The 68,027-nt window shown below is 55.8% G+C and overlaps 3 protein-coding genes and 1 long non-coding RNA gene across 5 annotated transcripts; 1 reads left to right on the top strand and 3 right to left on the bottom strand.

The window, feature by feature from the left end:
• Window positions 1-20,499: 20,499 nt before the first annotated feature.
• Window positions 20,500-21,933, bottom strand: LOC146431051 (uncharacterized). The gene is made up of 2 exons (XR_014854848.1): window positions 21,101-21,933; window positions 20,500-20,814 (listed from the first exon to the last, which is right to left on the bottom strand). It is a non-coding gene; the product is annotated as an uncharacterized LOC146431051 (long non-coding RNA).
• A 13,584-nt stretch (window positions 21,934-35,517) lies between these two features.
• Window positions 35,518-46,030, bottom strand: HDAC3 (histone deacetylase 3). The gene is made up of 15 exons (XM_085073301.1): window positions 45,911-46,030; window positions 45,491-45,573; window positions 42,761-42,903; window positions 41,547-41,628; window positions 41,326-41,382; window positions 41,177-41,232; window positions 39,692-39,825; window positions 39,370-39,450; window positions 39,207-39,280; window positions 38,974-39,038; window positions 38,165-38,254; window positions 37,996-38,054; window positions 37,426-37,505; window positions 36,968-37,125; window positions 35,518-36,706 (listed from the first exon to the last, which is right to left on the bottom strand). The coding sequence occupies exons 1-15, from the start codon at window positions 45,963-45,965 to the stop codon at window positions 36,637-36,639; spliced, it is 1,287 nt and encodes a 428-aa protein (XP_084929427.1). The 5' UTR covers window positions 45,966-46,030; the 3' UTR covers window positions 35,518-36,636.
• RELL2 (RELT like 2) lies at window positions 45,529-61,684 on the top strand. Of its 2 annotated transcripts, none has more exons than XM_085073303.1 (8): window positions 45,529-45,664; window positions 51,717-51,921; window positions 53,558-53,620; window positions 53,696-53,762; window positions 54,046-54,234; window positions 58,629-59,208; window positions 60,717-60,750; window positions 60,997-61,684. In XM_085073303.1, the coding sequence occupies exons 2-7, from the start codon at window positions 51,723-51,725 to the stop codon at window positions 60,747-60,749; spliced, it is 1,131 nt and encodes a 376-aa protein (XP_084929429.1). In that variant the 5' UTR covers window positions 45,529-45,664; window positions 51,717-51,722; the 3' UTR covers window position 60,750; window positions 60,997-61,684. The 2 variants fall into 2 exon arrangements, with proteins under 2 accessions (XP_084929429.1, XP_084929428.1); XM_085073302.1 differs by lacking the exon at window positions 45,529-45,664 and adding an exon at window positions 48,440-48,539.
• Window positions 61,685-61,901: 217 nt separating this feature from the next.
• On the bottom strand, window positions 61,902-67,455 carry FCHSD1 (FCH and double SH3 domains 1). Its single transcript, XM_085073300.1, has 19 exons — window positions 67,309-67,455; window positions 66,966-67,063; window positions 66,530-66,575; window positions 65,612-65,685; window positions 65,231-65,375; window positions 65,019-65,155; window positions 64,875-64,938; window positions 64,642-64,770; window positions 64,312-64,434; window positions 64,136-64,231; window positions 63,948-64,055; window positions 63,744-63,848; window positions 63,329-63,559; window positions 63,160-63,243; window positions 62,904-63,060; window positions 62,616-62,821; window positions 62,404-62,500; window positions 62,265-62,332; window positions 61,902-62,102 (listed from the first exon to the last, which is right to left on the bottom strand). The coding sequence occupies exons 1-19, from the start codon at window positions 67,327-67,329 to the stop codon at window positions 62,037-62,039; spliced, it is 2,055 nt and encodes a 684-aa protein (XP_084929426.1). The 5' UTR covers window positions 67,330-67,455; the 3' UTR covers window positions 61,902-62,036.
• Between the last annotated feature and the right edge of the window lie 572 nt (window positions 67,456-68,027).

Raw genomic sequence — 68,027 nt, 5'->3', positions numbered from 1 at the left:
AGAACAGCTGGGCAAAGAGCATTTGGCTCCAGGAGCAGAGCCCAAGCTGGGATGTGCCTGTGCTGCCCTCGGCTGCAGCCCCTGCACAGAACCAGTCCCAAGGACAAACCCCTCCTGTGCCACCAAGCCAAGGCCACGTGTTTGAACATTTGTCCCTCCATAGTGGCCATCTGGGAGAAGGTGTCCTTCATCCCAGCAGAGCAGCAGGGAGCTGCAGCCTGGCCCACTTCTGCCTGCTTTGACCTCTAAACTCAGCCGGCGGCTGGGCTGGGGCTCCTCGTGTGACTGCAAGGGCAGGGGGAGCCTCTGGGGGGTCACCAGGAGGGACACTGCTGGCACAGGGCTGGCACACAGGTATGCTCACCCTCGGGGACAAAAAGGCTCATGTGTCACCTGGGTTTTGCTTGCTGGTTTATCCCTGGGGAATATCCATCGTGACAATCTCTCAGTCATGAATCACCTGGACAGTGAGGGTGGCTCCTGTCCTTCCCAGTTCCCACCCGCCTGGCTTTCAGCCCTGGTGACATTTGGGCTCCGTGTCTGGTCTCTGAGGCACCACACCTGGTGTGCCAAGGTGGATTTTGGGGGCAGGGAACAGGATTTCCAGCCTTCTCCAGGGATGTGGGGGCAGCACCCAGCCCACCACAGGCAGCTGAGATGTTTCTTCATCTCCTTTGCTGCTCCCCGATGATGAGCTCCCTGCAGCTCAGTGCCACAAGGCTCCAGGTTCAGCTCTGCACCAGCAAAGTTATGATATGGAGACCACAACCAAAATTTTGTACCAAAAACCACGTTTATTTCTCCATCTTTGGTCACAGAAACTGTCACAGCAACACAGCACTCCCAGAGCATCCCTTTCCCACAGCTGCAAAGCCACGAAAAAAGGGAACAAGGCAATACAGGCTCCCAGGCAAGGCTCCAGGCTGGCCCGGATGCAGCTCATGTATCCCAATTTCTCTCTCCCTTTGAAGCTTTCCAGGGCGTTTGGCAGCTCCTGCCTGCCCTGACCGGCGCTGGCACCCTGACACGAGGGTGGCACAGCTCTTGGCCCTGCAAGGAGCCCTCTCACACCCCAGACGCTGGGAGGGCAGAGGGACTGATGATTTAATTGTCCTACCTGCCCTTTTCGACTCCCTCATGCCGTCCTGAAGGGACGGGAAGGGGTCAAGCCGTGTGTCCAGTGCCCATCCCACACCCCGCAGCAGCAGGGGAGCAGTGGTTCACCCCGGGTTGAGTGTGGGGAGTCCCTGGGCTGTGACCAGAGTCTGAACCAGAGCTTCTCCCCCCTATATTCAGGTTTTCTCTCCCTTTTCCCTTCCCAGCGCAGAGCTCCGGTGTTCAGGCACACCCGCAGCTCCTCCCGAGGGCTCAGCCTGGCTCGCTGCTGTTCCGCTCGGCTCACGCTCCGCTGGGCTCGCCGCACCCGGGCTGGCGGAGGGAGAGCGAACACGAGTGTTTGGAGCGGGGAGAGGGCATTGTGCTCTGCGCTGAGAGCCTCTCCGAGCGCAGCCCTGCCGGAGGGGCTGCGGGGCTGACCTGGCGCTGGGGACACGCTGTCCTCGGCCCGCTCGGCTTTTTGGGAGTGCTTCCAAGCCGTGGTGTGATAACGAGCCCCAGGAATGCCCCGCATGCCATGAAAAATGGAATTATTATGGCTGTTGAGCCATTAGTGTTATTGAAGATAAAAGCTCGGAGCGATCTGCTCTAGTGGAAGGTGTTTCTATCCGTGGTGGGGGATGGGGCAAGATGAGCTTTAAGGTTCCTTCCAACCCAAACCACTCTGTGATTCTGCGAAAAGTGCATTAAAACGAAAAGCTTCAAAGGCTCGGTGTGACCCCAGGACTGACCAGTGCTCCCAGCAGAGCTGTGGTGTGCAGAGGTTCTTGCAGGAAAGGGTGACCCCAGCCAAGTCCCCAGAGCTTGCAGTCACCCTGGGGGCTCTCCCAGATCAGAGGGTGACAAAGCCTTCTCTCCAAGAGTACTCCCAGCCACCCCATTTCCTCCTCCACCTTCCCAGTGCCCCAGCTCTTACCCAAACTGGGACCAGCCTGCCTCCTACTGCAGGGATGTGACAGCAGCCAGGCTCTGTGCCAGTCCCAGGGGATGCTGGGCTGTTATGGATCACTCCATTACCTCAATGCTATAAATCTGTTACATCAGAACAAAAAAACAACCCAACACATGTAAGGCACAAAGCTGGGGCAGAGCCATTCCCACTGTAAACTCCACCAGCATGCAGAACCCTGCAAGACCAGGCCTGGGGTCCCTGGCTGTCACCCCAGCACTGAGTTATGTGTAGGGAGAGCTGTGGCTTTACTCTGCCCCTGCCTTTCTGCCCAGTCTGCTCCACCACCATAACCACAGGCCATGTTCCTCCCCTTGGCTGAAGTCTTTGAACCCTCAGCTGTTGGCAGGGACAGACCCAAGATGGGACAGGAGAGCTAAACCAGCACAAAACCTGCCACAAACAGCCCAAAGAGCCAGAAGGAAAATAAATTAACTTTCATAACCACGCACAGGTCCCAGAGTCCCAGAAACTTTATTTTACTTACTGAAAGCTCTTGTGGGTCCAGCAGCTTTCTGCCGTTTTTCCAGGATCAATGTGCAGCTGGAGCAGCTGATGGTGTCTGTTGTCTCCTCAGGGATGCTCCAGCTCTTGTCACCTCTCTTGCTTGGTTCTGAAAACAAGGTGATGTTAGAAACAGGGAGAGAAGCTCATCGAGACCAGCAGGGCACAGAGCCCCTTCCTCAGGGGCTGGAGGAGCCACCAGACCTGGGGACACTGGGGACTCCAGAGGCTCCCACCACGGGGTCAGGGCTGCAAAATGCACCACAGTCAGGGTTCACATCCCCCTGATTTCAGCCCAACCCCAGAGAACCCCTGAGCTCCTCAACGGGCAGCACTGTGCCCCAAACGGGACCCCAGAGCTCCAGACACAACCTCCTCAGGGGGCTGTGATTCCATGAATTCCCTGTGCATCCCGTGGGAGGGGACAGCGCGGTGTGACGGAGGATGCTGCTGCCCCCAGGCTCTCGCAGAGCTGTGCTGGCAGAGGATTACAGCTCCCCCCAAACCCCCCCATGCTCCACACTCTGGCCTTATCCAGCTAAGCCCAGCACTGCCTGCCGGCGCTGGTGTCCCAATAACCAGACCCAGACAGGGGTTTCTCCCCTTAAGAAGCCTTTGGAGCTTAAAGCCTCAGCTCATCCAGCTCATGACGCCGTGCTGGAGGCAGGAACCCCGAATTAGAGCAGCTGCCGAGCACCAGCCGGCCCGGGGCACTGGGTGGCCGAGGGCACGGGGTGAGTGTGGCACTGCCGAGGCCACCAGGGCTGGCACCGGCACGGCCTCGCTGCTGCCCGCGGTGCCTCGGAAGATGAGTTTTTACGACTGGGAGGAGGCGGCAGAAGGGAGGGGACCCGCTCAGGGATATGAAGCAGCAGCTGAGTTGCTGCCCAGGCGCTGCAGGCGTGTGGATTTAACTCTTTCAGCGCTGAAAACCTTCCCGTGCTGTCCTCCCCAGCTCCTGAAACACCAAAGGAAGGCACGGGAAGCCGCGCAGAAAGAAGCAATAGGATTTAAAAGCCTTGTGGAGACTCTGTTAAATAGCAATCACAAACTGAGCGCCCCTCTCTCACCATTTCCATGCCCTGAAAATCCCCCTCGCCCCTCCTCGGTGAATCTGCCTCCCCTGCCCCGCTCCGAGCCACAGCCCCACATGGACCTGTGGCACAGTGGGTAGGACATGTCACTTAAGGGTCTGTCCTCGGTCCCAAAAACCAGCAAAGCAAGAGAAAGGTGGGGAATGTGCAGGAGATGGCTCAGACAGCGCTTGTGCCCTGTGCACGGCAGGGCTGTCACACGTCCCTGTCACACGGAGCCTGGCGGGGAGGGGACTGACAGCCCCCAAACCTGGACATCTCCCAGTCCCTTCCCCTTCCAGCCTTGCTGGCAAGATGTCCCCTGCTCCAGGTGGGTATTTTTGTGGCGCTGGGCCCTGCTGTGTGGGCTGTGTGGGTGCTGCTGATGGCTCACTGCCCCTCGGGGTCTGGCAGCAGCCGAGATGAAGCATTTGGTGAGCGCAGACAACACAGGGAGCATTCAGAGCTGCCAGGCTTTGTGCGCGGAGCCCCTGGGGCTGCAGGAAGGAGGGGGTGCGGGGTGTCCCCCCAGCTGCCAGCTGGGCTGGGGCAGAGCTGGACGGGGCTGAAAGGAAGCAGGAGCGTGTTCTCAATGCGCTGCTTGTCCTCCTGTCTCTGCAAAGCCTCCTCGGAGCCAGCAGCCCCTTCTCCCCCCAGAGCCTTGCTCTCCCACGCTCCCAATTCTTCTCCCGAGCCCGAAATTGCAGCAACAGCTCCTTGCTCCCCCGGGCAGAGCCATCCTCCTCCCACAGCCCGTCTCTCCCCCCAGCTCCCCCCATCCCACCACAGCATGAACCCGGCAGACTCTCCTTCCCTCCCTCCCTCCTCCCTTCTCCTCCGCTCCCAGCAGCTCCCAATTAATCCCTCACGCCCCCACCGGCGCTCTCGTCTTTCTCAACCAGTGAATTTTCTCACCTCCTCCCACCTTTTTATTCCACAAATGTATTCCGTTGCTTTTTTTAACCCGGGCAAACCGTAAGCATCCGCAACATCCTGTGCAGGGGAGGGCGGCGAAGTGACAGCTTGGCATTTAAACCTGCCCCTCCCAGCTTCATTCAAGCTCTTGCTTACAATGGAGACACAAACACCCCCAGTTTATCATTTCTTATGCCTCCTCCGTGTCCCTTTGCTGAATGAAGCAGCTCCAGGGCCATCCCATTCCCTTTGCTGCCTCCCTCTGCACCTGATCTAGCTCATGAGGTCCCTCCTCAGGCGGCAGAGCCAGAGCTGCGCTCAGCATGACTGAATTAAAACAAAGGGGAAGAAGCACCGCTGTGGTTGCTTTTTCTTCCTCTCTTTCCTTTCCCAGGGATCTCAGAGGAGGCTTTGAGGTTTTACACGGACACCCCACACACTCATGCTTTGCTCCAACTCCAAATAGTCAGCTTGGAGCATCCCTCTGTTTGTGGAGTTAAAAAGGAAAAGCATCCAGGGCAGGACAATCCTTTTGAGATCATAAAATCACAGAACAGTTTGGATTGAAATGAATTTTAAAGCTCATCCCGTTCCACCCCCTGCCACGGCAGGGACACTTCCACTATCCCAGGTTGCTCCAAGCCCTGTCCAGCCTGGCCTTGGACACTTCCAGGGATATTTCCAGGGGCAGCCACAGCTTCTCTGGGCACTCTGTGCCAGGGCCTGCCCACCCTCACAGCCAGGAATTTCTTCCCAATATCCCATCTACCCCTTGTCCCTTTGTCCTGTCTCTCCATCCCTTGTCCCCAGTCCCTCTCCAGCTCTCCTGGAGCCCCTTTAGGCACCGGTAGGAGCTCTGAGGTCTCCCTGGACCCCTCTCTTTCCTAGCATGTCTCCACTGCAGAGAGGCTTCAGCCCTCGGAGCATCTTTGTAGCATCCTCTGCATCGCTTAATAGCCAGTCTTTTTTTTTTTTTCCCCTCTGAAATATTCATACTACTCTCAATCTGTCTGATGTAGTTGGTTTCCTGCCTTTTAGCCACTTAAATACCAGTTTGAAGCCATGTAGGAACATCCCCTCTCCTCCTATAGGAACTCAGCTTCTCCAAGAGACCCCTTTGGAAATCCAGGTGGGATTTATCAATTTGTCATCAGCAGCACGACTGGAAAACACTGAATAGCTGAATATTTATTTTAGGCAATGAGTATCTATGGCCTGACCAACGGGTTTCCAGGCTACCCAAAATACATGTGTTTTCTCACCTCCACCAGATCTGCTTTGACACTGCAGTGGCTTTGGACAGGACTGACAAAACATTTCAGGAAGACTCAGAAACTGCTGCCTCTACCTACAACACATAGATTTTTGTCCCAGCATGATTTTGCCTACTGGCAAAGCTACAGTCTCTGCTCCCCTGGCTCCGTTTGGGGTTAGCACTGGGTTAGAGATGAACATCATCATCATCATCATCATCATCTTCATCTTCTCTCCCACAAGAGAAGAGCCTGGGCACTGGGACAAGGGGCAGTGTGTCTGCTCTGTGCACCAGTTTCTGGTTTGGGAAGTCAGAGTTTCCCCACATCCAGCCCAGCCCAGCCCTTGCTCTCTCCCTGGCCTGCCTGGGCCAGCAGTGATGGATTTGGGATCGATTTCCTGCCTTCACCTCCCCGTGTGCTGCGGAGCAGATGGCAGAGCTCTGACGTCGAGGTGACACAAAAGGACAGCGGTTGAGTCCCTTCAGCCACAAACCACTCCCGAATCATCCTGGTGAAGCTCTGGGGGGAGGACAAGCCCTGAGGCAGCCCAGGACACTGAGCCATTGTGTGAGTGCCCTGTGCTCCACACGCCTCCCTCGGTGATGCTGCAGCTTTCCTCTCTCCCTGACCTCACTCCTCCACAAAGCAGCAGCCTGGTGGTTTTTCCCATTCCTTCCCAGTCTGGGGATGGAGCTGCTGGTGGCTCAATGGGCACAGCTGCCTGGGCAGGATGGGAACCCGAGATCAGAGCTGACAAGGCTCACACGCTGAGCTCCTCCTGTCTTCCTCGCAGCCGTGACAGGGATGGAGAAATGTCCTGACAACTGAAGGAGAATCCCACTGGGAGAGCTCCACAGAGGAGAAGGGTCATGGGGAGGAGGGCTCAGGGAAGCACAGGCTCCAGCAGGATCCTCTGCAAACACTCAGCAATGCCAGAACCAGCACAGGCTTGGGAGCTGGGCTGGGTTAACCCCAGTGGGCAGCTCTGCCCCACACATTCCCCAGAGCAGGGTGGGAGCAGAACTGGAGGGGTGAGGGTTGAGATAAAGGTGGTTAAATAGATAAACCAAGAGCTGAGCCTGCAAACAAAGCAAAATAAGGGATTCATTCATCACTTCCCCTCGGCAAGCAGGTGTTTGGTCACTGAGCAGCTGGTGGTGTTTAGCTGCTCACCAGGGCTCAGCCACGACAGGACCACACAGATGTCTCCCTGCACTGGAATCACCTTCTGAAAAGGGCAGAAAAGGGAAAACCCAAGGGTCAGGAGAAGAAAATCCCGTGGGGACAGGCAGAGTTCATGCTCTGAGTGGGCCTGGTACCCCCTGGCCTGCTTCCCACCCCTAATGAGGTGTAAGTGGAGTCCTGGTGTCCCCTGCAGCCTGCAGACAGTGAGTCAGGGCCCTTGTTTTTGCAGCTGTGGAAGGGGAAATCCTCCCCCTGCGAGGGAAGTTGGGTCTGGAATGGCTGTGACAGCAGTCAGTGTCCCCTCAGGGTTCTGATCACAGTGGGAGAGATTCCTGTGATCCGAGCACACGGTGATCCTCTGGGAACGGGCTGGAGGGGTGACACCAGCTCAGGGAGGTGTCAGTGGGACACAGGCAATGCTGTCACCACCAGCTGAGGTGGCTTTTGGGCACACAAGGGCTGCTGGGGCCACGTGCACCTACAGGTTTTGGGCTGCTGCTCATGGCCACTGGTTGTGTCACTGGAGGAGGGATAGGGACACCCTGCTTGTCACAGCAGCAAGGCATGCTGGCCATGCAGAGGCCAAGCTGCTGAGGGTCTGCTGGGTCAGCAAGGCTGTGCTAACCACAGACTAACCTTGGACCCCACCGAGGCCAAAAGGCAGAACAGCCTTTACAATCAGGGAATTGTTGAGGTTGGAAAAGCCTCTGAGATCATCGAGTCCAGCAATTCCCCCAGCACTGCTCTGTTCACCACTAAACCATGTCCCCAGAGCCACATCTACATGGCTTTTGGACACTTCCAGGAATGGTGACTCCACCACTGCCCGGGGCAGCTGTGCCAGGGCTTGACTGCCCTTTCTCTGAAGGAATTTTCCTTAATATCCAACCTGAGCCTCCCCTGGCCCAGCCTGAGGCTGTTCCCTCTCCTCCTGTCCCTGTTCCCTGGAGCACAGCCTGACCCCCTGGCTGTCCCCTCCTGTCAGGAGCTGTGCAGAGCCACAAGGTCCCCCTGAGCCTCCTTTGCTCCAGGCTGAGCTCCTTTCCCAGCTCCCTCAGCTGCTCCTGGTGCTCCATTCCCAGCTCTGTTCCCTTCCCTGGACACTCTGCAGCCTCTCAATGTTACTTTAAATCCCTGCTCTTCTCTGCATGTAAAAGATGTGCAAAAACCCCACTGCCAGCGTAGGCTGTGGAAACTTTGGAGATTTCTCTCCATGCTTCTCTGCTTCTCCTGACCTTCCTCCTCCTCCTCCATTTGAGAGAGAAAAGTTGTAGCTTCACCACTTCTGCATCTCTGCTCTGGTTTTCTTTTTCCAAATGTCTGGTTGAGAACTCTTCCTCCCCCACCCTTCTACCCTGGTCTAGTGGAAGGTGTCACTGCCCATGGCAGGGCTTGGAGCCAGGTGACCTTTAAATGTCCCTTTCAATCCAAACTATTCTGTGATTTTATGATTCTAAGAAAAACTTTGGCATTCTGGGCCACATTCCCAGGCAGGAGAACAGACGATGGCACGGTGGAAGGTGCTCTGTAAGCCAGCACAAATGGAGGGGTGGAGAAGCTATTTTGGATCCGGATTAAAAGGACAGAACACGTCAGCAACCGCAGCAAGCCCAGCTGGGTATGTGGCCCATGCCATGGTTTCCTTGACAGCTGAGAGGAAGGAAGGAACAAACACCAAATAGCAAGAGCAGGTACTGCTTTTTTCCATTCCATCCAGCCCTGGAGCTCCCAGTGGGAAGAAGCAGAGGAGGCACAGCTCAGTGAGCACCCCGACCCTGCCATGCTCCCCTGCTCCAGTGGGACTGCAATACTTCCTGTCAGACATCACTCTGGCCCTGTTAGCCACGGGCAAGGAAAACACAGAGCCCCGTGACAGCAGCGTGGCAGGAAGAGGGGATGGAGTTCAGCCTCTGGACTCCCTTTGTGAGCAGCAGCCTCACAGCCTGCTCTGCTACAGAAAATGGCATTTTTTCCTATCGTACCATGGGAAAGGACAGTGAATATTTCATGTCCTGCTCCTCCATGTCTCAGGGATAGGGTAAAATCCAGTGGGTTTCCATTCTGTATGTGCTTTAGGGAATGTTTTCATGGCCTTGAGTGTGATGGGGGGCGGGTGGGAAGGAATCCTACTCCCCCCTCTGGATGGGAGGGAATGGATTAGGACCCAGACTTCCTGGCAACCCCTTCCTCCTGGGGAGCAGGAGGCGGGGGATGGCTCCACGAGGATTTTTGGGCATGTTTGGAGCCTTTCCCTTCCTCAGAGCCCCCAGCTGTTGGGTTATTTGCTGCCTGCCGAGGCCTCTCTTGCTGCTCCGCGCATCTCCCCCAGGGTCTTCTCGCTCTCCGCTTGGCCCAGTTGTCTCCCTGTGCCTCTCCAACGAGGGCTGCCAGAGCCCCCCTGCCCTCTAATCTCCCTTTCACTCCCGTGCTGCCGCTCAGGCCCTAAGGAGATTAGCCCCGGCCGCAGCTGCTCGTCCCCCCCAGCGACAGGGGTGTCACCCCGGGGGGAGCCACGTGCGGGGGTGACACATGCGCAGCCACCACCCCGGTGGCAGCGCGGCTCTGGTGCCCTCTCCTGTCCAGCCCCAGCCCCAGAGGAGGTGCCGAGGAGGGTGGGATGTGCTGGGAGCAGGCATTAATAGGATATTTTCCTCCCACAGCCTGGGAGAGCAGCACCCAACCTCACCGACCGGTCCAACTTTTTCGGGTGGGAATCTCCCAAACTTGAACAGGAGCGGAGCAGGACAGCCAGGCAGCAGACAGGACATCCCCCCTGGAGCCCCGGGGCTCAGCCTTGTGCTCCAGCAGCACAGAGGCAGATTTGAAATGGCAATTAGATCCCCAATCCTAAATAACACAGTTGTCCCTGCAAAGCCAGGTGGTGGGCACGGACACGGGCACGGCTCTCTTTCCCCCTGCTCATCCTCCCCGGCACCGAGCGGGTTAACGCCGAGCGCCGGGCTCTCGCAGATCTCCGTTTCCGTGACAACAGCTCCCGATGAATCCCAGAGCTCTGAAATCCCATTAAACATCTGCGAGAGGCTGCCCGTGCCGCCTGCCCAGGCTGCCACCTGCCGGCACCCCCTGCCCGCCCCGCGGCCCCAGCGGCACCCCAAAAACACAGCCTGGGGAGCAGGGACAGCGCCAGCACGGGGACACGGAACCTGGCTAGCAGAGCCGGCTTTGGGGCTAGCGAAGGGAGGCTGTAAGGGCTGAGGGGGCAGATTTACACCCCCGAGCACAGACAGGAGCTTTGGGGTGTCCTAGGAAGGACACAGCACCCCTGGGTTTGGGCAGCAGGGATGTTCCTCTCGGAGCAAACCAGTCCAAATTCACCCCCGGGGGCAGGGCTTGAGGGCAGGTTTGAGTGACTGGCAGCAATTAGGGCTTTTGAGGGTCTCACACTGCTTGTGGTGGGTTTGGGGGGCTGTGAAGGATCCCTGAGGATGAGACAGGGTGGTGGCCCCATGGGAACTTTGGGATGAACTCATTCCAAGCCACACAAGGGGTGTGGAAGGCTGAGGTGACCTGGATTGTCACCTCCGTGCTTCATTCATTCCCCTCCAGCTTTAGTGCACTTGAAGATTTCTAAACACCCTTTATATCTGATTTCAGAAATTTGGGATTTTCCTTCTCCCTGCTTCCACCACTGCCTGCAACAGCAAAAGGCTTCAGGAGAAGGCAAGGAGGCAGTTAGGGAGGTGTCACACATTTCAGGTGATCACAGAATAGTTAAGGTTGGAAAAGACTTTTAATATCATCCATTTCACTGCACCACTGTGTTCACTGCTAAACCACATCCTCGAGCGCCACATCCACACTTTTCAAACACTTCCAGGGACAGTGACTTAACCAATGATGCTCCTGATGGCTTTGCTCAACCAATGTGCTCCTGCTGTGGGTGGGAAAATCAGAAAACAATGGCCAGGCTTATTACAATAGCTTATTATACATTATATAATATATATATATAAGTTATATATATAAAATATATAAACCTTGTGATGAGATAAGGCTGCTGCAGCCGAACCTGGCTGTGGAACTGCAGATCTCGTTATCCCCAAGCCACATCCAAAATTGCTCCCCTGCACTCCTGCTCCCAGAGGTGCAGCTTTGCACCTTTCCCTGCCATTCCCAAATGCTGCCCAGTCATTTGTATCCTGGGAAAAAGCCTCTTCTGCACTCGGGGAAGGATGGGGCAGGAAGTGAGCAGGGAGCAAGCATTGCCTTCTTCAGCTCCCTCCCCATCACACAGCTCCATTGCTGGGCTGGGAGGGAAAAGTCCCAGGGACTTGTAGCAGCAGGAGCCCTGGAAACTCTGGCATCTGCTGGCGCCAGGGGAATCCAGAGGGGCCACGGATGAAAGCTGACACAGAGCGAAAATGCTCTTTTGGAGCTACAATTGCTGGCACAGCTGCTGGCCAGACCCCCTTCCAAACCCTGGAACATGCCAGCGAGGGGATGGGAATCATTAACTGCTTCATTTGTGGGATTTAACCGTTTCCACCTCCCCCTGCGCCCTGAATAAGCTCAGATTCCTTAGGATTTCCAGCACCCCCATGCTGCAGGGCCTAGAGCTCCCCTCAGCAGCAGGAAGGGGTTGAATAGATGCTAACAGAAGCCTCTCCCCTCCTCCAGAGCTTTGAAAGGCACAAATCACCAGCACATGGCTTTTCTGCAGGGGTAAATGCCCAGGAAAGAGGCCAAACAGCACCCGGGGGAAACCCAGAGCAGTTTGCTGGTCCTTTCAAAGGGCAGAGGCTTGGAAAGCCCCCAGCCTCAGGAGGGGATGGGAATAAAAAGAATCCTGACTCGTGCAAGTGAAGCAGTTAGCTGCAAACTGCAGGGTGATGCAGGATGGATGCTGAGGGAGGGTGACACCTCTGTCCAGAGGAGATGGGACAAAGCCCTGCTGGACACTGGGCTGGGCAGTTTTGCTGTGGTGAGCCAGGCCTGTGGGTCTCCTGGGCTCTGTGACAGGACTAGGGGGGTCTGAGCCTTATCTGGATCAGGACCCCCTTGTCAGAGGCAGCAGAGCAGCAGGAGGGAGGGAAAGAGAGAGGGAGGAATGTGAGAGCTCACACAGCATCTCACTGCAGGAGTTCAAGCTGCCAGGAGGAGGGGATGAGTTTCAGGAAAGCCAGAGAGGCAGGAAATCAAGGGAGAGGGACAGTAATTGAGGCCATATGTTGGAGGCAAAGAATGCATCTGGTAGCAGGGAGCAGGCAGAGGGAGAAGGCCCACGCTGTGGGGACAGCACGGGACATGCAGAGTCACATTAACCTCCTGGGGCAGGCAGGAGGTTGAATTCAGACCAAGCACGACTGCTGGGAAGGGTCACTTGTCACAGGTCTGTGCCTGCAGTGGCTGCAGGCTCAGGAGGCTGCTAAACTTAGTAACATCCTAATTGAAAGGATAATGTTCCAAAAAGTGAAGGAAATGGCTGTTTTGTTACAAAGTGACAGGGTTTACTCAACATCCACGTTCCTGAGCCTGCATGGAGCCAGGGAGGGAAGTGGAAACGTGAAAACATGGCAGTGCCACAAGGGAGGCCAGGTCCCCTTTGCTCCCCAAAAACTTTGGGGCAGCAGGACCTGCCAGGGGAGGGTTTACTCCCTCAGAGGCAAAGGCACAGTCAGGGGGGTGACAGAGCCACCTGGGGCTGCACAGCCATCCCTCAGAGCCAACCCCACAGAGCCAACCCCACTCCTTTGGGCACTCCCAGGCTCAGGCAGCAGCACTGGGAAGGCTAAGAATATTTATGGCCTCTCCCCCTCCTCCCTTTTAAACCACATTTGAAATAAATGTGAAACGGCTGTGGTTGGAATAGAGGATTTTATTCCAGCACAGCACCACAGCTTGGGAAGGGAGAGAAGAGCTCTGGTGCTGACACCCACTGAGCTTCCCAGGAAATCCAGGCAGGGCATGGAGAGCAGGAATACAGAGCAGGACAGGCTTTGGTGTGGGATGAAAACTGCTGCATTTTGTCCAGCCAAGAAGCCTCTCAGGTTCATGAGGGTTCTCAGTAGCTCAGGAGGCTTTGCACATTGCAGCCCATGGGGTTCCTGTGAGGTGTGCTGCAGATAAATGCACAGCTCTGCAGGCAAACCTGCCCATTGCTGCTCTCAGGCCTTCTCCTCTCAGTGAAGAAAAGTGTAACACCACCTGTGCTGTCCCTGGGAATCCAGCACATCTCTCTCTTCATCTGTAGCTCTTGCATATCATCAGTAGGGCTTTGGTCCCAGTCCAAAGCTCCTGCTGCCCCAAACACCCAGCTGCATCCCATATCTGTGTCCATCCAGCTGCTCCCTGCTGCTCTCACTCCTGCTGCTCTCCTCTCCTCCCCCCTCACCAGCTTTGCAGGGCAGATCATATTTCCTGATTGTCCATGGCAGTTTCTGCAGGACAGGAGAAACAGCTGCTGTGATGGGAGAGGGCAAAGCACACCAAAGGGTTGAAATCCCCCTTTGGAAGGAGGGGAGTGAGGAGCAGGGTAGAGCTGAGCAATGGGGTTTTGAGAAATCTGCTTAAAGATGTTCCTGGTCATTGCAGGGCAGTTGGAAGCAGATTTTGGGAAGGAATTCTTCCCTGGGAGGGTGGTGAGGCCCTGGCACAGGGTGTCCAGAGAAGCTCAAGGGGACTCAAAGATGAACCCAGCCTAATCCAGGTGACACTCACACCTCCCCAGTGAAGGGTGGACAAGGTGAAGTCACCTCCTTCTGACACAGCTCACATCCACTTGGAAACCTTTTTCTCCCTTTTTAGGGACATTGTCAATTTTCCCCCACAGATTTGTCACTCTTATCTTATCTTATCTTATCTTATCTTATCTTATCTTATCTTATGTGTCTGCTGGGAAAGTTCAGAATATTCCACTGCACATTCAAAATCCATCCTCTTGTCCTGTTTAAGCTTTTCTTCAAGCTCTCAGCAGATAGTGATTAAAAAAAAAAAGACATAAAAATGGAGAAGGACATTCCTGAAATATTTGCTCTGAGCAGGAGCAGTTTCTATCTTGCAACTGTCATCAGGACTCCAGATGTACCCTCTGAGACCCCTCTGACCTCCCTGCCAGAGGGTGCCTCATCCCCCCTGTTTGGATCCAGGCAAAAAAAACCCCTCAAAACATAACTAACTGCTTCAGGCAGTTCTTCAGTGTCCTCTCAGAAGATCTCCTGGGAAATGAGGTCCTGTGTCCCCCGGGATGATGTGTGTGTGCTCAGAGCTCATCACACGAACGCTGCTGTGCATTTCCCAGGCAGATTTGAGCTCTCTGCAGCATAAACACACACCAAGGCAGCACCAAGGCTCTCTCCCTGCTCTTTTTACAGCGTTTTGGTCAGCAGCACACACACCAGGGAGATCTGAATGCTTTAAAAGTCTCCAAAGTGAGGAAAAAAAGGGATTTTTTCTGACTTTTTGTTTAAAGCTGATTCAAGACTGACAGCTTGAACAGTGAGAAGACCCAAGAAAGTCACTGCCCAGCTCCAGTGCAGGCTGGGACAAGGGAGGGAACTGGGATTTATTCTCCTAACAGGAGAAGATTTCGAGCTGAGTGTAAATATTAGAGCAGGTAGGGCAGAGCAGAGCTCTGAGGGGCACAGCCAGGGGTTCAGCAGGGATTTCATCCCCTCAGGGACGGATGCATCTGCACTCCATATCCTGCCTCCTGCTTTCCTTCCTCCCTGCCCCCTGACTCAGCAGCAGCAGCAGCTTTTTATCCCGGGACAGAACAATAGGTATCCTTCCTCCCAGGCATCATATCCGCTTATTCCATCAATAATTCCTTCCCTGTGCAGCCACAGCTCGAATAGGAAAAAGGTTTCCACTGCAGCCTCTCCAATAAAGCATCTTTGGGATGCAGCCTCAGGCTTTGCAGAGTCAGCAAAGAGCTAAAATTGGCTTTGCTGGGAGCTGCCAAGATCCAACCCCTTGTTCCCCAGGCATGACAAACACCTTGCCCTTCCTGGGATCACTTCTGCCCTCAGGACTGCGTGTCCAGGAGCTGAACATGGGAAAATCTGGTCAGGAGAAAATCTGAGCAGGAAAACAGGTCGGTGCAGGAGGTTTTGGGAGACTTGCTGGGAGTGTTTCCAGGTGCTGGAAATCCTCTGGGTGCTCTTCCTGGGGTTCCACCTGGAGCACTGGATCCAACAAGCACAGGAAGGATGTGGAGCTGCTGGAGTGATTCCAGAGGGGGAACTGGTTCATCTGACCCTGGAGCCAGGCTGGGAGAGCTGGGGGTGTTCACTTGGGGAACAGAAGGATCCAGGGAGATCTCAGAGCTCCTGCCAGGGCTTAAAGAGGCTCCAGGAGAGCTGGAGAGGGACTGGGGACAAGGGATGGAGGGACAGGACACAGGGAATGGCTTCCCACTGCCAGAGGGCAGAGATGGATGGGATATTGGGAATGAATTGTTCCCTGGGAGGGTGGGCAGGCCCTGGCACAGGGTGCCCAGAGAAGCTGTGGCTGCCCCTGGATCCCTGGCAGTGTCCAAGGCCGGGCTGGACAGGGCTTGGAGCAGCCTGGGACAGTGGAAGGTGTCCCTGCCCATGGCAGAGAGTGGACTAGAGGCCTTTAAAGGTCCCTTCCAGCCCAAACCCCTCTGTGAGCCTCTGCAGCAGCTGCACTGGCAGGCACGGAGCTTTCCCTTGCCATGCTCAGCTCCCGCCGGTAGGATCAGATGCAGAGAGCATTAAATGACTCCTGCAGCCCCGCAGGCTGCAGAGCTCTCAGCCATTTGCCTCCCGCTGACCTGAGGCACAGTCCAACACGGCGACAAGCACAGAAAACAGCAGGAGGCTGAGGGAGAGAGATGTGTTCGAGCAGAGATCAAGAGAAGCTGCCCGAGCTGAGCCTCATGGAGCACGGCTGTGCCACAGGTCCTGCAGCAGCACTGGCAGCTCAGACAGAGACCTGCTGCTTGTTGGAGTCCCACATGACTGAAAACAGGCACTTAATGAGAAACAGATGCTCCTGGGCTGCTTCCCGACTTGTTACAGCAACCAGGACCGTTTTCTAAACAGGCAGGTTCTGTCTTCAGAACTGTTTTGCACTTCGACCTCATCCTTGGGGCAACTTTTGGGTGGGAAGGGTCCTTAAAACCCGTCTTGTTCCACCCCCTGCCATGGGCAGGGACACCTTCCACTGTCCCAGGTTGCTCCAAGCCCTGTCCAGCCTGGCCTTGGACACTGCCAGGGATCCAGGGGCAGCCACAGCTTCTCTGGGCACCCTGTGCCAGGGCCTGCCCACCCTCACAGGGAGCAATTCCTTCCTAAAATCAAATTTAACCCTGCCTACTTTAGAAAATCTCAGACTGAGTGGACAGTATCAGGGCCAGAAATGGATTTATAAAGATATCCCAGAGTTGAGGAGGAGGAAGGAGAATTCCACTTGACACACGACTGGGCACAGGAGATGCTTTCAGAACGATGATCAGCCAGGGCTGAATGAATCAGCAAGGATGGAATCATCATCCTTCCCAGAGAGCTTCCTCTAAGCCCTGAGTGCATCTGAACTGTGTAAAAATAGTGCTCTGATCAATTAAAGGGAAAAAAATTACAGGAACAGGCATTTGCAAGGTGTTCCATCCTCCCTGTGCTTCTCAAGCCTTGTTCCAGTGTTAACAACAACACCAGATTTATTTTCCACTCCCCTGTTTCTCCTTCGGGGTCCTGGTTTTAGGGAGCCCCATCCACCTCCACCCCATTTCCCCCATTAGCCCACAGCAGGGCTAAACAGGACTGGGAAAGTTGAAGTTCCGCTACAGGAGGATTTTTTAGATCTAACAATTTAGATTCGACTTCTTGCACTTGAGAAAGGGGGAAAATAAAATCACAATGAGCTTTTCCTACTGGCATTGCACAGCCAAAATTTTATTTTCTTGGAATTAAACATGTCCGGAGAAAATCACTTTTTCCATTGGAGTTTTCCCATTTAAAACATCAGATTTCTCCTATGTGGACAAGCCAGAATTTCTGTTAAAAAACCAGGACAACTGAGACCCTCTCAGGATATTTTGGGAAGACAAATAGGGAGCTCTTAACTCTTCTTTAAAAAAAGCAGGATGGGGGTGTGAAGCCAAGCAACCACATTTCTGAATGGGAACAAGGGCAGGGAACAGAGATTTTCTAGAATATATATATATATATATATATATATACACACAGATAAATATTGCTTGGATCTTCAAAACCCATCAACCCCAAAATTCCCTCATCTACATTCCCTCCACACCAGAGTGTGATGATAAAGCTGCTCTCCCTACATGAATAGAGTAATTTTATCTGGAAACTTAGGGAACAAAGCTGGAATTCAGCAGCCCAAGGGGAATAATTGCAGTCCAAGGAGGTGAAAGACACTGGTAGCCTATTTCTTTTAAAATTTATTTTATTTTAAATTTTTTTGGACAGAATTTAAATTCATCCCTGGCAGGTCGTAAGGATGTTAAAAACCATTCCCAGGAAGCAGGATGAGGAAGAAAAGGAGACGATGGAAATCAAAGCCCTGCTGCCAGACAGGGTGTGTGGCAGACAGGAGAGATTTTCCAGGGTCATTTTCCTTGTGAGAGCTGACAAACCCAGACCTAAGACTAACCCCGAGCCCACAGTGCCCTAACCTGCAGATCTCTAACCTCATCCCCCTTATCTCTGAAATTCGGCCCCGCTGGGCTGTGGGTGGCAGTGGGAAGCGATTAGGAGAGTTAATTACAACTGCTGGGGATGCTCCTCTCCCTTTCCCTGCCCTTTCTTTGTGCTCTGACCTCACAGCAGGACCCTCAGACGACAACAATAGGGGACAAGGGTCATTAAAACTACCCTGAACATCACCCGGGCTGAGCTGAGCTGAGCTTAACGGGTAATTAGCGCTGCAGCATCTGCTCCTAATCAAAGCCTGCTCCAATCAGCGCTTCAGCCTAGGGATTGACAATGGGGAAGTTCAAAGAGGAGCAGAAGTACCTGGGGGACTCCCTGCTGCTCTGGAGAAAGTGCTTAGTGAGGGAGATTCCTGCTCTGTCTCATCCCAGGGCACTGGGGGGTTTTTCCTTTCCCTTTTTTCTCTTTTCTCCTACTTATTCCCCCTCCTCACACCTGAAAAAGGAACTTTTCCTGCTGCGGTTGATATTTGGCAGAAGCACCAGGCTCTGAGGATAAGCCTGTGTGTGTGTGGGGCTGGGTGGTCACCTCCAGTGCAACACTGGGCAGGGGAAATGCAGAAATGAAAAGTCACGCAGAATCACAGAGTGGTTTGGGTTGGAAGGAGCCTTACAGGGCCATCCCATGGCAGGGACACCTTCCACTAGCCCAGGCTGCTCCAAGCTCTATCCAAGCTAGCCTTGGACACTGCCAGGGATCCAGGGGCAGCCACAGCTTCTCTGGGCACCCTGTGCCAGGGCCTGCCCACCCTCACAGGGAGGAATTCCGTGCCTATTTCTGCTCTGAGTCTCCCCTCTTCTAGTTTAATAACATTCCCCCTTGTCCTGTCACTCCATGCTTTGTCCCAAGTCCCTCTCCAGCTCTCCTGAAGCCCCTTTAGGCACTGGGAGTGGCTCTGAGGTCTCCCTGGAGTCTTCTCTTCTTCAGACTGAACAATCCCAATTCTCTCAGCCTTTCCCCACAGGAGAGGAGCTCCATCCGTGGATATCTTCAGTGAGATAACCTCGTTAAAGAGATCTACTGCCTTAAATCCATGCACAGGTGATACCTACAGTATCCACCCTGATAAATCCACAACAACCACCTGCTGTGATGTGAGACACTGAAAACCAAGGGATTTATGGAATGGCATGGGGGAAAGTGCTCCAGGAGATGCCTTTGCAGGTTTGGTGCTGGAAAAGTGACTGAGAGGTGCCCAACATCACCACAGCCCCTAAACATTCCCAGCCCTTGGGAAAGTTCCCTCCTCTGTGCTCCAGGAGAGCCAGGCTGGCACAGCCACCCCTCAGCCCTGCACAACATGAAGGATGCAGCGATGAGCAACACAAAAAAGGCTCCACAAATAGAGATGATGACATTAGCTGCTCAAGAGAAGAGCTGGCAGCTCTCCTGGGACTCTCCACACAGCTGGGAAAGGTGCTGATGGCAGCACGGACAGTCCCACCAGCATTCCCAGGACCATCACAAGGAGAGCATTCCCACCGTTTTTGTGACTCCCTCAGCCCCACACTGCAGGAGGGATGACTGGAGCATCCTCTGCTTGCTGCCTGGAAACTCCTGGCCTCACCTCGGGCTGGAACAAGCATGAACAGGGGCTGTGCCCATCCTGGGATGCCCACCAAAGCCAAGCCCTGCACCCTGCCCACGGGAAGGGGGAAAAGCAGGAAACTCAACTATGGCGGGCGAGATGCTGGGCACGGAGCTGCTGCATCCCGGAAACCCAGCGGTGCCAGGGAAACTCTGGGCACGGGGCTGCCGCTCCCCCTCCCCAGCCTGGAGCTGGATGCTGCCCAGTAACAAGGCAGGGAGGATGAGCATCCCTCCCTCGGAGCTGGCCTATGGCTGGGCTGCCTCCCCGTGCCTCCCTGCAGCCCGGCTGGCGCCTGGGGCAGCGCTCGCTCCGCCAGCCCGCCTGCTCCGGCACGGAATCACTGACCTATTTTCGTCCAGGCAGGCACAAGATCACAGACAAAGGGAGCTTTAGCTCGGGATATTTAAAGGAAAAGACACTCGGTCTGATCTGACTGTCTGCAGAAACCACAGTGGCTCTTGTGATGGTTGTTTGCTTCCCGAGGAGCATCCTCGTGCACGGCTGTGGGAAGGGGAGGGAGCAGCTGGGAGAAAAAGTGACCAAAAAGTTCCTTTGAGCTGCAAAATCAGGTTTTTAGGAAAGCAACAAAAGGGGATGAAAGGGTTTGGGAACAAACTGAATGCAGGATAGGCCCAAGGGCAGCCAGGAAGGAAGGAACAGATTTGTGTAACAAGGAATTGTCCCACAGGGATCTCCCCCTTGCCTGGCTCTGATGGATGAGCTGCCTGTGCAGTCACCCAAACACACTGGAGACAGGTCAGCTCTACCAGGGACTTTTGGTTCAAGTTTGATGATGGACTTGGCCCAAATTTTGAAGTATTTAGCCCACTCCTCGGGCAGGTTTTGGAGCTGGCAGCTCCAGCTGGTTGGAAGTTTGTTGGAAGCACTTACCAGTGATTATATCTGTGCACATTCCTGTAAAGGTGAGGGCCCAGCAGTTTGGTTCTCAGGGATGAGATGCCACAAAAAAAACCAAACCCAAAACCTATTGAAACTAGAAAACACACAGAGCACCCCAGGAGCACTGTGGAAGTTCTCAGACCCCTCATGGAAGGCAGAGATATACTGTGCTCACCCCAGGGCCCAGAGAGGGGCCAGGAGGGCACCACAGTCCAAATCTGAGCTCACAGCACCCTTGGCTGCTCTGGTCAGTGAGGCTGGAGCAGTTTGGATCCCTGGTTTGCTTCATATCCCAGATTGGGAAACTCCTGCACAACCTGAAGGATGCAGTGATGAATAATAACACAAAAAAGGCTCCACAAACAGAGATGATGACAATAGTTGCTCAAGAGCAGAGCTGGCAGCTCTCCTGGGACTCTCCACACAGCTGGGAAAGGTGCTGCTGCCAGGATTTGTTGGTCATGGACCTGGGGCAACCACCTCCCCCTGCCAAACGTGCACGGGCAGGAAGGAAAAAAAAGGAAAAAAGAACAAGGACAGATCTCGGTGTCCTGAACAATGAAAACAGGAAAGTCCCTCTGGGCTGGGGAGCCGGACATGGGGCTGAAAGCTGAGCTCCATCCTGAGCTCCATCCTGCTTCCAGGCAGTGTGGGGGATCAGCTCAGCCTCCTGTGGAGACAGACAGGGTTAAAAAAAGCAACAGTGCAGCTGGAGCATCCTGTGGCAGGGAGGGGGAACAACCCGGCCCTGGGGGCTGCCAGGGGGGCTCCAGGCAGCATTCCAGCAGGAATTCCAGCTCCCCCCTCCCCAGTTCTCCCCTCCAGCCCCATCCCCCTGGTTCCCAGTCCCTCTCTGCCCCTCTGCAGCCCCCCACCCTGCCCTGGCCCCCAGCACCCCGCAGCCAAGCTCTGCCCCCTCATCCCCCCAGCCCATCCTCCCTCCCCCCAGCGCCGACCTTTCCCATTTTCTGCGTCAGGAGCATAAAATGGAGACTGCAGGGAAGGGGAGCTTTGCCCTAAGATGGCTGAGGGAGAGGAGGATTTGCTCGGCAGTGCATGAGCACCCTCTGCTGCTGGACGGGGCTGGGGGATGCGAGGAGCTCCTCACTCCTGCTCCAGGCCCACAGGCCCCAGGCAGCCAAAAAACCCCCAAATTGTGCTAACCGGCTGATTAAAATTCCTGGGATAGTCAAACTATTGGATTAAAAAGCTTCAGCATCCTTGTGACAGCCTGTGCTGGCCTGGTTGTGTGTCTTTGCCTCGTATTTTACACTTATATTTTCCTTGCTGTTTTGCACTCAAAAACGTCAAAAAAAGAGCAGAATTTGCATTAAAACCAAACTATTTCACACTCACACTACTCCTAAAAATTAATGCCGTTGCCCCATACAAGTATATAATTTTTTAGGTTTGAAAAAAACCTTTAATTTTCATATATTTTAAATTCCACATTAGGATAAACACCCAAAACTTTGTTTAGGGTCCAATCCTGCTGGATCCTGAGGTAAAATTTTATTTGATTAAAAAGTCTGAGCAGCCTTGTGACCTCCTGAGTTCTCCTGGTTGCATCTCCATCCCCTTTTACACTTTTATTTTCCTTGCTATGTTACATTCAAAATCCTTGGGAAAAAGACAGCAAATTGTATTAAAATCAACATATTTCACACACAAAACCCTTAAAAATTAATGCCACTGCCCTACAGAGTGATAGAATTATCCACGTGAGAGAAAAAGATTTAATTTCATTTGTTTTAAGTTCCACATTAGGATGAGCAGCCAAAACTTTGTGTTTTCTCTCATGGGATGGAAAAAAGGGTTAAATATGGATATAAGGGGTTGATCAGCCCCCACCTGAACTGGGGTGACTAGGTGTGGTCCCTAGAAAAGGTTTAGGGCTGAAAAGGTACATGAAAAACTCCCCTTTTATATTTCTATTTTCCTTGCTGAGTTACATGCAAAATCCTGAGTAAAAGGACAGTATTTTGTATTAAACCCAGCATATTTCATGCACACAACCCTTAAAAATTAATGCCACTGCCCTACAGAGTGATATAATTTCCCAGGTTTGAAATAACCCATTAAATTCCATTTTTTAAAATTCCACATTAGGGTGAGCACCCAAAACTTTGTGCTTTCTCTCGTGGGATGGAAAAAAGGGTTAAATATGGATTTGAGGGGGAGAACAGCACCCACCTGAAATGGGGTGTCTAGGTGTTCCCTAGGAAAGGTTTAGGGATGAAAAGGTACATGAAAAACTCCCTTTTTAGACTTCTATCTTCCTTGCTGTGTTACATTCAAAATCCTCAGGAAAAGGACAGCAATTTGTATTAAAATCAATGTATTTCACACACAAAACCCTTAAAAATGAATGTCACTGCCCTACAGAGTTGCATAACTTCCCAGGTTTGAAATAACCCATTAAATTTCATTTTTCAAAATTCTACATTAGGATGAGCACCCAAAACTTTGTGTTTTCTCTCGTGGGATACAAAAAAGGGTTAAATATGGATATAAGGGGTTGATCAGCCCCCACCTGAACTGGGGTGACTAGGTGTGGTCCCTAGGAAAGGTTTAGGGCTGAAAAGGTACATGAAAAACTCTCCTTTTATACTTCTATTTTCCTTGCTGAGTTAACATTCAAAATCCTCAGGAAAAGGACAGTATTTTGTATTAAACCCAGCATATTTCATGCACACAACCCTTAAAAATGAATGTCACTGCCCTACAGAGTGATATCATTTCCCAGGTTTGAAATAATCCATTAAATTCCATTTTTTAAAATTCCACAATAGGATGAGAACTCAAAACTTTGTGTTTTCTCTCATGGGATGGGAAAAAGGGTTAAATATGGATATAAGGGGGGGAACAGCCCCACCTGAAATGGGGTGAGCGGGTGTGAACCCTAGGAAAGGTTTAGGGATGAAAAGGTACATGGAAAACTCCCCTTTTATACTTCTATTTTCCTTGCTGTGTTAACATTCAAAAACCTTAGGAAAAGGACAGCAATTTGTATTAAAATCAATGTATTTCATACACAAAACCCTTAAAAATGAATGTCACTGCCCTACGGAGTTATATAATTTCCCAGGTTTGAAATAACCCATTAAATTTCATTTGTTTAAATTCTACATTAGGATGAGCACCCAAAACTTTGTTTTTTCTCTCATGGGATGGAAAAAAGGGTTAAAAATTGATTTGAGGGGGGAACAGCCCCACCTGAACTGGGGTGAATAGGTGTTCCCTAGGAAAGGTTTAGGGATGAAAAGGTACATGAAAAACTCTCCTTTTATACTTCCATTTTCCTTGCTGAGTTACATTCAAAATCCTCAGGAAAAGGACAGTATTTTGTATTAAACCCAGCACATTTCACACCCCCAGCTCCTAAAAATTATTGTCACTTCCCCCCACTATTATGTAATTTCCCAGGTTTGAAAAAAAAAATTAAATTCAATTTTAAGTTCCACATTAGGATGAGCACCTGAAACTTGGTGTTTTCTCTTGTGGGATGGGGAAAAGGGTTAAAGATGGATATGAGGGGAGGATTAGCCCCACCTGGAATGGGGTGAGCAGGTGTGATCCCCAGGAAAGATTTAGGACTGAAAAGGTAAATGGAAAACCCTGCAAGCTGCTCCTTGAGTATCCAACTTTTATTCCAGGACTGTGTCAGTTCAGGGCCAAATCCAGCTGGATTTGAGGCTAAAATTCAATTTGATTAAAAAGTTTCTGGAGTGCTGTTACCCCCTGGGCTCTCCTGGTCACCTCTCCCTCCCTTTTTACACTTCCATTTTCCTTGCTGTGTTAACACTCAAAAATATGAGGAAGAGGACGGCAATTTGTATTAAAATCAACATATTTTTCACACACAACTCTTAAAAATAAATGCCACTGGCTTACACAGTGATATAATTTTCCATGTGTGAGAAAAATCTTTAAATTTCATTTATATTTAGTTCTGCATCAGGATGAGCACCCAAACCTTGGTGTTATCACACATGGGATGGGAAAAAGGATTGAGGATGGATATGAGAATGGTCTGAGAATCAGACCCCACCTGAAATGGGGTGAGCAGGTGTGATCCCTAGAAAAGACTTAGGGATGAAAGAATACACGGAAAACCCTGCAAGGTTCTCCCTGAATATTTCAAGGCAGGAGTGTGTCAGTTTAAGGCCAAATCCTGCTGGATCTGAAGCTGAAATTTTCAAGTAAATCTTGCAGAAAGTTTTCCCAGGATCAGTTCAAAAAGGGCCAAAAGGCATCACTCAGGAAGGAGGGGAAAACCACAAAAAAAAATCCAGGATCCTGATTTTTTGGTGATAATTTAAACACAGAGGGGATGAGAAAGAAAAGCAAGGAGTTTTAAAAAATTGAAGAAGTAGATAAAGCACTTATGGAGGTGATGGGAGGTAAAATTCCAGCACTGAAGGATGGAATTCTGGAGGAATGGGATGCCCAGCACCAATCTGAGCCCAATGACAGAGCCTGGAGAGGGTTGGGTGTGGGGCAGCAGCTCTCACCCTCCCCAGAGATACACAGGGAAAGATCTTACATAACTTATATAACTGCAAAATTACCTCCAGGGACCTTTCCTGGGAGAGAGCAGCTCTTTCTGTGGGATCAGGGTGAGGCTGACCCAGAATTGGAGCCTGGAGGTGATGCCTGGGTGTGGATGGAGCAGGGAACACCTGAGGTGGGACACACAGGGAGGCTCGATTTTATTACATTCATTTATATAAATATATATATAAACAGCAGGGGGATGTTTCCCTGCATGGCAGGGGACAAGTGGCACTGGGACAGCAGGAGCCTGGCAGGGAAGGGGGACTTGAGGAGAGGGTATTTTTGAAATATTTCTGCATTAAAAAGGGGCATCAAGAGGTGACATGCCAGGACACCTCACCCTGTGAGCAATGGGGGACTGAAAAAATCCCAAACCCTGTCTCTGGGGCTCCCAGCCCAGCCGGGTGTGTTCCCAGCACAGCCGGGTGACTCAGCCTGGGAGTGCTGGGAAAGCACCAGTGACACAGCAGGGTGGCCCCAGCCTGGGCAGGATGTACAGATCTGTGGGAAGGCAGGATTTGGGGTAGCCTGGCGCTGCTGGACCCCAAAACCCCCAGTGTAGGGGCAGAGGGGAGATGGGGCAGCCCCACAGCAGAGGGTGCAGAGAGGGAATCACACAGTGCTCCAGACATCCCTGATTCACTGCACAGCACAAAACCCTGCAAACCCCCCCTGCGGCTCCCCAAACGCCCCATGACTAAGCACCCTAAAGGCTGGTGATGCTGCCTGGGGGGAGAAGCGCCGCTTTTGTGTGCCAAACCAGGGATTTCTCCCTGCGACCCCCCTGTCCCCCGCAGCAGATGGAGACCCGCTCCCCATTATGTTCCTGCCACGGGCAGAAGAAAGCAAGACAAATGTCCCAAAGAAAGCTCGGGGAGAGGACAAAGGCTCCCTGAAATAGGAGCAGAGCTGTTTTTTCCAGGTTCAGAGCGGGGCCGGAGGGAGGGGGAGCGCACAGGGATGAGGGGCAGGCTGCGTGCGCAGGCAGCGCTTCCCGTCTTTGTCTGGGAAAGGAGGTCACGGGGGGAGCCGGGGGGTGCGGGGGGATGCGGGGAGGGGCTCGGGGGGATGCGGGGAGGATGCAGGAGGTGCGTCAGCGGCACGTCAGGAGAGCAGCTGATCCCAAACTCCCAATCCCGGCGCGCTGAGCTCACCCCGGGAATTGCGCCAGCGCGGCTCAACTGCGCGCACCTGGCGGATGAAATCGGCACTGCGGGGACAGGGCGACAGCGCAGGGGACAGCGGGGAAACCCCCCGGTTGTGCGGCCACAATCCCCCCGACACGCCCGGAAAGCTTAAAATCACCTAGAGAACTCCTCGGCCTAGCTCAGGGCTCAGGCAGAGGCTTCTCGAAGCTCAGATTGTGAATGAAATCACTGCCCAGTGGGGATGCCCCTGTGGGAACACTGTGGGGGAGTGTGGTGGGCTCTGCGGGCACAGCCTGCCTCCCAGTGCCTCCCAGTAAGCCTCACGCAGCCCCCCAGTGACACCCTGAGTGCCCCTGGCAGGGGCAGCGCCCTGGGACAGGCAGGAGCTGCACCCCAGAGCTGGGCACAGGTGGCACCTGCAGCTCCCCCAGAAGTGAGGGGTCGCACGGGACTGTCACCAGGTGAAGCCACCAGAGTGGCAGCCGTGATGGGGACAGCAGCAGCTCCTCACTCCCACAGATTCAGTCCTGAGACGCAGCCTGACCTCGCTCCCACTTACTTTTCCACATGGGTTCTGCTAAAAGCATCACCTCCACCCAGGAAAGCACCTGGACCAGGATGGCTGCTGGGGCTGGAGCAGGCCAGGTGCCCCAGGGATGGTGCTGAAATGGCAGGGAAAGAGCTGCTTGTCCTAGAACATCAGCAAAGCTCAGCCCAAGACAACCAGGCAACACCACTGCCTGTTGGGAGAGGTAAACATCTGCTAAAATCCTCGGCTGTGCTACAGAAAGTTTGGGAGGTGGGAAGTTCTCTCCAGGCTCTGATCCACACAGGAGGGAATCAGGGAGTGTGCAAACACCTCCCAGAGCAGCCAACACCCTACTGTACTTCCAGACTGCATGCTGAGATTAGGAATGATTGCAGGTTCCAGGAATTCTAGGGAACAGCCTCAATCCCCCTTCCTAGGGCTCACAGGGTATCCCACATATCCTGCAGGAATAATTCTCACTTGCAAAGTCCAGGGGGAAACTTCTCAAAACTGGCCTCCTCCAGAAAGCAAAGGAACTTTCATTTTCCCACCAGTGCTGCTCCCAGAGCCCTGTCAGAGCACTCTGATGCTGTCTGTGTTCCCCAACACCTCTCCAGGAGAAATGAGGAAGCAAGAGCAGGGAGAAGGTAAAGGATGAGAGCTACCAACTCCAATCACAGAAATCCTGGTTTACATAAAGAGAGTATTTTCCACAGAAGTGGTTCAATACCAGAGAAGGGAGCTCAGTTATGCTCAGAGAGGAGCTGGGGCAATGCCTGGCCTTGCAGAGACTCCAACTCCACTCCAAAACACCCTGAGCAATCCCTGACTTTTGGGTTATCCTTACTTGGAGCAGGAGGAATGGGCCTGAGACCTGCAGAGAACCCTTTGAACCTAAATCCTCCTGTGATGCTGGAAGCACCCTGGTGAGCTCCCCCTATTCCTTCTCCTCAGCAGAAACTTTTGGATTTACCAGCTCCTGGTTTGTGGATGGATTTCTCCATTTTTCCTGAGAATATTCCTGAGCAACAGAGGGAGAGAGAAGTTTCTGTCCCTGTTTGCTGCCACTTCTCAGCCGACGTTGGCACATCAGGAACAGATGGAGGAGAAGAGGAGCCACAGCTGCAGAATCCCAAAGGCTCCTGCCTCACCAGAGAGAGGGGACAGAGTTTGGGACAAGGGAAAGGGAGCGAGGTTTTGGCTGGAGGAGACAGCAATCCCTGCAGCCATACACCTGTGAGCAAGGGGAAGTTATCCCAGAGTGTCCTGGGAATCTGAGGGCACAGGCTGAGCACACAGCGGGGCTGAAAAGGTGTGCAGAGAACTAGCAACAGGAACTTAGTGACTTGCCCCCAGAAGGAAACCCCAAAGCTTCAGTCTCAAAATGAATTTTTGGGTTCACACAAGGTGCTCAGGGCCCTGAGCCCCAGCTGGGTGAATGAAATCCCACTGTCCACTTAGGGCATCTCCAGATCCATGTGTCAGGAGCTAAATCCTTCCTGTATCTGCTCTTGTGGACCTAAGGAGTCACTGACTCCCAGAAATTGTATAAAATGGTTTGTATAAAATGGGTGAGGAATTGCCTGAGGGGCTGTATCCAAAAATTACAGGCAATATCCCAAGGTCCAGATGGAAACCAGTAACATGTGGGTCCTTACTGGGACCTTCACTGCTGAGTATCTTCCCCAGTGACATCAGATTGGTGTGACTGTGTGGGGACAGCTTACTGGGGACTTGCACCACATGAAGGGGATGATGAGAGAGGTGGAGAGACACTTTTATCAGGACTTGTGATGACAGGAGGAGGAACAAGGGTTTTAAACTGGAAAAAGGCAGTTTAAACTGGAAAAAGGCAGTTTTGCCAGTTCCTGGGCAGAGGAAATGCACACGGAGGGTGGTGGGGCTAATGCTGAGGTTAATTAATGCTTGGAAATGAAGGGGGATTTTAACAGAGCCCATCAGGATGGAGCCAGGGCTTCAGGGGAAGGTGGAGAGAGGATTTGTACCTTGGCCTGACAGGACAGGGGGTGAGGAATTTAAACTGAAATAGGAACAGTTGGGAGCAGTGGCAGAGGATTTTTTGGGCCAGAAGTTCCCACAATGAAGCCACAGGTGTGCAGCAGGAGCAAACTCTGCTCCTGGTGACACTCAGGCCACCAAACTGCCTCTGATGGGCTCTGCAGTGCCCTGGGACCCCCAGCCAAGCCCCCCTGCTCTGCTGCAGGACACTGAGTGTCACTGGCCTGTCCCACACAGACAGGGCTGAGCTCAGCAGCACAGACCTTCAGGAAACCTCTGGGTTTTCCTTTCCCCAGGTTAATTCTGCCCCAGGAGGAATCAAGTCCTCACTCCCAAGTCCCATGGACATTTCAAACTATGAAATTTGGTTAACAGAAATTAATCAGGACAGTCAGGTGGGTCACTACCTGCCAAGGTCCCCTTTTGCTCAGCACAAAGCTGGGACATGATTTTAAATCACTTTTCTGTCCCCAAACTCTTGGTCCCTAAAGGATCACAGAAGAGGAAGAGATGACACCCCCATGGCTGTGCTGCACCTCATCCTGGGAATGGAACACCCATCCTGGGCTGGCAGTGCCTGCAGGGGCAGCAGGGAATCCTCCTGATCCCTGAGCCTCCTGGGATGAGGGAGGTGAGGAACAGGGTTCAGGGCGGTGAAAGCCACACCAGGCTGGGCAGCACATCCCAAAATCCTGTCAGTGCTGGGTTGTGCTGCCCTGCTCAGACACCCTGAGTGCCTTCCCAAGGAAAGCAGGCACTGCAGAGCACCCAAAGCAAAAAGGATTTTCTTATCCCCATTTCCTACCCAGGCACAGGGATGCACAAACCTCCCAGCTCACCCCACACCTGTGGGACAGCCTGAGCTGCAGGAGGTGTTGCAGTGACTTCTTTAGCTTGGGGCTGCTGTGTTTTGGGGCTGGGAAGGAGCCCAAGGCCTGGCACAGCTCCCAGAGGGGCACAAGGGATCACCCCATCACCTCCCTGTGCCATCCCCAGCCCAGCTGGCTCAGGCTGCAGTGGGACTGGGCAGGGCAAGGCAGGGCAGTGAAGGCTCAACCCAATTAATTTAAGCTGAGCTGGGAAATGGAGATTTTAGCAGACTCCAGCAGTGGTGGGAACCAGGAATGGGGCTAGGGCAGGGACTATACGGAAGGTGACAGGACAAGGGGTCAGAGAATGGTTTCCCACTGCCAGAGGGCAGGGAGAGATGGGATATTGGGAAGGAATTGTTCCCTGTGAGGGTGGGCAGGCCCTGGCACAGGGTGCCCAGAGAAGCTGTGGCTGCCCCTGGATCCCTGGAAGTGTCCAAGGCCAGGCTGGACAGGGCTTGGAGCAGCCTGGGATGGTGTGAGGTGTCCTTGCCCTTGTTGTGTGGATGATCTTTGATGTTTCCTCTAACCCAAACCATTCAATAATCACTCAATATCTCTATTTCCTGCCTCTCCAGATTACACCTACCAGAAAACAAAACAAATAGATACAGAAGGAACTCTTCCACTGGCTGCTTCACATAGAAGACAACCCAATACAGACAATGCTGTCAGGCTGCTGAGGGAGTTTTTAGGAGAAGCCGCCTGAGGCTGAGGCACCTGGGCTGCTCTGTGGGACCAACACAGCCAGGACAGAGCCAGGTAAAGCAGGAAAATATAGTAATTCTTGTGATTCTTTATGAGCAATAAGGACAGAAAACTCACTGCTCCCCAGGAGGGAGCCTCAGGGAGATTCTGTGGGGAAAGGGCAGTGCCAGCCTGGCCACACTCTGGTGCCAAGGGATTTGCTGGGCCACCCTGGGAGAGCTCACACAGGGAAGTCACAGAAATGCAGCAGAGCCAGCCCTGCTCCCGTGCCCTGGTGACAGCCAGGCCTGTGACAGCCTCTGCAGGGACTGCAGAGCCCCAGAAAGCACAGCCAGGACTCTGCTCCCACCCCAAAGCTATCCTGGAGTGCAGTTCCCCCTGACAGCTCTTTGCATTGCATTTCCATTGCATCCCAGCGATCCAGGTGCCACCTGCTGTCTGCACACAGCTCTGCACTGGAACTGGGAATGCAGCCTCTTCCAAGGGGAAATAACCTCCCCAGCAGGGATATTTCCAGGATTGGGGCAGCCTCAGCCTCTCTGGACACTCTGTCCCAGGGCTCCCCACCCTCCCAGGGAGGAATTCCTTCCCAAAATCCCATCTCTCCCTGCCCTCTGACAGTGGGAAACCATTCCCCCTTGTCCTGGCACTCCAATTCCTGAAGCTCTCTGCTTTACTCGTAGCTCTTTCAGATATTGGAAGGTTGCTGTGAGTTCTCCCCCTAAAATTCTCTTCTCCAGACTGAACAGCCCTGAACTCTCAGCCTGAAGATCTTCCACCCCACAGAGCCTTCAAAGGTGGGAAACCCCTCCTGCAGCAACCTGGGCCTCCCTCATGGATTCTGCAGGACTCCTGTGTGCTCTGCCCTGTCCTCTCTGCTCCCTGAGCAACATAGGGAATCACTTCCTCCTATGGAATGTGGCTTTTCCTGGGAGTACAGAGAGCAGGGCCTTGTCACCCCAGAGCCAGGGAGATGTGACATGAGACATGAGAGTGCTGAGGTGACAGAACAAGGTGTGAGGTGGCCTTTAGAAGGTGGGTCCTACCTTAATCCAGGGTGGTCTTCACTGTTGCACTGGATGGGAATCTTCTGTACAGCTGAACCCCATGGAAGCAGAGGAAGGGCACATTTGAATGTCCTCATGGAGAATATTCCTCATTCTGGAACAACTGCAGAGTGGAGGAGCTGCTGGGAAGTCTCCAGAAGCAGTTGCTGGTGGTGGCTGGAAGTTCTTCCACAGGCAGGGAAGAGGAACCTGAAGCCTCTTCTCTCTCAGTGCCTTCCAGCTCTTCTCTCAGCCTCTCCTGCAGCAGGAACAGGAACATGCTGGAGGTCACCTCATGCTCATGGCCCAGGGCAAACAGAGACCCACCCTGGAGCACATCCCAGGTGATCAGGTCTATCCCAAACCCCAACCCTCCTCCTCACCTGTGCCAGGTGATGGGACACGTCCTGCTCCTGTGAGGGGACAGAGAGATGAGGTCTGGTGAGCAAACTACAGCCCAGTGAGGTAGGATCTGCTCCCAACTCCAAAACCAAGTGCTTGAAGCAGGCCTCAGAGACCTGTGGTGGGTTCTCAGATCCATCTCAAGTGTTAGGAAGCTGGGGAATATTGATTTAAGGGTGTCCCAGTGACTTCTGTCTGTGAAGATTGGACACTGTGTGTTTGTGTTTCCAGGGAAAAGCCAAGACACCCCAGAGTCAGCCCCTCACAACCCAGGGCTCTGCAGGGCACCTCTGGGTGATGCTGAGCTGCAAGAACCTGTGAGGGGAGCTCTGGACAAAGTGCAGGAGAAAAGGCTCAAGGCAGATCCTTCTGTTTTAAATCTGTGCCTCAAACCTCCTGAGAGCACAAAACACCAGAGCTGGCTGGACAAGAGCAGGGTGACAATCAGCTCATGGAAAGCTGACCCAGGGATTCATCTGGGGTTGAGGAGGAATTGAAGTCATCATCTGTGCACTGACCCTGCTGATTACAGATTTAAGAACACCCCCAAGAGAAAGAGCAAGCAGGGAGCAGCCAGAAGCAGCACCAGGGTTGTTCAGCCTCTCTCTCCCTCCTGAGGGAACTCCCTAAATCTCTGACCAGTGGTTTTGCTCCCTGCAGTGTCACCTCTCCCCAGAGGGGGACAGAGAACAGTCTGCAGTCCTTCCCAAGCCACCAGGCCAGGATGGATCTGCTCACCCTCTCCCATCTGAGGATGGGAGACTTTGCTAACTCCTTCTCCACCATCAGCTGCTGTTTCTCCACATCCATCATCTCTTTCCCACCATGTGCATCGAGTAGCTTCTCCTCAAAGTTCCTTTCCATCCTCTTCACTTCAACCTGCAGCTCTTCAATGTGGTCAGTGCCAGATCCAGCTGCAGAGGGAACAAACAGAGCTGAGCAGGGATCTACAAGGATATGTGAACACAGAGGGATGAAGGGCTTCCTTGTTTTCCCTAAAAATCCCGAGCACTCATGCAGCATCCCAGTCACAATCAGAGGGGAAGATCCATCCCTCTGCCTAACCCAAAATGCAAAAAGTCTCTCTGCAGCCCATGTCCAGTCCAGCAGTGCCAGCCCCAGGCTTCCCAAGGTGCAGATTCACACTGGAACACAGCCAGCAACCCCTTTCTCATTGGGAAGGGCTCACTGCAGTTTTCTCTCACTGAGACAGCTGCAACCTGTTTTTTTCTGTTTTTTAATTTAAGATGTGAGCCCATGCTCCATGTGCAGGGTAATCAATTAGGCAGCAGTGAGAGGAGCACTCGTGGTCCAGAATTAGGTAGGCCAGGCTTTGGTTTGATCCCTGCTGAGTGCTCTGTTACCCACCACATCCCCAAAACACCTCTGTCTGTAGTTCCACCACTCTGCTTGTTGTCTCCACCTTGCTTGGATCAACTCAGTCATCTAAAAAGAAAAGGGAAATACAACATAAAATACCTTTTCCTTCTCCAATTCATCCCACGAGCTTCAGGATGCCCCAGACCAGCCACCCTTGCTGGACAGACCCCACAGTCTTCCCTTCAGAACCTCTGCAGGAGCCTGACATTCCCTTCTCCTAGGGAGGGCACCACAGCATAACAATCAGCCTTGATCCTGAAGGCTGTTTCCAGCCTAAATGATTCTATAATGGTTTATTCTGGAAGCTGCTGCTAATATAAACTTTGGAATTCCAGCAGCACTCTCTGCTCAAACAGAGCAGTGCTCTGGATTTCCTAAGGGAGGAATTGCTGTGCCCCAAGCAGTGGGAGAGATGTCCCAAGGGAAGCAGTGAAGAGCAGCCTCCATCCCCATCCCAAATGCTGGAAACACACCAGAATACAGCTCAGCTCAAGGACAAAATCTGGAGAGAGGAAAAGGCAGAAGCTCTGCTGGGTGAGTGCAGGGATGGGCTAACAGGGCTTGCTCCAGGACCAGGATCTGACAGGGCAGGGTGCAGATAGGAAGTGTAACAAAGTGCTGGATTCTGCACCTGGATGGGACAACCCTGGATGCACAGACTGGAAATGAGAGGCAGGAAAGGACCTACCTGGGGTCCTGGTTGATGGCAAGTTGAACAGGAGTCAGCAGTGCCCTGGCAGCCCTGCCCTGCCCCTTGGTGGTGCTCAGAGCCCACCCTTGCTGTGCTGAGCTCTGCACAGCAATGCTGTGCTCTCAAATGCTTCCTGCAGCTGATGAAATGTCCTCTTGTCACTGCAGTCCCTGCCAGCCCAGCCTGTGTCCCAGGGCACAGCCATGTTTGGGGTCAGGGATGGAGAGGTGCAGGTGTGCCACCTTACCTGGGATATCCAGGAGTGTGGGGCTGGCAGGCTCACCCTGGAATCAGCCTGGCACCAGGAGTCCATGGCAGGACAAAGCCAGTGGCTCCAGCAGCTCTGTGACATCTCTGCAGGCCAGCCTTGTGTCCCAACCATCTCCCAAAGCATGGGAAACAAATCCAGCTTTAGAAACCCAGGTGAGATGATATTCCAAAATCCCAGCCCTGGTACAAAACACAGGACACAGTGGCACTCTGGAAAGAGAGACCCTGGGCAGTGCTGGGAGAAGAGTTGGCTGGAGGCTCTGCAAGGTGAAGTCACTCCCATCTTCACAGGTAAAAGGGAATTTCAATGGAGAATTCCCTTTGTGTTCCCAAGCCCAGATTTCTTCTGTAAATCAGTTTTGCTACTGGGGTGTGCCAGCAGCAGAGGGGACACTGTGACACCAGCTGAGGTGGCAAGCTGGAACAAAACAATTTATTTTCTGTTAGGACATGAGGATTCCTGTTCTCCAGAATCTGGCCAGGAGCAGCATTTTATGTCTCCTGATTTGCCAACATTTTCTCAGCTGCAGAACTCCAGAAACAAACACAGCTGATCAAACAGGGATCACAGTAAGGTCCATGGAGCTCAGTGGCCAAATAAATGCAGGAATGGCACAAGCCCAGGGTAAGCCAAGGCTTCTCCAGAGAACTCACCCACAGTTTGTACCCAGAAGTATCTTTGTATTACAACCTCAATTCTTCTTTCTCCCAGACCTTTTTTGAAGCCATATTCCTGGTACCTGGTGACAAAATCTTGTGTGGCTCAGCTCTGTGTGTTCAAAGCCATCTTTGAGGTGGTCCTTGGTAGTTTCATTTGATAAAATCCCAGAATGGTTTGGGTTGGAAGAGACTTTAAATCCCATCCATTCCACTCCTGCCATGGCAGGGACACCTTCCACTGTTCCCAGGCTGCTCCAAGCCCTGTCCAGCCTGGCCTTGGACACTGCCAGGGATCCAGGGGCAGCCACAGCTTCTCTGGGCACCCTGTGCCAGGGCCTGCCCACCCTCCAGGGAGGAATTCCTTCCCCATATCCCATCTATCCCTGCCCCATGGCAGTGGGAAGCCATTCCCTGTGTCCTGTCACTCCATGCTCTGGTGAAGTCTCTGCTTTTGTAGTTCCTGCTCCTCTCATATCTAATATTTGGAGAAATCCTCTCCAACACTCTGACTGTTAGGATCTTCTGGCTCAGCTCAGCTCTCCCTCCTCAGCCAAAGGATCCTGATCCACCAAATCCTTCCTCACACAGGAGCTGTGCTGGACCTTTGATCACCCTTTTCCACACCCAGTCTAATTCTATCACCACTTATTCATGTGGGATTTCTCTGGGGGTAACCCTGACTTACTGCCTGCTTCATGTTTTAGTGCCATGAACTACAACAGTCCCCAAAAGGGCTTTGGGGCAGTGAGAGTGCAAAGTGCAGAGGCTGTTATGGACACTGCAACTCAGAGAAATCATTGGATTTAAAGTAACTGCAGGAAAGATTTCCTGGATCAACTCTGCAGCTTCCTGCAAAGCTTTGCTGGATTTGCAGGCATAACAGGAGTGTCTATCCCACTTGGCCCCTTGAAAGGGAGTTCAGGGTGCTCTCCTCACGTGCAGTGATGCCAAAAACTCACCAACATATACTCTGAGGAGAAGAATTCCCTCCATTCACTCATTCAGTGGATGACACCACCCCTGCCAGGGACATGCTGGACCCTTGGGAGAACAGGAGCCAAAAAGGTGTGAGGATTGAACAGACAAACACCAGGTCAGGTAAGAAAAATACTGCCTCTTCTTTAATGTTTAAAGACATCAGTAAACAAACAGAACCGTACAGAGGCTGGACCCTCCCACCTCCCCAGCCAGCACATTCCAAACCACCACAGGTACCAGGTGAGGACTGGGGAGAAGGAGCAGCCCAATCTGGGATTTGAGGGATGGCCAAGAGACATCTCTGCTGTGTGAGGGCAAGAACAGAGCACTTGGAGGGAGCAGCTTGCCTCACCCAGGAGCAGAGCAACATCTGCTGGGCACGGCCAAGGGAATTGTTTCCACTCAGGGCAAACAGCCCAAACCTCTTGCTGACACACAGCAGGACCGTGTGGGGACTTGGGACAGACAGCTGGAAGCTACACTAGAAGTGCAGGACACAGTAAGTACTGACCTGGGCAGCCAAACCTCTGTTCCACAGGGATTTGAGCCTCTCAAAGAATACACACAACAGGGAGGTTGTGTACAACTCAAAGTGTCACAGAACTCGTTTGTGAATGCAGAGCTGGGTGTGGGAGAAGGAACAAGCCTGTGCTCTGCACACATCCTTCCATCGAGCTGCTCCCTGCTCCAGGGACATCCCAACCCCTACCCCACAACTGGCCTGGTCTTCTCCAACAACTCCTGGAGCTGTGGAGCACCAGCTGGTTCCAAGTGCCATCAGAAGCAGCTCTCAGTGCAGGCTGCAGAGGACAGTGGGGTGGTACCTGAGTGCAGGTCGGGGACAGCAGGATGGATCCGGAGCTGCTGGAGAGGCAGAGATCGTAGGCACAGCTGCTCCAACTCCCACCTGGCTGGCAGCAGCCTGCCTGGGAGTCATGGAGCATGGGTCAGGCTCTGAGGGCAGTCAGTCACACAGCTGCCAGCCAGCACTCAGCACGGGTTCCATTCCCAGAGCGGTGACAGCCAGAACCAGGACGTGGTGGCAAGTGAGGAACACACGTCACCTCTGTGCCTCTCCAGGTGGCAGGAGCCTGCAGTGGGGCTGTCTCTGCTGCCACCACATGCAATCTAAGATGAAGGGAGGGCTAAACTGGCTCCTAGAGGGCCCAGTTCTGTGCTTCAAGCATCCATGTCCAAGGGGGGAAGCCCCGCAGTCCAGAGCCCACGCAGAGCCCTCAGATCTCCACGTCGCTCTCTTTGTCATTGTCGTGGTCACCGTCGTAAAACTCATTGGGAGCTTCAGGCCTGGGGGAAGAGAAATCCCTGTCAGGGAGGAAAGAGAGCCCTGGAACCCCTGGGGCTGGAGGGAATGGTGTATTAGGAGACCATGTGTTCCTACAGAAGCTCCTTGGGTAAAACCAGGGGCTCAAAAGTGACTTCCCTGCCCTTTCACCCATAAATTCTGGAATTCTGTGACTTGCATCTGTTCTAGCACAGATGGATTTCTCTGTATCCCCTCCCAGGGACAGAAAGGGAAGCCCATTTGTCCAGAACAAGCTCTGGTACCTGCTGTAGTTTTCCTCAGAGCCCCTTTCCTCTGGATCAGGCTCATCTGTGCGATCGTAGCTGAGCAGGTCTGAGGGGACGTCGTGGATCTGCACGCTGGGAGCGTGGTTCAGCATCTTCAGGTTCTCAAATATTGTCTGCCTGATCTGATCCAAGTACTGCAGGGAAAAACAGGGATCACCACAGTGGGATGTGTCAGTCTGCACAGACCCACAGCTCTGTCACCTGCCTGCATCACCTGTGTGGTGGCCAAGAGCAACAAATTGGCAAAAAAACCCCATTTATCAGGGCAGAGAGAGTGGGAGAGTTAATTCAATCATTGATATTCAAGCACAGAGGAAACACTGAGACAATCCAGTTCTTGTTTTTCACTGTTTTTTTTGCCCTGGGCTCTACCTGGTTTCACAGGATGCAGCATGCACCACAGGGTTTTGGAAATTCCAAGCTGAAGCACTCACCTGCCTGGAGTTCTGATTCTCAATCCTCGTGCTCACATCAGGGTGAAGGGTGAAGTCTGGAGCAAAGTATTCGAAGTACTCTAAGAGGGAAGGAGGTAGAGTTAGAGCACAGAGGGCAAGGAGCTGTGCAGAGAGCAGAGCTCCCCCTCCCACCTGCCTGGGAGAGAGGAGAGCCTAAAAAGCACAGTGATATTCAACTCTGAGTGCAAGGGATTGGACAAAACCATAGGGCAAACAACAGGAAATGGTCCAAACTAAATCATACCTGATCCATAAGGCTGTGTCTGCCCAGCAAAGCCCCCAAATGGGGGGTGGGAGATCACAGAATGATTTGGGTTGGAAGAAACCTTTAAAGCTCAGCTCATTCCAACCCCTGCCATGGGCAGGGACACCTTCCACTATCCCAGGCTGCTCCAAGCTCTATCCAGCCTGGCCTTGGACACTTCCAGGCACAACTAAGGCTATTTCCAAGGCCAGAAAGTGCTGACACTTTGGCCCTGGTTAAGGTGGAGTAGAACATCCCAAGTATTTCAGCTCAGCTAAGGAGGAAAAAATACAACTCCAGCTTACCACTGTATGGGAGCTCATCACTAATTGGTTCATCTACCAGCAAGGACGTTTCATAAGTCCTGGAAATATGGAAAAAGAGGATCTCAGTCCATCAGAAAGGGAGGTGGGGAATGCAGGGACAATCCCACAGTCTGCCCAGGCAGTGCCCCTCAGCAGGCAGAGGACTCACCAGCACCGTGCCACGTTGCGGACTGTGTAACCTCCTCCTCCCAGCACCAGCAAGGGGATGTTGAAGCTCTTCACGTATTCCACACATTCCCTACAAACCCCAAACAGGAAAATGCCAGAGCTGGGAACTGCAGCACAGATTCACATGTCAGAAATGCTGCCCTGAACTCCAGCACCACCATGGCTGGTGTGATAGGCCTGGAGTTTCCAGCCAGGGAGCCTGAACCCCAGAATCACCATCATGGGGTTTGGGTTGGAAGGGGCAGTAAAGCACATCTCCTTTCAATCCCCTGCCATGGGCATGGACACCTTCCACTAGCCCAGGTTGCTCCAGCCTGGCCTTGGACACTGCCAGGGATCCAGGGGCAGCCACAGCTTCTCTGGGCACCCTGTGCCAGGGCCTGCCCACCCTCACAGGGAGGAATTCCTTCCCAAAATCCCATCTAGCCCTGCCCTCTGGCAGTGGGAAGCCATTCCCCCTTGTCCCAAGTCCCTGTGCAGCTCTCCTGGAGCCCCTATAGGCACTGGAAGAGGCTCTGCGGTCTCCCTGGAGCTTTTTGTCCTTCAGTTGAACACCCCTAGCCTGGCTCCAGCCCTTGGAGCATCTCTGTGGCCTTCTCCTCCTCCCCCACCAATCTGCAGCACCTTGTGCAAAGCCTCATTCTCAGAGCCCCTCCAATCACACAACTGTTAAAAAAAACCCCAAAACTGCTGGCAGGCCAAAGCCAAAGCTCAAAGCTCAAACCTCACAGCAGAGACTCCTTAGAGCCCTTCAGGTGGTTTTGCTGTGCCCAGCCCTGCTGTACTCACCCATGGCCTCTTATACTGAGGTTAAAACATCCCAGCCGGTCACAACCCAGGGAATCAGCACCACACTGGGCAACAGAAAAACAAGGGAATTTTGGCATTGCTTTCCAGAAACACACCAATCCTGCCATCCCAGGGACAGAAGGTAATCAGGGATAGCCCTCCCCCAGCCTCTGAAAGGCAGGGATGTGTGCACAGAGGTTTGTGGATGTGTGCACAGAGGTTTGCTTCCTTACCTGCAGGACTATGCAGGTGGGCTGATAGTAATCTACCACTTGGTTAATGACTGGCTGGAAGAGGTGCTTATAACCTTTGGAGAGAGAGGTGGATTTGTCATGGCTCTGGAGCAGAAGGACCAGGAAAGCCCTGAGGCAAGGGGAAAGGGTGGGGAACACCTACTTTGGTCATCGATGCCATCTCGGAGGGGCACGTTGAGACAATAGTAACGGCCACTCTCTGCACCAACCTCGTACATGTCACCTGCAAAACAGGACAGTCACAACAGCCCTGAGCCTTCAGAGCTGTGCAAAGGCCAGATCTGGGCTGGGCTGAATCTCTTCACCTGATCAGGACCTTTTTCCTGGAGTTCTATTCCTCTCTAGTTGCTTCCTCCCACCATTTCTCTCCACAGCTTGGATTTTGCTATTTACACTTTTCTGCTCCAGCAGAGCAGCTTCCGAAGGATTCTGAAGCAGGTTGACACTAGAAAGTAAACACCCACCTGTGCCAGGAAAGAAATAGTTGCCATATTTGTGAAATGACACAGTCATGACACGGTCTGTGAGGTAGAAAGCCTCCTGCACACCATCCCCGTGGTGGATATCGATGTCGATGTAGAGCACACGGGGGTGATACCTGTGGAACACATCCAACAGTTTTGGCATTTGTACATTCAAACACATCCAAACACTTGCTTTTGATGTGCTTGGAAACTGGTGTTTAAAACATTTCTTTCTGATGTGCTTTGAAATGGGTATTAGAGCAAAAGGTTTTTAAGATGGGGCCAGAAATGTCTTGGAAAATAATTTGTTTAACGAGCTGGGTTGTTAAAAAATTGAAGATTTTTGTTTCCAACGTGCTCATGGTTAATCTTTAAGAGCTCCAGTGATCTTAATCACATCAGGAAATGAAAGGCAAGCTGGCAAGGAGGAGGTGGGAACACTCATTTCCTCCACATGCCACAGTACTGGAGCACTGTGTCCCAGCTGGTGAGCACCAAAAATTCCAGCCTGGGCTAAATTTACTGGAGAAGCAGCCAGAGGCACAGAGACAGAAGCAAACTCAAAATGCAGTCACCTGCTGAAGAAATGGCTCCTGGAAACAGGGAACAAAAAAAGGGACATATATAATATCCCAGGAGGGCTAACTGGGCTGTGTTTGAGGCCCTGGTGGGTGGGATTAGGAAATGGGAGTGCAGGGATACCCAGGGAAATCCTGAGGATCCAAACAGAGCAAAGATGAGGAAGGGGAAACAAGAAATCCCAGTACATCCCATAAATCTGACTGAGATCAAGTAAACCTGCCAGCAGTCATGTAACCATTGTTTGGTCAACCCCAAATCCTTTTTAATTCCATGACAACTTGTCTCAGATTCAGTGACAATGAGGGCACTTTAGAGTAGAAAAAAACTGAAAGACCTCAGATTAGTTCAAGCAACTAAAGGTATTTCTGTAACTTTTCCTCCTATTTGGAATGCATTTTTCATTTTCTAAAATGAAAAATAACCTCTTTTCTACTGAGAGCAGTTGTCCTTTGATCACCCTTGTGTATCCCAAGTCCTGTTCTTAAGCCACTCAAGCAGCTCCAGAAAGATTTGAGTCATTTTTCTGCCTCCAGTGAAGCAAAACTTGCATTTACCTACAAAAGGCTCACTGTGGCAAAAAGGCTGCGAGTCAGGAACCCCTGAGTGTTTTACAGATGGATGAGAAATGGGATTGGAGAACTCTTCTGTATCCCTCAAGCTACATGCAACAAAACTGGAGTAAGATATTCCAAATCTCAACAATTTTGTGTCTCAAAATGAGGCCAGGGAAAAAAAAAAAAAAAACCACCAAAAAAAAACCAAAAAAACAAAAAAACAAAAAACAAAAAAATCAAGTTTTGGGCTTCCTGCATTCCAGAATGGCAAATGAGGCAGGGAAAGAGAGAGAAAGAAGAGGGAAAGCACAAAGCAGCCAGCAGAGTTCAGCCCTTGCCAGGTCCTTACTTGAGCAGCTCCAGGATGCCGATAACGATGTCATTGACGTAACAAAAGCCCGAAGCCTGGAAGAGAGAAAAACCCCAACAGCTTTAGAATGGCATCAACACAGAGCCCAGGCCTCAAAGACAGAGGAACACACAGATCTGCCTCATTACCTCAAACTTTTTGGCATGATGGAGACCTCCTGCCCAGTTTATGGCAATGTCACAGATCTAAGAGAGGAAAGAGAAGCGAGTTGAAGGTGACAATATGGTGACAATAACCCTCTACCCTCTTCCCCACTTCCACCTGCCCAGCCCCAAACACCCTTCTGGCTTTTCCTCCTCCCCCAAAGCTCCAGCTGTGCTCCAAAAGATGAGCACCTCAGCCCCCTTACCTTGTTGTTCAGCTGTGTTGCTCCCTGCAGGGAGGCCCCAGTGTAACGAGAGCAAAATTCAAAGAGGCCTGGAAACACTGGGCTGAAAAAGAAAACCTAAATCAAACAAAGAACATCTCATTCCTCCCCTTTTCTCCAGAGCAAAGCCAGGAATAAAACTGCCCAGGGGTAATACCTGAGCAAGAACAAAACTCAGTTCTCTGTCAAAAAATGAATTTGGGATGAGGATCACTCTGACCCTGCTTGTAACTCACTGAGCCCCAGCAGGTGAGTGAGCTGGCTGCAAACGCAGTGGGAAACTCAGGGAATTTGATAATGACTCCCAAAGCTTTCAAGCCAGTCTTGAAAGATTTCATTGTTCCCAGAGCATGCTGGAGTCTGTCCTGCAGCTCTGCTGGGATGTGCCCAGAGCTGGGATGTGATGAGAGGGGAGGACTGTGACAGCTCTCCTCTGGCTGGAGTATCATGGAATCCCAAACTGCTTTGGATCGGAAAGGAACTTAAAGCTTCTCTCATTCCACCCCTGCTATGGCAGGGACACCTTCCACCATCCCAGGCTGCTCCAAGCCCTGTCCAGCCTGGTCTGGAACACTGCCAGGGATCCAGGGGCAGCCACAGCTTCTCTGGGCACCCTGTGCCAGGGCCTGCCCACCCTCACAGGGAGGAATTCCTTCCCAATATCCCATCTCTCCCTGCCCTCTGGCAGTGGGAAGCCATTCCCTGTGTCCTGTCCCTCTATCCCTTGTCCCCAGTCTCTCTCCATCTTTCCTGTAGCACCTCCAGGCTCTGCAAGGCCACAATGAGGTCACCCCAAAGCTTCTCCTCTCCAGGCTGAACAATCCCAGCTCTCCCAGCCTTTCCTCCCAGCAGAGCTGCTCCATCCCTCTGCTCATCCTGCTGCCTCCTCTGGACTGGCTCCATCAGCTCTGTGTTCTTTGACCCTCAGAGCTGCATGCAGCACTCAAATTCTTAAAGAAGACATTTGGCACATTCCAGAACAAGCAGAGCCTGCAACCCAACAAGCCCAAAGCTGGACCTACAAAGGAGCTCTGCAACATCCACAGAGAAGGGAAAGCAGCCAAGGAAGCTCCATAAACACAGGAGGGACACACTCCTCATTCTGGCCAAAACCAAGGAAGAAATGGGACTCTGCAAAGGAGCTCTTGGGCCACGAGCAAAGCAGGAGCAACCCCAGAGTGCAGGAGGGCACTCACCAGTCATCCCCCACGTTGAAGGCGTTGAGGCTCTTGGTGAAGCCCTGCATGTTGTTGGGGCTCACCCTCTGCAGGAAGTCGATGTAATCCTCCGAGTGGAAGCGGCACATGTCGTGCTGGGATGCCTGGTATGGCTTGAACACCTTCCAGAGACAAGAGCAGCAGTTATTTCCCATCCAAACTCACATTGCCTTGGGCTGTGGGGAATCTCAAGCTCCCTGACAAGTGAGCTGCACGAGGTACCTCAAAAAATGTTCCAGCACTGGCATTTGTGTTCATTGAAATTCAGAAAAAAAACTGCTTTCCTTTCATTTTTCCCTTTCATAAACCCGTCTCCTGCCTCTCCTGACTGCAGCTCTTGCCAAAAATTTCTCCCTCCCCCAGGGCACATCCTCCTCCTTGGGCAGCAAAACAAACCCCAGCTTTTCCTGCCCTGGGGGGACCATTCCCTCCTCAGTCACCAGCTTTCCACAATCTTGATCTTGGGTGGTTCTGGTCCCTCTGTCTGATTTGCTGACAGCTTCCAAATTATTTGGAGAAAGCTCCCAGATGGACAGATGGAAGACTCGCCTAAGTTTTGTTTCCTTTGGAAAGGAAAATGGTGGAAAATGGTCAGGGAGCAGGATGGACTCAAATTCAGGATCTTGTGACAACACAGGTTTGCCAGTTCGGCACTTTGGGCACATAACTGAGTAGAGGGGAAGTTAAAAATTAACACCACATGCCTGGGAGAGGAAATTCAATTGATAAGAGATCTTTTTTGTGATTCCCAATTTCTCTTATGAAAAACAACCACCTTATAGAAAAAGTGGAACATGAACATAACAGGAAGATGCACAGGGAGGTCTCCAAAGGGAAATTTATCAGGAAAACTGCACCATGTTCCTGTTTTCTGGACTAGAGCAGGAAACCTGTTCATTTTCAGAGCCACAATACACCCAACCAAGCCCATCTCCTCCTCTCCTGGTGTTTTCCACACGGATTTGAGGAGTTGGGTGTTTCTCAGAGGCTGCTGCCTCTGACAACTCAAACGTGGGGCTGAACCAACTCCTCAGAGCAGCTGCTGAGGGGGAAGGCAGGAGCTATTCCCAGGAGGGCTCTGCCAGGAATCCCCCAAAATCCAGCTGGTTGATTGAACCAAACAAGACCAAAAGTGATGGTAAGGAGAGAAGAAATGGCTCTCCCTGGATACCCAGAGGCTCTCCTGCAGCAGGGATGTGGGATACAAACAGAAAGGGAGGGAAAACCAGACTGAAATCTTCACTCAGAAGAAACCTGCCTGCTCCCAGCCTTCCCAGCAATCCCACCCACCCTCCTGAGCTGGGAGAGGTGGGAAGAGGCAAACCCAGCCTGGCAGGATCACAGCTTTTGATCTTAAGGAGGAAGAGAGGGTGGCTAATAATGCAACCACATCACAAAGTCAGCAAGGACTTTTTATAGTCCCAACTGCCCATAATCCCAATTTTAATTTGCTCCTAACTTTGCCAGTCCCTGACTGTTTGGAATGAAGCTGTCCCTGAGGTTTTCAGCTTCCCAGTGGCATCTTGTGGAAAATACAAATCCCAAAAAAAGAATTTCCAGATTAAAAATGTGGAGCTCTGCCCACTGCCTCCTTCAGCCACGGATTTGCCTTTTAAGAGTGTTAGGTCAGAATGTGGTTTTTGGTTGTTCCTGCAAGGAAAAGCTCAACTCCAAGGAAGTTACTTGCAGAAGTTCCCACACTGACAGTAAAAACCTGGAAGGGAAATTCTGCAGAGATTTCCCCACACTCCCCTCAAGTGCTGCATCTCCACACAGTCCCTGCACTGGCTGCAATATTATTAGGGAATTATGTTAATTAGGAAAACTCTCTCATGTTTAAACATCTATAATTCTTTTCATAAATGGCACCTCTACAGCCTAACAAGACTGACTTCACCAGTCCTTTGGAATCCTCTACAGCTGAGCCAACAGCCCAGGGCTGAGCTCTGCAGACATTCCCAGAGCCCACAGCTCAGTGTCACTCCCAGGGGGATCCAAGTCAGGCTCAGAAGCAACAGGGGAAGTGGTTGGTTTGCAGAGCCTGATGCAGAAGTGCAAGTTATCCTGGAGTCATGGAATGGTTGGGTTGGAAGGACCTTAAATCCCATCCCATTCTACACCTGCCATGGGCAGGGACACCTCCCACTGTCCCAGGTTGCTCCAAACCCCATCCAACCTGGCCTTGGACACTGCCAGGGATCCAGGGGCAGCCACAGCTTCTCTGGGTAACCTGTGCCAGGGCCTGCCCACCCTCACAGGGAGGAATTCCTTCCCAATATCCCATCTCTCCCTGCCCTCTGGCAGTGGGAAGCCATTCCCTGTGTCCTGTCCCTCCATCCCTTGTCCCCAGTCCCTCTCCAGCTCTCCTGCAGCCTCTTTAGGCACTGCGAGTGTCTCTAAGCTCTCCCCGGAGCTTTCTCTTCCCCAGGCTGCACATTCCCAGAGCTCGCTGCTCCCTCCCGGCAGGTGCTGCAGGCACAGAAACGCCACCCGGGCACTGTCCCAGCCCCAGGCACGGCACTGTCACACAGGCGACACCGGGACACTGCCAGCCAGCAATGCGGCCCTTCACACCAGCCCTGGCTGGTCTGGCGAGCTCAGGCTCGGAACCTCCCACACCCGCTGAGCCCCCAAAGCCCACCGCGGTGTCCTCCCGCCCCAAAGCCCCCGCCCGGCTGGGGCCGCGGCCCGCGGACACGCGTGGCTTACGATCATCTTCTTGTAGAGGCCATAGTGCAGCACCAGGCTGTGGGTGAGCGCCAGGCGGTGCGGCTTCATGGGGTGCCCCGCGCCTGGAACGGAACCGCGCGGAGATTAACGGGGCTGCGGCCAGGAACAACGGCCGCTCCGCTGCCCGCCGCCCGGCACCGCGCTCCGGGACAGGTCTGAGCGGCGACCGGGAGAGGGGAGAGGGGAGAGGATGGGGGAGCGGGGAGAGAGAAGGGAAGGGGAGAGAGAGGGAAAGGGAGAGAGAGAGGGGAAAGGGAGAAAGGCTGGGATGGAGGGAGGGAGGAAGCGCTAGGACACACCCCCGCCCAGAGCCAGCCCCAGCCCCGGCCCGGCCCCAGCCCCGCCGCGCAGCCCCGGCGCCGCCCCGAGCCGCCCGGCCCCGGCGGGCCCCGCGCTCACCGTAGTGGAAGTTGCCCACGTCCGGGTCGTAGAAATAGGCCACAGTCTTCGACATGGCGGACAGGCCGCGCCGAGCGCCGCGCTCCCGCTTACGTCATCACACCGCGACACCGCCGCGGGGCCGGGGCTGGGCAGTGGGCGTGGCTATGCCTGGGGGCGTGGCTAAAATGGGCGTGGTCACGGTGGGCGTGGCCATCGCCCGGCGGACTCCCCGCGGTCCTAGCGCCCACTCGCCGCTCTCTCCAGGCCGCTCCCAGGGCTGATCAGCGTCTCACAGTTGCCCCCATGCTCGCCCAGCTGCTCCCCCGCACCCCCACCCTGCCTCCCCAGCTCCCGCAGCTGCCCGCAGCCACAGCCAGTTGCGCCTCCTTGCCTTGTGCTTAGTCCCAGCTGCTCCCTGTTGCCTGCTGGGCTCTCTGCCACAGCCCTGTGTCTTCTCCCCGGTCATCCTCAGCTCCCCCAGTTACCCTTTGCTGCCTTTCACCTTCTCCCAGTTACCCCCATCTGCCCCCTGTCGCTGAGAGGTGCTCCCAGCTACACCCAGCAGGTCCCAGTTGCTCACTGGATTCTCCTCTGCAGGCTACAGCTGCCCCAGTCACTCCCAGCTGTTCCCAGATGTCTGATGGATTCTCTCCCATAACTCCACATCTGCTTCCTCAGCTGCCACCAGTCCCCCCTCACTACTCCCCACCTCCTCCCAGTCACTCCCAGTTTCTCCAGTTCCCCCCAGCTGATCCCAGCTGGCTACTGGATTCTCTTCTCTGGGCCTACAGCTGACCCCCAGTTACTCACCAGTTACTCACCAGTTACTCCCACTTGTCTCCCAGTCACTCCCAGCCTCTCCCAGTTGCCCCCAGTTGTCACAGCTCCCCCTCGGGGCACAGGGGATGGGGCAGTGGGGTTTGCATGGCACTCATCCCTTTCTGTGGAGCCCCCCACATTCCCTGTGGGATGGGGACGTGCCACCACCAGCTGTCACCTGTCCAGGTCCCACCCTGGGAGGGTGCAGGTTCTCCAGACCTTTGGAAAGAACCCTCAGGGACACCACCAGGCAGGAGGAGGACAAAAGCAGGGTGGAAAATTGCCAGGTGTGAAGAGGCAGCAGGATAGGGGAAAACCTGGAGCTTGGCTGGAACTGACAAGGAAACAGCACCATGTTGTGACCAGGGCTGACTGGGAATGGCAGCAAAGGTCTGCTCCCTGTGAGCTGAAAAAAAGGGAGGATGAGCAGAGCTGGAAGCCTTACCCAACAGCTTGGAAAACAAAACCAAAATCAATGCTTGGTCCTGGCAGCCTGCTGTTTGATGGCTTCCCAGGCACAGGAGTTTGGGATGGAGGAAGCTGTGCTGGAGACAGGCTGATTCACCCTTGGGGTCTCAGAGAGGGGCAGGACCCCCAAGAGGGGCTGAGGATGAGGACCATGGCAGACAGGCACTGGGATGTTCCCTGGCATCCCAATGGATGCTGAATAACAAAGGTGTGGGATGGAACCCCCTTGGAAGCAGCAAGGGGCTTCCTGCCTGTGTGGGATGGCTGCATGGCAGGGAATTTTGGGTGCTGAGCTGGCTGCAGGTGGAAGAGACAACATGTGGGGCTATGAAATGACACTTCTGGCTGTCTGTGTCACCTCCTGCAGGGACTCTGCTCCCTCAGCACCACTCCTCCTGGGGTTTCCCTTTAGGATCTCAGCTCCAGCATGGAGCAAGGGTCATAGGATGGTTTGGGTTGGAAGAGACTCAGAGATCCTTTCATTCCAACCCCCTGCCGTGGGCAAGGACACCTCCAGAGGACACCCAGGACCCTCTCTCCATGACCCCACAGGGCACAGCTGTGACTGGGGACACTCAGAGCTGTCACCTGGCACCCAGCCCAGCACCCACCATGGGAAATCCCTGGATTTAAACGTGCTGGACAGCACGGCTGTACTGGGAACTCAGGGAGCACTGACGTCTCAGGGTGGGTGCTCCCTCGTGACGATTGTCCTGTCCCTGCTCCTCCAGCTGCTGCCACCAGATAACGCCCGGCTGGGGACATGGAGCCACCCGGACAGCACGTCCCCACAGAGCTGGGGGAACACGGTGGGGACAGGAGGAGCACATTCCTGCTTTGGATCACTTTGCTGGCTGAGCTCACTTTCTGGAAGCTGGTCACTGCTCTGGGCATCTTCACGGGTGCTGGAGCTGAGCAAGGGAAGCATCAGGGAGGGATATTTTTAGATCCTCTTTGTGCTCAGAGAGCAAAAACAGGCTGTGGTTTAACGGCCATTAGCTGCTGGGCATGTTTGAAAAGCTGAAATAGGACTCAGGATTCAGGGGCACGCTTGACACGATGGGATGGAGCAGCTTTGCAGACACGACAAGAATTGTTGGGCTGAGCATCGGAGCGAAGATCCCCAGAGGAGCCTGGATGGGGAAAGTCCAGCCATTTAGCTGCCACGTGGACAAGCAGTGGGGTGACTGATCCCCAGAAGGACGTGTTCACATTGCTTGTGGGGTGACTGATCCCCAGAAGGACGTGTTCACATTGCTTGTGGGGTGACTGATCCCCAGAAGGACGTGTTCACATTGCTTGTGGGGTGATGTTTGCTCTGATGGCTCTGGAGGAGACGTGTGAAAAGAGCGGAAAAGAGGTAACATGGAATTTCACTGGGGCCAGAGCCAGCTGAGGGCACTGTGTGCTGTCCCACCAGCCTCTCCTTGGTCACTCTGTCCCCTCCTTCCCAAGCCACCTTTTGACGTGGAAGGTTAAAATTTCAGGCTTTCCAAGCAATGCCATGAGAGGGACTGAAGCCTCTGAGGACCCCCAGGATTCAGCCCTGCACCCACCCGGGAGCCCCGAGGGGGTGGGCTGGGAAGGAGGGCAAGGAATGGTGGTTGTGGATGCAGTGGGCAGGCAGGAAGCAGGCAGCTGCCTGTCCCAGAGCTCCAGCAGGACTGTGCTGTGTCTCAGCTCACTCTGCCTTGGCTGGTGGGGTGACACAGGATGGGGACAGGAGCTGGGATGGGGTCAGCAGGGACAGAGGATGCAGAACCCAGACTGGGGATGTGCCATGAGCATCCAGCCTGCAGCCACATCTGCACCTCCCCAGCTTGGTGTGGAGCTTTACCCCATGTGCGTTCTGTCCCCACTGGCCAGGATGGACATGGACAGCCTGCTGGAAGGGACAGCTCCACTGTGTGGGTTCACACCTCAGGTGCCAGCTGCTCTCAGAGCAGAGAGGAGCCAGGGTGCTGTTTTTGGGTGATCTGTGAGGCGCTGTGTGGGACAGGGCTCATGGCCTGACCGTCGATGTGCTCATGGGGTCCTGCAGTGGCACAAGGACAGAGCACCTGGAGGGACACTGAGGCTGAGCTGGTGGAAGCAGGATGGAAACTGGGAGCAGGCGATCCCTGCTTGGGAGAATAAGGAGGAGAAACCCTATCGCAGCCCAGCTGCAGAGCCAGGAGGAGCAGCTTGGCAGTAGCAGAGCCCCCTCCTCATCCTCGTTCACCCCACAGCGGCCAGGATTTGTCCCCAGGCGGGGCCAGGCTGCTGTGCCATCTCGTACCCCCCAGCGTGTGGAAATGCCTCCACACCAGAGGCTGTGGGAAAAGAGGAATCTCCCCTCACATCAGGGAGCGACGATCAGCCTGGGCACGGCTGGAGTCTGGGAAGGGGGTGGGATGCTGGCGGGGGGTGGAGAGCTGGAAGGTGCAGCAATGCGTTGGGTGGGCGGGAACGCCCGGGAGGAGAAAGAGCGATTTATTGTGCAGGACAGCGTGCGTGGGCACGAGGGAAACAGCAATAAGCTCACCATGATTGCATCCCCTCAGGGCTCCGCAGAAACTCAGACCTGCCAGTTCCCCCTCTCCACAGAAACAGGAGCAAGGAGTAAACTGCCTTTGAGGTTCACTTGGTGAGGTCTTCATCAGCAGAGACTTGTATGATGTAGCAGCTGCTTCTCCCAGGGTTTGGAGACCTTTCCTGTGGCCCAGCAGTCCGTGGCAAGAGGAATAAGTCATCTTCTTGCCACAGATGTTCCCTCCTGGGACCTGTCTCCCTGCCAGGACAGCAGCCAGAGGGGTGTCACCTGTGACGTGGTGACCTCTTGAAGTCACGCTGACGGAGGAGGCTCCTGAGAGCTGACTTGGTCACCTGTGCAGGGAGACAGGAGCCCTCAGCATGGCACAGCTGACAGCCTGGAGGGGTTGCAGGTTGTCTCATGGCAAGACAGACTGTGGTGGGATAATTCCCGTGAAGGGATGTGTGAATGGATCGGTGCTCGGTTCAGTGGAGATGGGATGGGAGGGATTTCAAGGGTTGTGTGTTCTCCTCACGGTCTGGGTAGAGAGCTGGCAGGTGGGCAAAAGACGGAGAGGAGCAGCTCTGATTTCCAGTAGCAAAGGAGGGGTGGGCAAAGCCTCCCGGAGTGAGGATAATGGGGTGGAGATGGAGCAGGAGGTTGTGGGAGCACCACGGCTTGAGATTTCAAATGGCTTAGCCACGCCTTTTTTAGGCAGGAAGGAGAGGCAGGGGTCTCCCGGGGCTCTTCCCCACCATCTCCTGGGAGCTGTGATCCCGGTGTGGGTGTCTGCACCCCTCTCCCCTCCCCCCACACGCCGCCGTGTGATGAGTTTTGGTCTTCCCGAGCCCCACTTCCATCCTTCTCCCTCTCTCCCTCCCTCCCTCCCATCGCCAGGGCTCAGTGCCCTAAAAATCACGTACAGGAGGGTGCCAGGGGAGCTCGGGGCTGGCACGCGTGCGGGTGAGGTTGTTCACCCCGGGGCGGGCAGCAGCCTGGCAGCTTCCCTGAGCAGCGCTCCTGCTGCAGCCTCCGGCATCTCCCCGAGCTCCTCGCTGCACCTTCCCCCGCCGAAACAGCGCCGGAGAGATTTTTTTCTGGGATCGGGACAGGCGGGTGCTCTGGTGGCAGAGAGCGGCAGAGAGCGGCGGGCAGAAGCAGCTGGCTCCTTCCCGGGGAAGGCAGGCAGGGAGCCGGGCCGGGACCCGGAGGATGCTCGCCGCGGTCCCCAGCCGCGGGGATGCGGGGTTGCTAGGAGGCAGGTGAAGGTGAAGGTGAAGAGGAGAGCGCTGCGGAGGTTCGCAGGCCCAGGTAGCGCCGCAGCGGGGCCGGGGGACGGGCGGGGGCGACCCTGTCCGTGCCGGGCAGCGGAGCCGGCGAGCGGGAATGCGAGCGCTGAGCCCTTGGGAAGGGAGCCGGGAGCGCCCAGGGGAGCCGGGGCGGAGGGAGCAGCCTCGCTTCTGCGGGAGGACAATGCGGGAGCTGCCGGCGGCTCGGCCCTCCGCCAGCCCGGCTGCCGCGGCTCCCTGCCTGCCGCTGCCGCTGCCGGTGCCCGTGCCGGCGGAGGCCCTCGGCCGTGAGTAGCGAGGGCTGCGGGGCAGCGGCGCGGCGCGGGAGGATGCTCAGCCATCCTCCGGCAAGGGCGAGCAGGGGATGCCGCCCGCCGCAGAGCCCCGGGCGGGCCGGGGCACCGGTGCCCTTGGGAAGCCGCCTGCAAGGGACGGGGGAGCGCCGCAGCCCGGGGCCGGCGGGCCTGCGGGGACGCTGCCGCCACTGCTGCCCTTGGGATGCCTCTTGCCGGGGGCGTGCGGGGCAGCAGTGTCCTTGGGAGACCGCGCGGTGCCACCTCCGGCCGCTCCTGTCCTCCGGGCGGCCCCGCACCCAGCAGGACCTTGCGGGGCTCGGGCTGAGCCTGGGCAGCCGACCCTCGGCTGGGAGCTGGTCCTGCCCGGCAGGAGGAAGGGGAGGATGGGCACAGGGCGGGGTGAGCACCGGGGGTCTGACCTGCCTTCCCCCTTCTCCTAGATCCGCATGTCAGACCCGCACGACGGCAGCGATGGGGATTTCGAACCCCAACATGGGATTTCTATGGTCTTCCTCGTTGTCCTTGTCTTCTTCATCATGGGGCTGGTGGGTTTCCTGATCTGCCATGTCCTGAAGAAGAAGGGTTACCGGTGCAGGACTTTCCGGGATGAGCTTGACCCAGATAACAAAGAGGAGCTCGAGGACCGTGAGTGCTGGGGCCACGGGGGCTCGGTGGGGGCTCAGCCTTTCATCTGGTGCGGACTGGTGCTCCTCATACACCTTCCTGGGATGTGGGATGGGGCTGGGAGGGTTACCTGTCACGTGTGGCTGGGCTGGGAAAAAGGGACAGGGCGGTGAGAGCAGCGTGGTGTTCCCTGGGGATTGGGAGTGCGTGGCCCAGGGATCCCTCTGATCCACAAGCTGGTGGTGACAGGCAGGTGGGAACCACTGTCTGGCCCTTCCCAAAGGAGCATTATCACCAAAAGGTAATTCTGATGAACATCCAGGACTTGCTGAATCCCTAGTGTCTCCATCATAATCCCTGGGCCCTCAAGGAAAACCTCTCCCAGCTGGAGCACGAGGTGTCTCTCTGCCCCTCTGGCATTAGGACGTCTGGCATGGAGCCAGCTGGTGTTTGCTATCAGCCCTGCCTTCTTCTGCTCCCTGCTGTGTTCCTGCAGGCCAGAGCAATAGGGGTGTTTCCTTGATCCCCACGTTAGTAGGGGACCTTTAGGGAGTTTTTTTCCGTCACTTCAGGGGTGGTTGGATTGGGAAGTCACTGCCGCAGGGAGCGTGGGTGCGAGCTAGAGCCTGGCCCGAGCAAGCTCTGCCGTTTGGTGTTTCCTGAGTCTCTGCTGAAGTGGGGAACACACATTCCTCCGGCTGCTTCCCAGGCTGAAAACAGCCACATGGTGCTACAGAACTCCTCCAGCTCCCATGTGCCACTGGCAGTGCCTGGGAGGATCAGCACCTCCTGCTGCCTTTTTCCTGAGCACAGGAGGGAAACGTGGTTCCTCCAGCTCACCCACGGATGCAGCCAGAGCCTCCAGGTGTCCATGGAAGTGCTCCTCTGGCTTTAGTGGCTTGGCTGTACATGACATGGAGACAGTGTCTGAACCTGCCAGGATTGGTTTCATCCTCTGGAGATACCACAGCCCAGGGAAATATCTCCATGGGTGTCCAAGATCATGCCAGTGGTCCTTGAGTCTTTGAGGCAGCTGCCTGCCCGACCACAGCTCCAACCTGCTTGCAGGAACAGTTCACACTGCTGACCAGGCAGGAAGTCCATCCATCCTGTCCTCCTGCCTCCAACAGTAGCTGGAAGCAGGTTGAAATGAAAGATGGGGATGAAATCCACAGCAGAGCAGGCATGGGCCAAGTTTCCCCTCTTTTAAGCTTCCAGCAGTGTGCAGCTCTGGGACTTTCTCCACCAGAGGTGTTTTTTCTGTGTAACAGGTCCCCGTGGGTTTATTTTCTGTGAATGTATCCTGTTTACCCTTGGAGCCTTGAGCCCTTGCAGCATCCTGCAGCCAGGGGCTCCAGGGCTGGACTGTCCCTACAAGGACCCTCCTCTTTTGACCCTGGAACCTGCTTCCCCCTCATTTCTCTGGATGTTCCCCAGCTCTGAAGGAGCAACACAACCCCTTCTCCCTGCACACATGGCTGCTGGCTCAGCCATTGCATTTCCAGGGTGAGGGGTCTGGTGTTCCCCACTGGCTTCCCAGCGTGACAGGGGACATGAGGCTTCTCCAATGTCTCTGCTGATGCAGCTGCTCCTGGGAAGGGATGAGTGAGCAGAGTCCCCAAATCCCAGCCCTCAGGGCCACGTTGTCTCTTTTCAGAGGAAGCGAGGGAGAACGAGGACACCGTGGAGAAGATCGTGACATGCATCCTCCAAAATGAAGGTGAGCACTTCCATGGGCCAACCCAGAGCCCTGCTGACCACTTGGGCTGACACATTCCTGTTTTTCCCTCTCCAGCAAATGTGGAGGCTCTCCAGGAGATGCTGGGGGACGATGAAGGGGACGTCGCAGTGCCAGTGCCCAGGTGAGGGAAGCTCATAGCAGCTTGTGGCTGCTGCAGGGTGAGGGACAAGCAGCTTTTGGGTCTGGAGACTTTGCAGCCAGCCCCTTTGCAGCTGTTCCAAAACCAGCATCTTCCCAACGAGCAGTCCTGCTCTCCTGGGGGTTTTGAGGAGTGCTTCACCCCACTGCCTGGTGGAGCAGCTTTTCCTCATGCTTGTGCTCAGCGGGAGCTGCAGTGGGGCTGCAGCAGGGTTGGGATGTCTCCCCCAGCTGACACAACCTGTCACGTCCTTCTCGTGTTGCAGCATTTGCCCCCACAGCAGCAGCCAGGACGGGGGCCCACCCCACCACCACACGGTGCACCTGGGCTCCATGCACGCCCCCTGCATCCACTGCAGCAGGAAGAGGAGGCGCCCGCTGCAGCGCCAGGGACGCTCCAAGGAGGGCAAGAGCAGGATGCATCCCGGAGAGACCACCGTCTTCTCAGTGGGCAGGTACTGAACTGAGCTTTGCCAGACATCTCCCTGCTGGAATGAGCCCTCTGGGATCTCCTCAGTGCCCCTGTTCCTTCCCCGCTCACCCCAGGCTGTTCCTCTTGCTGTTCCCCGTTGAGGTGCCCCAGCAGCAGCTCTGCAGCTGGAGCTCCCGAGGAGCCAGGTGGCTCCTGCACCTGGAAATGCCTGTGGTGTGTGGCAGGCTGTGATGCACCCGTGGCTTCCCTCCTTCTCAGGGAAGGTGACTCAAGCTGGGTTTTCCTGCTGAGTCAGTGCTGGGTGCAGTCCCAGCTCCGTGTCCTTTCAGAGCCTGCTGTCCCAGCTCGGTGCAGGGCCCTTGCTGCCCAGCTGGGGGCTTTAGGGACCTCTTTGGGGCGGGGAGGAGGGGACAGCATGTCCCAGGTGCGAGTCACCACCGGCTCAGAATGAAAGAGTGGCTGTGCTGCTCCAGGTCGCTGCCTCTGGTGATGTCTGTAATTAGATGACACTGCAACAATGTAAGAATAGGGGAGTGTTCCTGATACTTCCCACAAGTGCTTCCCCAGTCCCCACCTGGTTTCACCTCAAGGGACTTCCTGCACTTCCTGTGGTCTCTGTGTAGTCACTAACCTGTAGGGCAGTCTGTAGGCTTGCCCAGGTTGCCCCATTGCCCAGCAGAAAGGGTTAGGAAAGCTGCAGGGCTTGGCCCCCTCCGGCTGTGGTGACTGGGGCAGGGTGACAAGCAGCTGCTGGTCCCTGGATGGTCACCCAGGTGAGACACAAAGCTCTGTAATGCTCCAATCCTGCAGCAGGTCTTCATTCAGGGCCTGAGCCTTTGTAAAGCCTCATGTTGTGGTCCAGAGAGACAATCCTTTCGTGGGAATGCTGAGCCAGAGTGGGCATGGAACCATGGGATGGTTTGGGTTGGAAGGGACCTTAAATCCCATCCAGTTCCACCCCTGCCATGGCAGGGACATCTTCCACTATCCGAGGTTGCTCCAAGCTCTGTCCAGCCTGGCCTTGGAGCAGCCACAGCTTCTCTGGGCACCCTGTGCCTGGGCCTGCCCACCCTCACAGCCAGGAATTCCTTCCCAATATCCCATCTATCCCTGCCCTCTGGCAGTGGGAAGCCAATTCCCCCTTGTCCTGTCATGTAGATTTTTCCACCATCACAACCAGGAGCCTCAGCAGGGAGGTGAGCTGGGGCTTTATGGGGAGCTGGAGAAGCAGAGAGAGCTGCTGGACCTCCCCAGGCTGAATTCCAGCCCAGATCACATCTTCTGGACACTGCCAGCTCCTGGCTCCCTCCCTGCCCATTGCTGTCCTTGGAGGTGGTGCCCGGTGAGCCAGGGCTCTGCACAGTTGCATATTTTCATGGCTAATTCATTCCCTGGCTGGTGCCCAGCTCCATCCACTCCTCCCTGTCCTTTGGCCGTGCTCTTCCCAGTCTCCTCTCACTCACCTCGGAGTGCTGGAGAAGATGGGCTCTTCTCCCAAAGGCACCTTCCCTCCATTCCTGTTTCTTTTCTCTTTTACCCTGTTGATATCTGATGCTACACCAGCCTTCTCCACAGGGCACTCATCCCGTTTCTCCAAGGCTTCATTTTAAATCTGAATCTGTTTGGTACAAGGTCCAGCTGTTATAGGGTCTATGTGTGCCCATGGGGTGCAAACCCACCTTCAAATTCTGCTCCTTGTTTCCAAGCTGGCCACTTTGCTCTTCCACACCCTGGGTGACTTTTCCAGGTCTGCCCTTGCCGTGTCTGATTTATGACAAATACCTTGAAGTACTTTGACTCAAGACTGACCCCACAAGAGAAAGCTTCTTTAACCCTCTCACCCTTTGGGTTAAAGACTCACCCTCAGGCCTTGTTTTCCTTTAATTTTGGTATTGTTTTTGCCTTGGACACAGTGGCTGAGAGTCCAACTCCCTTCCAGGACTGAGCCCTGGTCCTGGCAGGCACAGGCTCATTCCTGAGGAATGGAAAGGATGGGAGCTGTGGAGGTCCACCAAGATCATGTGGGGCTGGAATATGTGGCATCTGAGGAGGTTTTTTCAGCCTGAAGAATTCTAAAGGGAGGATCTAATTGTCCTCTAACACTCCTCAAAGGATGGGAGGAGTTAAATGAAGGTGGAACAAGACTCTCCCCAGAGATACACTGGGAAGGGCAAGAGGCAATGGCCATGAGTTACAACAAGAGAAATCCACAAAAGGTGCAAGGAAAATCTATTTTGCCTTGAGAATGGTGCAGCCCTGGGACAGGGCCCTGGGGAGTGGAGGAATCTCCATCCTCAGAGATTTCCAAAACCTGACCGGACAGGGCTCTGGGCAAACTGCTTGAGGGTGGGAGGGAGCCTAGTTATGAGCAGGGAGACCTCCTGAGGGTTTTGTACTCCTAAATTGTTCTATACGTCTGTGGCAATGAGGGTTCTCTGATCTATACTCATATGTTATAGGATGATTTATTATTTAGCTCAGCCCTTTCCCTAAACTAGTCGTAATCAGTGGCAGAGCTTGTCCACAAAGCATCTGTGTCTGACCCTCTGTCCTCAGCCCCTTAGCCACAGTGTGTCACATCCCACTGAATCAAAAGGCTCAGGGATGCTGCTGAGGCTGCCAGCCAGGGCTCTGCTGCTTTCCCTCACCAGCCAGAGGCTGGTTATGTTATCTCCTGTGCCCTCTCCAGTCCGAACCCTTCCTGCTCTCTGAATCCACTCCTGACTCTTCCAGGCTGACATTGCTCAACGGCATTACCAAGAAATGATCCTGCCACTTGTGTCTCCTCCCTGTCCCTCTTCAGGACCAGAACATTCTTTGGTCTTCCCAAATGGCAGTGCTGTTGCCTTATCGCCAAATATCTGGATGGACCTGAAAGGTCACGTTTGCTGCTGCTTGGCTTGGCCTGACCTGAGCAGTCCTGTGGGTACTGCTGGACCTGGAGCATTTCTCTTGTTGGCCTCCCCAGTCCTGAGCAGCTTTCTGACCACCATGCTGAGGGGTTGGTGCTGTCCAGGGGCTGGGCTCCAGCCTGGAAGTGATCTCCTTCATCTCCGCCACCTTACCTGGCACTTGTTCTTATCCTTTGGACCTCTCTGCTTCTTTCTTCGGACTGGCAGTGCTGCCATGTGCTTGACCTTTACGTCTTGCTCTTCTTCCAACTCCAGGAGTGCTCAGACTTTGTTGCTGGAGTTTGCATTGCCCTGACACTGACTCACAGCCAGGTCCATCAGCAATGGACCAACAACAAGCTTTTCCATGTGTGATCCAAGCACAGGGAGGGCGGGTGTGGGTGAGCCATGGGCTGCACGAGATCTCTGTGCTGGGCTTGTGCTCTGACTGTGCTGACACCAGCTCACTGTGGAAGAGATTTCCTGTCTGCTGGTCCAGCAGTGGCTGGCAGCGCTGCTGAGGTGTGAGTCACAATCAGCGCAATTAAAATTCAGACTTTCAGGCTTCGTTGACGTAACAGGCTGACGGAATTGGGGCTGTTCAGCCTGGGGAAATGAAGGCTCCAAGGAGACCTTAGAGCCCTTTCCAATGCCTGAAGGTGTTCCAAGAAAGCTGAAGAGATACTTTGGACCTGTAGTGACAGGACAAGGGGGAATGGCTTCCCACTGCCATAGGGGAGGGTTAGGTGGGACACTGGGAAGAAATTGGTGGTGAGGCCCCAGAAGAGGTTACACAAAGAAACTGTGGATCCCACAGCCCTGGAAGTGTCCAAGGCTGGGTTGGATGGGGCTTGGAGCAGCCTGGTCCATGTCAGGGGGTGGGATTGACTGGGTGATCTCTAAGAACCCTTCCAACCCAGGCCATTCCATGAGTCTGTGATCCCTAACTCCTCTCTTCTCCCCACGTCCAATATTGCATTGCCTCTATTATTAACCCACCCTCTGAAGGTGTCAAACCCATTTGTGCTGCTCTTCTCCTGCCCACCCAGGGGCTCTGAGCTGTTACCTGCTTGTGGTGCTCATGGTGGAACCTTGGTGAACCACTCAGGTACCATCTGTCCCTCCAGGGGACAGTGCAAAATGTACTCCGGCAAATTTTAGCCAAACAATTCCTTCTGCCTTTGATCCCTGTACCCAAATCATTGCCAAAACCCTGTCCCTGCCCTCACTTAGGGCACGCTGTCATCCAGGTTGTGTCTCGGAGCATTTCCAAGAGCTGTGATCCATCTTGGGAGGACAAGCCAAGATCTGGATTGAACTTTCTATCCTTCTCCTTCTGTTTGTTTTGCTAAAAATTAAGGGGAAAGTCAGGTTGGAGGCATGGCTGTGCGGGAGGTGGTGGTGCTGAGCGGGTCTGAAAGGCTGGAGACCACGGCAAAGAGAGGAGATCCGAGGTACAGGCAAGCTGGGAATGCAGCTGTGGGACAGCAGGGAAAAGCCTCTGATTTGTCTTTCCCCATTCCAGGTTCCGTGTCACACACATCGGGAAGAAACCCCCCGTCCAGGAGCCGCAGGACAGCTCCCTGCGCCCCGGCAGCCGGCAGGCGAGCACGGAGGAGCTGGAGCGCAGCAGCGAGCGGCTCCAGCGGGCTCTCAACGGGACTGTCCCCACGGGGAGCCTGCAAAACGGAGCCATCCAGACGGGTACCCAGAGCAGCAGAAGCGCGGAGCAGAGCCTCTCCGCCAGCCCAGCCGTGAACACACCAGCCAGCTCCGGCACCCGTGACAGCCGGCGGGCGGGCGGGGGGTCCAGCCCGGCGGGGGCAGGTCCGGCGGGGTCCCTGCAGGATGCTGCCGCTGCTCCCGGGAGCTCAGGCCGCCAGCACAGGCTCCTGAGCCTGCCGGCGCTGGGAGGGTCGAGTCCCAACATCCCAGGAGAGCTGGCGAGGGAAGCGGCCGGCATCTGCCTGGAGGAGACCGGACTGGAGTCGGCAGATGAAGTGTCGGATATTCACGGGAGCCTGAGTCTGCAGGAACAGGCTGATGAGCTGGGAAGAGATGACAGCAGCAGGAGACAGCCCGGAGGGGAGGACGGGAGGCAGCAGGTATGTTCCTCCTCTTCCTGGTCCCCATGTGGTCCCCTGGGCTGGAGGGGGATTGCTTTTCCCACCCATTTTCCAGTGTCTGAGGTAGTGGAGTGACTGTGACAGGTCCCACCGTGCTTTGGGGACAGCGGGAGGTGCTGCAGACCTGCTGCCAGTTCCCCTTGCATTTTCCTTTATGGTTGAGCTCTTTGGGGATATCTATTGGAATTTGGACCTGGGGGACCTCCACAGCTGCACATGGTGTCCCCAAAACTGTAGCCTCAGTGGGGCCCAACGTGACCAGCAAGGAACAGGCAGGAATAGAATTCTACCATAGCCTTCTTCACCTTGAAGGCCAGGAAATGGTGAAACCAAGTGGTCATTTCTTGGTTGTTTTTCCCTGCTCCAGAGGAGCTGTGCTCAGAGAGGAGGGTAGCCCACCCTGCCTGGAGCTCCCAGAACCCTGGTATCTCCCAATATCCCACCCTGCTGGAGGGGTTAGAGCTCCAGGGGATTTGCTCCCTACAACTGCCTCTGTGCTGTTACCACTGAGCAGATGAGGCTGCTGGTGGTGGTTCAGGCACCCAGCACTTCACTCACACGTTCACACACTCAGTCATGGTTCTGCAGTTGGGGAAAGGTGATTTTCAAGGAAGAGGGCTGGGAAATCTCCCCTGTGTGATGTCAGCAGCCCCAAGAGCTGGCCTTGACTCGCTCCACAAAACCAGCACCAGGGCACACGTGGCAAAGCCCTTGGAAGGAAAAGGAAGCCAAATGCATGGGTAAAATTCCTGGCACGCTTCAAAGCCAGGGAGATCCCCTGGGGCTGGTGCTGCTGGAGTTCCATGGGCTGGGCATGGCACATGCCAGCAGCCCTTGGCAGGGGGTGGGATGGGGCAGGACTGGGTCAGCACGGGAGAGCCCTGGGAAAGGTGCCTGGCTGGCTGCTGGGGAAGGACAAAGCAGGATCCCACTGCTTCCCTCGCTGCTTTCTGGTGACCGGCCTGGAAGGTTTGACCTGTTTCATGGAGAAGGGCAGCCCGTGGCAGCCAGGCAGGACAGAGCTGATGGGCTGCAGCTCTTCCCCAGAGCCCTGGGGAGGTGGTGGCAGGTTCTCCTGTGTCCCACTGAACCTTGGGTGATCCCTTGGATCCCTGGGGAAGCAGTCATGTGCAGGGCAAGCCCAGGGAAATGGTGATGTCTGGATGCTGCACGTGGTGCTGGGGTGCTCCAGGACATGGGGCATCAGGAGAACGGTGCCAGGATGTCCCTGGGACGTTTGTCACCAAGCCCTGGTGCCACTTGAACCCTCCCCCATCCTCTCAGTCCCAGGCAGAGCCAGTTTGGCTGCTGCTCATCACGTCCTGCAGGTGATGGGGAAGGGCAGAGATGGGGCATGGGCTGTAGTTTCTCCTGCACACTCAGTGGGGTTCTGCCCACTGCCCTCGGCTCACTGCTGTGCCAAGGCACACCCCCAGCCCAGCACCCCGCTCCCACGGGAGCACTGACATCCCTCCTCCATCCCACAGGAGCCCAGCGCCGCGGAGCAGGACCGTGTGTGACGTGAGTGCTTGTCCCCTGTCCCTGGGACAATGGCCGGGGGGCGGGAGGTGGCAGGACACTGGCAGTATCCCGGGACTGGTGGGTCTCAGCTTGGTGCTGGAGACGGACAGAGGGTGGTCAGTTCCCAATGCCCGGGGCAGGACCGTGTGCCCAGCCACAGGCAGCGCTGCCGGGAAATCCCGTTTGCGGGTGGCGGGCAGGTGCCACGGCTGTGGGGACAAACCCTATCCCGCCCTCTCCCCACAGCTCCTCTCCGCTCCCGGCTGGAGCGTGGACGGGAGGCGCGCACCCCGGACCCTCGGGGCTGGGGGCTCTGCCGTGGGGCAGCCGCGGGGCACTGCCCCGGCCCCGGGTGGGCAGCTACGCGCTTGGCATGGCCGGAGCGACGCGCCGGCGTCAGCGACAACCGCGCTCGGCGCCAGCCTTCATCCCATTGGCAATAGGTACCCGAGTCCCACCCACCGCACCCGGAGACCCCCCCGGGGGACCCTCGGGCCCGGCAGGGCAGGACAGCAGCCAGAGCCCGCTGCCCGCCCGGCCCCCGCGGCCCCGCAGCTCCGGGGGAACGATCGGAGGGGGCCGCGGCGAGGGGCAGGGATGGAGGCAGCGGCTCGAGCCCCCCCGGGGCGGTGGGGAGCACCCCGCCACCCACCCGGCACGTTCACCACAGAGCACAGCCCCCCCCGGGCACCCCTGCCACGCAGAGCGGGCACAGGCACAAATCCTGCACCGGCGGGGGACCCTGCAGGTCCCCGGGAGATGCTGGCGGAGAGAAGAGCTTCCAGCCCCGTCCCAGCACAGCGGGGGCCGGAGCCCGGCCCTGGGGACACGATGGCCCCCGGCCAGGCCAGCGGGCAGCCCAGGGCCCGCTCGAGCTTCGGTGTGTAATGCCTGTACATAGACGAGCTACAACCATTAAAGCTGCTGAACCCCTGCCAGGGCCAGCTGGATTTATTGGGAACAGCCCCCTCCGTCCAGGAATGAGCCCACCAGGAACCAGGGCTGTGCTGGGGGTGCACGGGTGATGCCAGGCAGGAAGGGCAGAGGAAAGAGGGGGGTGAGATGGGGCCTGGCTGTGGCACTGGGCACCCCAAAAAAGGGGTTCTGGGTGCTGTACTGATATTGCAGGACCACTGTGCAAGCAGCACTGGGCAGGACGCAGCCCCTGGAGAGACCAGCTCGGGGCACGGGGCAGCACCAACCCCTGCTGCTGGCACAGCAGCCTGTGGTGGTTTGCTTGGGCAAAGCTTTTTGGGGTGCAGGGAGGGCCGGGGGGACCCACAGGGTCAGCTGAAGTGCAGGTCGGGGTCAGGCTCGGGGGCTCTGCCGGGCGGTGGGGGTGGTGCACGGAGCTGTGGAGAGAGGAGAGACAAGGAGAAGAGAGGGAGAGGAGAAGCAGTGCTGACATGCTGAGGCCAATTGTCCCCCTTCAGACCCCCCGCAGCACACTGTCCCCTGTCACAGGAGGGCTGGGGTGGGTTTGGGGTGCACAGCATCCCTGTGAAGGGACTTACCGGCCGCAGGCGGGTGGCTGCCAGGTCCGGAGAGCTCTGCCCGCTGCCCGTGCCCTCCTGCCGGCAACCTGGAAGGGCCTGGCAGCTCAGCCTGGCTTTCCAGGCACCCCAACCCCTTCCCAGTGTCCCCAGCACTCACCTCCCAGTGATGTGTCAGGAGCAGGGCTGGGGACCAGGCTGGCCCCGGGTGTGAGGCCAGGAGGGGAGAAGGGCGGAGGGGATGGCGATGGCAGCTCCTGGGAAGACACAGCCAAGAGGGATGGAACAGTGGGAAGGGGGTCTCCCCCAGCAGTCATGGAAGATGGGGGGTTACCCATGCCAAGGTGGCACCATGTCCCTCCTGCCACCAACCTGCTCGGCTGCCTCCCGACCCCCGGTGAGCTCCTCCACCACCAGGGAGGGGAAGACGCCAATGCGGCCATCGAAGTCACCAGTCCAGAAGCCATCGTCCACCTCGCCCGCGGCACGGGGCAGCACCCGGATGATGGCCCCCTCGGGGAAACTCAGCTCCTCGGGGCTCTGCCCCTCGTAGTCATACAGGGCTCGCACCAGCCAGGCTGTGGGGAGGGTGGTGAGGGGGCTCAGCACCTCTGGGGTCCTGTCCCTCTCCTCGGGGTGGGGGTGATGCCCAGCACCCACCTCCAGGCTCCAGCACCAGCTCTGCAGCCATGATGCTGGAGAGCTGGCGGTGCAATGCAGAGGGTCCTGGGGGGCCAAGCCCAGCCCCTGACTCGCACCCCAGCGACAGCAGGTACTTTTCAGGGACATAGCCGACCTGCCCTGCTTTGTTCCGAGCCTGATGGGACAGAAAACACATGAACATCCCAGGCTCCAGAGTGGGGACAGCCTGGGGACCTCCAAAAAGTGTACTGAGGGGGGTTCAGCCTGCTCCCACCTTCACCCACTCCTCTGCATCCCCATCCTCGATGATCTCCAGCTCCTCGCCCTGGCTGATGGACAGCTCGTCTGCCTGGCAGCCCTGCAGGAGAAGGGACAAAGTGGCAGAGAGGCTGAGGTGCCACCCCTGGGCAGGCAGGGTGATGGCCAAGCAGGCAGGGCCATACCTGGTAGCCAAAGATCACCCGGCAGGTGTAGGGGTAGGTGCGAGCAGCAGGCCCAGGCTCATCGTCCTCATCCGGCTCGTCACTGTCCTCGTAGTCGTCGAACTCGGCGGGGTCCAGCCCCGTGGGGGTCTCCTCGCCTGTCCCCACCGTGGCCCCGGCCAGCCAGGTATCCACGTCCAGCCCTGCCGCCCGCAGCAGTGCCAGCCGTGCCTCAGCCTTCACTCGGCTCACCTGGGGACACCACACATTGTCACGGTGCAAGGGGACACCTCTGAGGGTCCCAACCCCATTGCCCTTTCTCCCAGCGCCACACCCCAAATGCATCATCCCAGCCACCACCTCCTCATCCCTGCATCTCCCACCCTGGGGGTGACAGACCTCGAAGCCACTCCAAGTCCCTGACCGGGGGACTCACCTCTGCCTTCCGGATATTTTCCCTCGCTTCTTCCATCTGCCGCTCCACGGCTGCCGCTTCTGCCTCCAGCCCCTGCTGCCGCCTGGCCTCCAGCCGCTGCAGCACCTGTGTGAGCACCCACAGCTCAGAGGGTGGCAGCTGGTGAGGGGCTGGAAAAGCCCCTCCTTGAGCCTCGTGGTGCTCTGTGGGGTGGGCAACACCCACCTCCTCGCTGTGTGCCCTGTTCTTGCAGTCCCGGGCTACCCGTGTGGCCCAGCGCCGTGCCTCCTTCTCCAGGCTGGCCCCGTCATCTGCCGGTGGCAGCAGGCACACCTGGGCAAGGACAGGGTGGTGACAAGGGGGTGGCTGTGCAGACCCCACCTTCCTGCTTTGTCCCCCCCCATTCCACTTACCTCCTCCACCCCGGTGAGCTGGAAGCGCTGCTCGGGGGCCAGGGAGAAGGCAGGGTGGTCCTGCAGGAAGAGGAGGAGGTCCTGCTCCCGGCACACCTGCAGCAGGGAGCAGTGTGGGACTGGGGGGCTCAGCTGTCCCCTCCTGTCCCACCCAGCTCCTGGGACGGTGCCATTACCCGTGCAGATGCCTCCACAACACCCTGGAACCAATCCCGGCTGGCCCGGCAGGTCTCCACCTCCGTCCGGCTGGCGGCCGACAAGTGCTCCCGGAGCCGCTCGTAGAGATCCCCATCCAGTGCCTGGGGGAAAGTGGGTGGGAACGCCCCCAGCACTGCCACATCCCCCCACTGAATCCCCCCAGCACTGCCACATCCCCCCGCTGGAGCATCCCTGACCCCCCAGGGCAGCCAGCCCTGACTCTGTGCTGGCAGGACCCTCCCTGCTGCCCCCCTGGCAGTGGCACTGGGGAGATGGGAATGGGGCACGGGGGGTGCAGCAGCTCCTACCTGCATGGCTGCAGGCAGCTCCACACGCTGGTAATGCTCCAGGTGGGCAGTGGCAGACACCAGGGCAAAGCTGTACTCGTTCTGCACCCCTGCCAGCTGCCTTGAGTGCTCGGCCAGTCTTGCTGAGAACTGTGGGGATGGAGACAGTGGGGCTTGGTGACGGTAGGGACAGACCCTTGTGTCCCCCTGCATCCACCTGCTTGGATATCCCTCCAGCCCCCTGCACCACTGACCTTGGCACTGAGCTTTTGCAGACTGGCCTTGGTGTGAAATATCCGCCGGTCGCTCTTCCGAAGGCTGCGGAGGGTGGGAGGGGAGTGTGAGATCACTCAGCCCACAGCCACTGCAGCCCCCCCAGCCCCATGTCCCCCGCTCACCGCGCCTCCACATCGGCCGCCTTGTCCTTGGCCACCTCGCTGCTGCGCTGCAGGTGGCTGAACTGCTTCTTCGCCTTGTCCAGCTCCTTCACCGTCTCCAGCAGCTCTGCCTGCGCCTTCTGCAGCCGCTCGATGCCCTGCGGGGAGTGTCAGCCGGAGGGGACAGCTGTCCCCACCGCCTGGGCACAGGGGACATGGCCTCGCCCCGGTACCTTCTTGAGCATCCTCTCCTTGGAGAGGCGGGCGCTGCGGGCAGCCTCGGCGGCCAGGGCGCGGTAGCTCTCGGAGGCGGTGACACGGACTTGCCCGGCGTGTGCTGTCCCCTCGATGATGCCCTTCCAGACAGCAGCTGCACTCCTGTGGGCATGGCATTAAGGCAGGGCAGGGCACTCTCTGCCCCTTGCCACCTGGGGATGCCCAGCAGGACTGCCAGCACCCCCTGTCCCAGCAGGCCCCTGGAGTTGGGGATATCCCACCCATGGCTGCATCCCGGTGACACCCAAATCCAGGTTGGCATTAGGCTTCTCCCTGTTGGGAGGGCCATGGGCAGCCCGAGCCGCTTGCCCCCAGTCCTGTCCCTGTCCCCAGCCCACCTGGAGTCGCCGGCCTCACCACGGCCCCGCTGCCAGTCTCTCTTCACAAACTGGCTCGCCAGCCTCTGCAGTGCCTGCGGACAGACCTGGCATCACCAGCACTCCCTGACCCTGCCGAGCACCCCAGCACCCACCACACCACTCTGGGCCCAAAACTGGGCTTCCCGACCCCACTGCCCATCCCATGAGCCCAGGGACACACACGTGTCCCCACAGAACAGGGACACGCACATCCCTACAGCTCAGTGTCAGCAGAAATCCCACCATGCTCCCTTTTTTGGGGAGCAGTCACCATAGTGAAAGGACCCCCCAGTGTGGCCTGTGGGACACAACACCTGCAAGGGGACACCAGCGAGGGACACTGGCTACAGAGACAGAGTAGAGGTGCCCCCAGCAAAGCCAAGCACCACAAGACCCCAACCCTGGGGGGACAGTCCCCCCCATCCCGGGGGTGTGAGGGAGGGCAGTGGCATGGTGACCAGCTGCAGGAAGAGGGGACACAAGTCTGCTGCAGTATGTCTCCAAGGGATGCTACAGGGACATCTCACAGCAAAACCAAGCTGTGACATTTCAGAGCAGCGCCCTGTGATGACCCAGCAGACAGCAGAGCCCAGCGGTTTCCTCCCCCCCACAAGGTTTTCCCTCCAGGCTCCCAAAACACCCAAGGTTCGGGCCATGCTGTGCTCAGCAGAGCCCCCAGCGGGTGCTGACCACGGTCAGGGTTCTCCTGGCAGGGAGAAGCTGCATCCATCTGCCACCACCCTCTGGGGCCAGGATGGAGCGGCCATGCTTGGCTAATTTCCGAAGCTGCCCATTGCGTGCGTGGGCCTGTGTCCAGCTCCTGGACCATCCACACCGGCAGGATGGGGCCTGGGGCTCCCCAGGACATCGGTCCTGAATCTCGTGGCACCTCCTTACCTGCCCGTACTCCCTGTCAATGGTGGCCCTCTGCTTGCTGTAGGACCTGGGGGCAGAAGGGACACAGAGAGGACACACAGAGAGGGGCAGTGATGGGCCATCCCTGCTATCACCGCCTGCCACCATCCCCTTACCATCACCCCCTGCCTCCATCCTGTCCCCATCAGGCCACCCCAGCGGGTGATGGAGCCCATGACCTCGAGGTGACAGGCTCAAGGTGAGCCATGCCTGGTCGCTGACCCACCCGTGGGATGAGCTGCCCAGTCTCAGCTTTGGGACACACACCCCAGTGGGATGAGCTGTCCGATCTCAGCTCAGGAACACACACACCCACGGGACAAACTGTCCGGTTTCAGCTCGGGGACACACACACCAGTGGCATGAGCTGCCCGGTCTCAGCTCGATGGGGATGTCACACACACGTGTGGAGCCCTACCTGATGTCCTCCAGCAGCTCGGCATCCCGCTGCTGCTTGCTCTGCAGGCCCGACAGCTGCTCCAGGAGATGGACCCGCAGCTCCTGGGTGAGCTTCACCTGCGGGATGGTCCCGCTCAGCCCCGGCGCCGCTCAGCCCCGGCCGGGATGGGGTGCGGGGTGCTCAGCTACCGGTCCCACCGCCCCCCGCTCCCGGGTGCCACCCAGCCACGGCCTCGCTTCCCCAGCGCCGTGAGGCTCCGCCGGGGGCGAGTCGCGGTCACGGCTGCAGGGCACGGCGGCGAGGGAGGACCCAGTCTCGTTCGCCCGCCCCGTGACCCGGCCCGGCCCGGCCCGGCGCTCACCTTGCGCGGCGGCGGCTGCATGGCTGCGCTGCCCCGCTCCCGTCCCGAGCCCAGCCCCGCTGGCGGTCCCGGTGCCAGTGCCCGACCGCCGCCGCCCCGATCCGCGTGTGCGGAGCCCGGAACTGCCGGGCCGGCCTCGCCCCGCCCCCGACGGGCCCCGCCCAGACCGCCAGACAGGCCCCGCCCCACAGACCACGCCCAGACTGCCTGACAGGCCCCGCCCCCGACAGGCCCCACAGGCTCCGCCCCCAGATTGCCAGACAGACCACGGCCCAGACTGCCAATCAGGCCCCACCCCCGATAGGCCACGCCCCTCACCCGGACACACCCTCCAGACCACGCCCTCAGGAGAACACGCCCACATACCCTCCCCTTGGCCACGCCCACCGGGCAAAGTAAGCCCCGCCCCTCGGGGGCTGCAGCGCCGCCTGGTGGTCGGCGCTGCAAGTGTGGGCGGGGCGATGGGACACGGACAGGGGACAGGGGACACGGGGAGCCAGGGACACTGGGGCACGGGGGCACAGGGACATAGGGAGACAGGAACATGGGGACATGGGGAGGCAGGGATACGGGGACGCTGGGAAGCAGGAGGACAGAGACATGGGGACATGGAGAGACAAGGTCACATAGACATGGGGAAACAGGGACGTGGGGGACACGAGAAGAGGGGGAGACAGGGACATGAGGAGACAGGGATATGGGGCACAGGGACTGGGGGC

Source organism: Lichenostomus cassidix, chromosome 13 (assembly GCF_008360975.1).
Source record: "Lichenostomus cassidix isolate B80296 chromosome 13, HeHo_3.0, whole genome shotgun sequence".
NCBI classification, from domain to species: domain Eukaryota; kingdom Metazoa; phylum Chordata; class Aves; order Passeriformes; family Meliphagidae; genus Lichenostomus; species Lichenostomus cassidix.
This window is presented reverse-complemented; position numbering and strand designations above follow the sequence as displayed.

Bases quoted from the DNA above. Each gene is read 5' to 3' on its own strand.
- HDAC3 (XM_085073301.1), bottom strand. From the start codon at position 45,965: ATGTCGAAGACTGTGGCCTATTTCTACGACCCGGACGTGGGCAACTTC. The intron at 39,039-39,206 runs GTAAGGAAGCAA...TCTGTTGCCCAG, and splicing joins CCACCTGCATAGTCCTGCAG to TGTGGTGCTGATTCCCTGGG. The intron at 38,255-38,973 runs GTGAGTACAGCA...TGGGGTTTGTAG, and splicing joins CTCAGTATAAGAGGCCATGG to GGAATGTGTGGAATACGTGA.
- RELL2 (XM_085073302.1), top strand. From the start codon at position 48,489: ATGTTTGCTCTGATGGCTCTGGAGGAGACGTGTGAAAAGAGCGGAAAA. The intron at 54,235-58,628 runs GTACTGAACTGA...TCCCCATTCCAG, and splicing joins ACCGTCTTCTCAGTGGGCAG to GTTCCGTGTCACACACATCG. The intron at 59,209-60,716 runs GTATGTTCCTCC...TCCATCCCACAG, and splicing joins GGGAGGACGGGAGGCAGCAG to GAGCCCAGCGCCGCGGAGCA.
- FCHSD1 (XM_085073300.1), bottom strand. From the start codon at position 67,329: ATGCAGCCGCCGCCGCGCAAG. The intron at 65,686-66,529 runs GTAAGGAGGTGC...GTCTGTCCGCAG, and splicing joins TTGACAGGGAGTACGGGCAG to GCACTGCAGAGGCTGGCGAG. The intron at 62,333-62,403 runs GTGAGTGCTGGG...AGGCCCTTCCAG, and splicing joins TCCTGACACATCACTGGGAG to GTTGCCGGCAGGAGGGCACG.